The sequence below is a fragment of the Triticum aestivum genome, chromosome 6A (genome assembly GCF_018294505.1).
Source record: "Triticum aestivum cultivar Chinese Spring chromosome 6A, IWGSC CS RefSeq v2.1, whole genome shotgun sequence".
Lineage (NCBI taxonomy): Eukaryota > Viridiplantae > Streptophyta > Magnoliopsida > Poales > Poaceae > Triticum > Triticum aestivum.
In genome coordinates this window covers 527,112,742-527,184,830 of record NC_057809.1, presented here as the reverse complement: position 1 = coordinate 527,184,830, position 72,089 = coordinate 527,112,742, and the positions used below count along the sequence as shown (strand labels likewise).

Genomic DNA, 72,089 nt, shown 5'->3' with positions numbered 1-72,089 from the left:
CCCTGCTCCTGCCTTCTTTGATCATCAGGCAAAAGGAAGATATACTATTACCAGAGAGGAGGCAGATGAGTACGAGAGGAGAGCGGAGGCCGCTCGTCGCCACGCTGCAGCCCAGCAGGCGATAGCCGCTGCATCGCAGTACGACCCCAACTACTATTATGGATATCCGCCAGGCCAGCCGTGGCCATAGACCAACTTAGGCCAAAAGCCTAAGCTTGGGGGAGTACGTATTTCCCACCGACATTACATTTATGTTCGTACACTCATTGCTAGATGTCAGTGCTCATACTTTTTCATTGTATCATCCATGTTAGTTTATTTTCCTTTTTATGCATTATTCTTATGTGTTTAATAAACCTTAAGAAAAACCAAAAAAATAGTTGTAGCTTTTAGTTAGTTTACTTTCCATGCTTGTAGTAGTAATTAAAAAGAAAACCCAAAAATATTCCTGTTCTTCTTTTGCTTATTGGGAGCTTTCCCGTGTAAATAGTTTTATTTCTTTCCTTTTCTTCGAGGGTCGATAGGAGAAGACCATAATTAAATTGTTGAAGTGGCTCTTATATGCATTATTGTTGATCTGACAAAAGAGCCCATGTTGCCCTGTCTTCTCCTGTTTATTGAATGCTTGCAGATTCCAGCTTAGTCCAACGCACGTGCACTATTATTATTATTCACATCATTCGGTCGTGCAAGTGAAAGGCAATTATGACGATATATGATGGACTGACTGAGATGAGAAAAGCTGGTATGAACTCGACCTCTTTTGTTTTTGTAAATATGATTAGTTCATCGTTCCTGATTCAGCCTATTATGAATAAACATGTTTGCAATGACAACTAGATATTATAGTTTCTTGTGCCATGCTTGATTAGCTATGAGTTATAATGGTTTACCTTGCGTGCCAACATGCTATTGAGATGGTTATGATGGGGTATGATAGGGTGGTATCCTCCTCTGAATGATTTAAGTGACTTGACTTGGCGCATGTTCACGCATGTAGTTGAAACAAAATCAACATAGCCTTCACGATATTTATGTTCATGGTGGATTATATCCTACTCATGCTTGCATTCGGTGTTGATTAATTTTAATGCATGTTCATGACTATTGTCGCTCTCTAGCTGGTCGCTTCCCAATCTTTTGCTAGCCTTCACCCGTACCAAGCGGGAATACTGCTTGTGCATCCAAACTCCTTAAACCCCAAAGTTATTCCACATGAGTCCACTATACCTACCTATATATGATATCTACATGCCGTTCCAAGTAATTTTGTATGTGCCAAACTCTAAACCTTCAAATAAATATCCTGTTTTATATGCTCGAATAGCTCATGTATCAACTAGGGTTGTATGTATCTTCCATGTTAGGCGGGTTATTCTCAAGAGGAGTGGACTCCGCTCCTCACTCACGAGATAAATGGTTGGTCACCGGGACGCCCAGTCCCATGCTTTATGCAAACTAAATCAAAATAATTGCAAACAAAACTCCCCCAGGATTGTTGTTAGTTGGAGGCGCTTGTTGTTTCGAGCAAGCCATGGATTGATACTTGTTGGTGGAAGAGGGAGTATAAACTTTACAATTCTGTTTGGGAACCGCCTATAATGTGTGTAGCATGGGAGATATCGCATCTCTTGGTTGTTATGTTGACAATGAAAGTATACTGCTCAAAATATTATTCACCTCTATTTCAAAACCGAGCTCTGGCACCTCTACAAATCCCTGCTTCCCTCTGCGAAGGGCCTATCTATTTACGTTTATGCTGAGTCATCATCCTCTTATTAAAAAGCACCAGTTGGAGAGCACCACTGTCATTTGCATTCATTACTGTTAGTTTACATTGAGTATGACTTGACTTGATCTCTTTTACCATGAATTACAATGTCTAGTCAGCCCTTGGTCTTTAAAGGTGCTCTGCATTTATGTTTTGCGGTCTCAGAAAGGGCTAGTGAGATACCATCTTGTAATATCATATTATGATTGTTTTGAGAAAGTGTTGTCATCCGAGATTTATTATTATTGCTCGCTAGTTGATTATGCCATTGATATGAGTAAACTTGAGACCTAAGCGTTATTGCGAATGTGGTTAGTTATAATCTTTGCTGAAAACTTGAATGCTGGCTTTACATATTTACAACAACAAGAGCAAACAGAGTTTGTAAAAGTTTTTCTTTATCTCTTTTAGTTTATCTCTTTCAGTTTGTCAACAGAATTGCTTGAGGACAAGCAAAGGTTTAAGCTTGGGGGAGTTGATACGTCTCCAATGTATCTACTTTTCCAAACACTTTTGCCCCTGTTTTGGACTCTAACTTGCATGATTTGAATGGAACTAACCCGGACTGACGCTATTTTCAGCAGAATTACCATGGTGTTATTTATGTGCAGAAACAAACGTTCTCGAAATGACCTAAAACTTCACGGAGCAACTTTTTGGAAAATATAAAAAATACTTGCAAAAGATGAAGTCCAGGGGGCCCACCACCTCTCCACGAGGGTGGGGGCACGCCCCCCTACCTCGTGGGCCCCCTGTTGCCTCTTCGACTCCAACTCCAACTCTATATATTGTGTTTCGGGGAGAGAAAAATCAAATAGAAGAATTCATCGCGTTTTACGATACAGAGCCGCCGCCAAGCCCTAAAACCTCTTGGGAGGGCTGATCTGGAGTCCGTTCGGGGCTCCGGAGAGGGAAATCCATCGCCATCGTCATCACCAACCATCCTCAATCACCAATTTCATGATGCTCACCGCCGTGCGTGAGTAATTCCATCGTAGGCTTGCTGGACGGTGATGGGTTGGATGGGATCTATCATGTAATCGAGTTAGTTTTGTTAGGGTTTGATTCCTAGTATCCACTATGTTCTAAGATTGATGTTGCTATGACTTTGCTATGCTTAATGCTTGTCACTAGGGCCCGAGTGCCATCATTTCAGATCTGAACCTATTATGTTTTCATCAATATATGAGTGTTCTTGATCCCATCTTGCAAGTCTATAGTCACCTATTATGTGTTATGATCCGTTAACCTCGAATGACAATAATCGGGATACTTACCGGTGATGACCATAGTTTGAGGAGTTCATGTATTCACTATGTGTTAATGCTTTGTTCCGGTACTCTATTAAAAGGAGGCCTTAATATCCCTTAGTTTCCGTAAGGACCCCACTGCCACGGGAGGGTAGGACAAATGATGTCATGCAATTTCTTTTCCATAAGCACGTATGACTATATTCGGAATACATGCCTACATTATATCAATAAACTGGAGCTAGCTCTGTGTCATCCTAGGTTATGACTGTTACATGATGAACCACATCCGGCATAATTCTCCATCACCGGTCCATTGCCTACGAGCTTTCCATATATTGTTCTTTGCTTATTTACTTTCCTGTTGCTATTGCTATCATCACTACAAAATACCAAAAACATCACTTCTACTACTGTTACCTTTTGCTACCGTTACCACTACTATCATATTACTTTGCTACTAAATACTTTGCTGCAGATATTAAGTTTCCAGGTGTGGTTGAATTGACAACTCAACTGCTAATACTTGAGAGTATTCTTTGGCTCCCCTTGTGTCGAATCAATAAATTTGGGTTGAATACTTTACCCTCGAAAACTGTTGTGATCCCCTATACTTGTGGGTTATCAACTGGTCACTGGAAGCGGAACTACCCCAAGTAATTGGCGGATAAGAAGGATGGCAAAGTGAACATATGTATATTTGATATACATGTTATTGATGTGTACTTTACTAGTGTTTATAGCAACCCCTCAGTATTTGATACTAGTTCAGTTGCTAAGAATAGTAACTCGAAACGGGAGTTGCAGAATGAACAGAGACTAGTTAAGGGTGAAGCGACGATGTGTATTTGAAATGGTTCCAAGATTGATATGATCATCATCACACACTCCCTATACTTTTGGGATTAGTGTTAAACCTAAAATAAATGTTATTTAGTGTTTGCGTTGAGCATGAATATGATTGGATCATGTTTATTGCAATACGTTTATTCATGTAAGTTAGAGAATTATTGTTGTTCTGTTTACATGAAAAAAACCTTCTATGGTCATACACCCAATGAAAATGGTTTGTTGGATCTCGATCATGGTGATACACATTTTCATAATATTGAAGCCAAAAGATGCAAAGTTAATAATGATAGTGCAACTTATTTGTGGCACTGCCGTTTAGGTCATATTGGTGTAAAGCGCATGAAGAAAATCCATGCTGATGGGATTTTGGAATCACTTGATTATGAATCAGTTGATGCTTGCGAACCATGCCTCATGGGTGTTACGCCCCCGATTCAATCGTACACTAATCATGCACGCAAACGTGTACGATCAAGATCAGGGACTCACGGAAAGATATCACAACACAACTCTAAAAACATAAATAAGTCATACAAGCATCATAATACAAGCCAAGGGCCTCGAGGGCTCGAATATAAGTGCTCGATCATAGACGAGTCAGCGGAAGAAACAATATCTGAGTACAGACATAAGTTAAACAAGTTTGCCTTAAGAAGGCTAGCACAAACTGGGATACAGATCGAAAGAGGCGCAGGCCTCCTGCCTGGGATCCTCCTAAACTACTCTAGGTCATCATCAGCGGGCAGCACGTAGTAGTAGGCACCTCCAGTGTAGTAGGGGTCGTCGTCGACGGTGGCGTCTGGCTCCTGGACTCCAGCATCTGGTTGCGACAACCAGAAAGAAAGGAAAGGGGAAAAAAGGGGGAGAAAGCAACCGTGAGTACTCATCCAAAGTACTCGCAAGCAAGGAACTACACTACATATGCATGGGTATATGTGTAAGGAGGCCATATCAGTGGACTGAACTGCAGAATGCCAGAATAAGAGGGGGATAGCTAATCCTGTCGAAGACTACGCTTCTGGCAGCCTCCGTCTTGCAGCATGTAGAAGAGAGTAGATTGAAGTCCTCCAAGTAGCATCTCCAAGTAGCATCTCCAAGTAGCATCTCCAGTAGCATCGCATAGCATAATCCTACCCGGCGATCCTCTCCTCGTCGCCCTGACGGAAAAGCGATCACCGGGTTGTCTGTGGAACTTGGAAGGGTGTGTTTTATTAAGTATCCGGTTCTAGTTGTCATAAGGTCAAGGTACAACTCCAAGTCGTCCTGTTACCGAAGATCACGGCTATTCGAATAGATTAACTTCCCTGCAGGGGTGCACCACATAACCCAACACGCTCGATCCCATTTGGCCGGACACACTTTCCTGGGTCATGCCCGGCCGCGGAAGATCAACACGTCGCAGCCCCACCTAGGCAAAACAGAGAGGCCAGCACGCCGGTCTAAACCTAAGCGCGCAGGGGTCTGGGCCCATCGCCCTGAGCACACCTGCATGTTGCGTGGGCGGCCGGAAGCAGACCTAGCCTAGTGGCGTTCCAGTCCAATTCGGCGCGCGCCGCTCCGTCGCTGACGTCTGAAGTGCTTCGGCTGATACCACGACGTCGGGATACCCATAACTACTCCCACGTAGATGGTTAGTGCGTATAGGCTCGTAGCCGACTCAGATCAAATACCAAGATCTCGTTAAGCGTGTTAAGTATCCGCGAACGCCGAACAGGGCCAGGCCCACCTGTCTCCTAGGTGGTCTCAACCTGCCCTGTCGCTCCGCCACAAAGTAACAGTCGAGGGCCGTCGGGAACCCAGGCCCACCTCTACCGGGATGGAGCCACCTGTCCTTTCAGCCCCCTCGTCGGAATCACTTGCGGGTACTCAATGAGCTGACCCGACTTTAGTCACCATCTGTATAGTATGTATGTATGTATAGTATATACCCGTGATCACCTCCCAAGTGATCACGGCCCGATAGTATAGCAAGGCAGACTGACAAGAATGTAGGGCCAATGATGATAAACTAGCATCCTATACTAAGCATTTAGGATTGCAGGTAAGGTATCAACAGATGTAGCGACAATGTCAGGCTATGCATCAGAATAGGATTAACGAAAGCAATAACATGCTACACTACTCTAATGCAAGCAGTATAGAGAGAATAGGCGATATCTGGTGATCAAGGGGGGGGGGCTTGCCTGGTTGCTCTGGCAAGAGAGAGGGGTCGTCAACTCCGTAGTCGAACTGGGCAGCAGCAGCGTCGGTCTCGTAGTCTACCGAAGAGAAGAGGGGGAAGAAACAATAAATACAGTGCAAACATAAGCAAGACGACGCAAGACATGACAAAGAGCGGTGCTAGGTGTGTTCTAACGCAGTATGGGGTGATGCTGGCGAAGGGGGAAATCGTCCGGGAAAGTATTCCCGGTGTTCCGTGTTTTCGGGCAGAGGAGCCGGAGGGGGAAAGTTGCGAGTTTGATATGTTAGGGGTGTGTGGCGGACGAACGGGTTGCGTATCCGGATTCGTCTCGTCGTTCTGAGCAACTTTCATGTTGAAAATATTTTAATCCGAGTTACGGATTATAAGATATGATTTTTAAAAGATTTTAACAATTTTGGAATTTAATTATTTATTTAATTAATTCAAAAAAATGTATTTATGACGTCAGCATGATGTCATGCTGACGTCAGCAGTCAACAGGGGTTGACTGAGTCAACCCTGACAGGTGGGTCCCGTTCGTCATACACTGTTAACTAATTAACCTAATTAAGTTTAATTAACAGTAGTTAATTAGGTTAATTAGTTATTAGGTTAATTAATCAGGATTAATTAGATTAATTATTTACTTAATTAATTGATTAATTAATTAATTAATTAGTTTTTATTCATTTTTTTTATTTATATAAATCTCATTTTCCTTTTCTTTTTATTTAAAAGTTCTGTGGGGGGTGGGGCCCCAATGTCATAGGCCCCAGGGGGCCAAACGGGCGTGCGGGCGTGCGGGGTGGCCCGTTCGGGCGCAACCCAGGGGGACGCGGGCGTGGGCGCCCGCCCGATCCCGCGCCGGCGTGGCGGAGGGGGGCCCGACGAGGAGCCGGCGAGGCGGTCCCCGGTGGGGCTTCGGCGGTGGCGGGGCTAGACGGGGTCCGGGTCGCCGGAGGCGGCGGAAGTAGGCGGAGGGGGATGCGGGCGTGGACGCGGGCGTCAGCGTCGGCGGGCGTCGCCGGGGGGGGTGCGACGGGGAGGTCCGTTCGGGTTCGTTGGCAGGGGGGAAAGGCGAGGGAGGCGGGGGACGGCCGGAGCCGGCGACGGGGGCTCCGGGCGACGGCGTCGTTCGGGAGGGGGAGAGGGGAGCGACGGGGGGGGGGGAGTGGGCGAAGCTCACAGGGGGTCCGCGGGGTCTAGGAGGCGGGCGCGGTGGAGCTTGGAGGCGACCGGCGAGGAGGGAGTCGGGGAGGCGGCCGCCGGCGTCGGGGAGGGGGTCCGGTGAGGCGGGGGAGGTCGGGGACGATCCCGCGGCGGCGGGTGCCCCGCGCGTGGGGCGACGGTGTGGAGGGGGGGTCCGGACGGCGGCGAGGGGCGCAGGGGGGCGGAGGTGACCGGTGTCGGAGCGGCGGGGGCCGCCGGCGATGAGGGGAGGACGAGGGGGACCGGGATCGGGCGGGGGCCGATCCGGATCAGCGCGAGGGGGAGAAAGGGGATCGGGGGGGGAGTGGTTGCGGCTAGGGTTCCCGACGGGGGGAAGAGGTGGATAAGTGGCCGGCCGGCTGGGCCGGGCCAGGGGAGGGGGCTGGGCCAGGTGTGAGGGGGGCCAGGTGGGGAGGGGCTGGCCCAGTTGGGCCAGTGGGGTTTCCTCCCCCGCTCTCTTTTGTTTTATTTTTACTTTTTATTTACTTTACCTTTTCTGTTTTATTTTAGTTGCAGTTTATTTTTTTGTTTTAGTAAATACCAAAGTGGCACCTAAATTGTTCTTACAAATTAAGCCACAACCACAAAATGCTTCATCCCTAAATAATATAGTTTAATATTTTACAAAACACAAAAGGCATTTAATTAATTTCTTTTGCTGCTGTTTTATTTTCCTTTGAGCATTTAAACATTTTATAAAAATGTGGTTTCACCTCCATAATTACCTATGTATTATTTGGTTCACTCCGAACATTTAAATTTTAATATTTGAAAACTTTTATTGTTTGCTCGATTTTGTATTTGAAATTCGAACCGGTTTTTGAACTAACCCGAGATTAACTACAGTGACAAAGGTGACGTGGCATCATTAGTGGGGATTACTGTAGCTTAATTACCCGGGCGTCACAATTCTCCTCCACTACAAGAAATCTCGTCCCGAGATTTAAGAGGGGAGCAAGGGGGAAAGGTCTGGTTACGATAATCTAACGGATCTTCTCGAAGAAGTTAATCCCTTTCGTTGATGTCTTCAATCCTTTATTCCGATGCATCATGATAAACTGGTCATCATTTCTTCGGGAACTCCATCGTACTTACGAAAGATAAGGGGCCAGCTCACTACGACATAAAGCTTTTAAGGGAAACAATCTGGGGCTAACCCATGAATTAGTATAAGATTATCTCTCGAGTTGAACATATGAAATACCTCGAGAGTAAGGTACGAAGGTACCATAATAGGCTCCAAGCGGGTGAGAAAGGGGTTCAGAGTAGCGAGAGTAAGTATCGCGTCTGATACCAGAATAGATCACTATGACGGTGGCCCGTGAATTACATACGAGTCCACGCGGGAGGAATAACTTTGGGAACAGGGGGTGTACAGGAGAGTCTGGTTCCGATCCTGTGGAACTGTGGGTTATGGGCCCACCATGTGGTTAAAAGTAGAAAGGTTGGTGACATCTTGCACGATCATGTAAGCTAGGCATGTCAGAGGAGAGTCTGAGGGTCATGTCGGCAACAACATAGGTACCAAGGGCGAGGGTCGAAGAGAACCATTTTCCTGCTCGTTGAACGAGGCGGACCAATAGGCAAGGTTCTCGTCCATCGGTGGTTACCGGAATGTCATCAACAATAGTAATAGGGTCTTACTTACAGAGTGGTACAACGAGGTGCTTACCTAAGCAGGGGATTATCACTGCTTAGATTATATAGGTCACAAGAAGGGTCAAACAGACCCATGGAAAGGAAAATGTGATCATTAGGTTAAACAGAACAATGGAAAGGAAAAATGTGTTTAAACACATATTTCGGGGGTATATCCTTCCCAAGGATAAGCAGAGCATGATATCCATGACAGGATATAATGTAGAAAACCCTTTAGGTAAGGGGAGAGAAATTTCATGACATTACCCATACAACGGTGTTCGGATAATTGAGCAAGAAACATTTAGCATTGGGCTTCGGATGTTCTTGTTGAAAATCAGAGTATCGCAGACATGCTTCGAGATAGCATTGACATGGCCTTCAGGTGAAGATCAGACTTTGGAATCACGAAGGATCCATCTGGAATAACTTGTAGAATCAGTATTACAATTCCCTCATGGATGAATGGATAACCCTGCTGAAAAGGAATCTATAATGATAGGTCCTCCAGCCGGGGGGGGGGGTGCTAGGTATGACATCATGCTACCGGGTCATCAAGGATCAACATCATAACTCTCTGAAAGTTGTCCCAACCATCTTAGCTGACCGGGATTCGGATCCGATTGGTGTCAGGATACCCCAGACTTAGGATACCTGAGAAGAAAAGGATGCAACGCAAATAGACGAGATGACATTGTAAGATTCTCGGGGAAATGGACTATGAAGTGATTTCTGTTAACAAGAGTCCATCATTAACCCAAGGAGAGGACAAGGAGGTGTCTGGTGAACTCAACGGCAATTCACCGAGATTCCCAAAGGATAGACTCCCACATTTAAGTGAACAAGGAGATAACATTTGTCGGAGCAAATGATACAAGGAAGTATGCTCGAGGGAAACATACACAAGTAAACATTGGTTGAAAGGTGCGCCCGATGGGTTGGGTTGCACGGCCAATGTCAGAATGGTGATTCAATAATCGATAGTCTAAGAATTTCACTTCAAAGCAAGAGGCTTGCTAGAAGGGCAGAATTCAAACAGCACCGTTCACTTGTTGGTACACCGGTTGGAAGCAACACGGGGACCAAGAAAGAATGGTGATGGTGAGAAGCGTCTCAATACCAAGAATTTCTTAAGAGGTGGAGCAGTCCTCACAACATCCTTGATATTAACAGATGGTAATACTCCAAGGTAAAGAAGAACAAATGCTGGATAGCAGGGATCTCAAGGTTTACACAAAACACGAACATCTTGTGTTGAACGGAAGGCAATAAAGTGGTCGATGAGAACAGGAATCATCGAGGGCAAGGATGGTATTACCCATCATGAATTCAATTGAATTCCTGGAAGAGCTCATAAGATTGATGATGATCACGACACAAGTGTCGAGAGTTTCCATGCCGATGTGATCAATCAGCGACGACATCAAGTCAAAGTAATGATGAAGCAAGAGGTTAATGGAACCACGGTTATGACATAAACTCGAACTCAAGCTTGTTGTTTAAGGTGAAAGGGAATGACGAGGAAAATCGACATAAGCTTAATTCATCGTCGAAAATTGTGCTCCGAGAAGAAGGACCGGGTAGCACAGTTAAAATCATCACGACAATGATATAGCCAAACAGGCTAGGAATGGCGTGATCGGGTACAAACTCGTACTTATAGAAGCTTACTGAAGAGTTGTTGAACCGTAGTGCGGACTTGGTTCAGTTATCGGTGTCTTTGAGTGTTTAATAACTCAGAGCCCGTGAGAAATTGGAATCAGTGGGAAGGTAGTACTTGATGAACTCATAAAAAGTTATGCAGTTCCATGATAATCTCGAGATACCAGGGGGGTAATACTCGACAGAAGATCAAAGTAAAGGTTGGACTGGGGTATTGATCCATAGAATACAATTGTTTAACTTGTCTGAGAAATGGAATCAAAGAAGAACAAACATGGTCGGAACCACGGATGCAAAAGGCTAGATCCCTGATATAAGAAAAACTTATACCAAGGGAATAATTCATTTAAGAGAAGCTTTAATGATAAGATCTACATCGTGTCCATGGGCATGAACACAAGTTCAAGGTCGACTCCCACTTCTCCAATGCATAACCTTTCATTCACTTCTCACATTCGATGAAGTTGCAGTGTTGAAATTTTATCTGGTGAAGCACCAGAAGAGTATGACTCGTGAAAACTTTCGGGTTCACACGGTTTAGAGAAGGCATATGTTCAACCCATAGGGGCTTCTTAGAAACATATACCACAAGTTTCAAGAGTAAATAACACAAGCCCGAAAGCAGAGCATGGTTGGCCAAGCCGAGGATACAACTTAACAAAGGCATTATGTATCAGGGGAAGAACTCACAAAGTGATCAAATGTGAAGGACATTGTCGGATAACAATCCAACAAAGGAGCTGGTGGTCCACAAGGGATCTGAGGTGAGCACCGGTACTCAACCAGAGGAAGAAGAATGCACGGGCATCATATTATAGAACATCGGAATGATTCGATGCTTAGATAATAAAGGAATTTCGATTTCCAAAACAAAGGATCGGGAGCAGTCGCTCTGATCAAGGATGGATAAGTTGGATATACCAGAGGCACAATTGACGACAAATAGTTTGGTCGAGAACCAGCTCATGTTCAAAAATGATGTCTGAGCCGGAAGGATAATTTAGAAGGGTTGATAGATGATTGTGTGCATTCGCACACGTGCTGAATCAATAGGATCAAAATGACGATGCCTAAGGATACTAACGAATATTGCCAGACATATGGAAAGCATCCATAATGCAAGCCGACAAGTATTGCAGAGCAATAAGCTATTAAGGATTTTTGGAGGATCAAACAGTATTTCGAAGACCATTGTGAAACACATGAACAACTGGGGGATGAGCGGATATTCTATAAATGCGAGAATTAACTGTAGGGGTATTCAAGTGACAAGAACAGCAAGGCAGTAAGCTCAAGGGATTATCGAAACCACGACGAGTTTTTCAGGGTATCTTGTAATAACAAGACCAACTGGGGATGATATAAGAATAACAACTGTAAGTAGTTACCCATAAGGGTTGACGGTGGAAGGGGAACTGCAAACGCGATGAACACAAGTTCTCGGCCTAACAGCGGAAAGTATCTTCAGGGTCTTCACGTGCAGCCGACGATCATCAGTAATAAGGGGCTCTCCGGGTGAAAGTGATAACGAGATCCTAATGTTAGATTTAGCAAAATCATTTAACCCGAATAGAAGAGAGATCAGAGTCCCAGAGTAAAGGTCGAGGAATAAAAGATCCTAATACCTCCCGATGGCGACGTGGGCCCATGGGCCACACAGCCATGTTAGTAAAAGTTTTGCAATGTCTAGACTCAACTTCGGCCAAGGAGTTGGAAAGGGGGATTCCTACAGGCAGTCAGCTCTGATACCAACTTGTTACGCCCCCGATTCAATCGTACACTAATCATGCACGCAAACGTGTACGATCAAGATCAGGGACTCACGGAAAGATATCACAACACAACTCTAAAAACATAAATAAGTCATACAAGCATCATAATACAAGCCAGGGGCCTCGAGGGCTCGAATACAAGTGCTCGATCATAGACGAGTCAGCGGAAGAAACAATATCTGAGTACAGACATAAGTTAAACAAGTTTGCCTTAAGAAGGCTAGCACAAACTGGGATACAGATCGAAAGAGGCGCAGGCCTCCTGCCTGGGATCCTCCTAAACTACTCCAGGTCGTCGTCAGCGGGCAGCACGTAGTAGTAGGCACCTCCAGTGTAGTAGGGGTCGTCGTCGATGGTGGCGTCTGGCTCCTGGACTCCAGCATCTGGTTGCGACAACCAGAAAGAAAGGAAAGGGGAAAAAGGGGGGAGAAAGCAACCGTGAGTACTCATCCAAAGTACTCGCAAGCAAGGAACTACACTACATATGCATGGGTATATGTGTAAGGAGGCCATATCAGTGGACTGAACTGCAGAATGCCAGAATAAGAGGGGGATAGCTAGTCCTATCGAAGACTACGCTTCTGGCAGCCTCCGTCTTGCAGCATGTAGAAGAGAGTAGATTGAGTCCTCCAAGTAGTATCTCCAAGTAGCAACTCCAAGTAGCATCTCCAGTAGCATCTCCAGTAGCATCGCATAGCATAAACCTACCCGGCGATCCTCCCCTCGTCGCCCTGTGGAAAAGCGATCACCGGGTTGTCTGTGGAACTTGGAAGGGTGTGTTTTATTAAGTATCCGGTTCTAGTTGTCATAAGGTCAAGGTACAACTCCAAGTCGTCCTGTTACCGAAGATCACGGCTATTCGAATAGATTAACTTCCCTGCAGGGGTGCACCACATAACCCAACACGCTCGATCCCATTTGGCCGGACACACTTTCCTGGGTCATGCCCGGCCTCGGAAGATCAACACGTCGCAGCCCCACCTAGGCAAAACAGAGAGGCCAGCACGCCGGTCTAAACCTAAGCGCGCAGGGGTCTGGGCCCATCGCCCTGAGCACACCTGCACGTTGCGTGGGCGGCCGGAAGCAGACCTAGCCTAGTGGCGTTCCAGTCCAATCCGGCGCGCGCCGCTCCGTCGCTGACGTCTGAAGTGCTTCGGCTGATACCACGACGTCGGGATACCCATAACTACTCCCACGTAGATGGTTAGTGCGTATAGGCTCGTAGCCGACTCAGATCAAATACCAAGATCTCGTTAAGCGTGTTAAGTATCCGCGAACGCCGAACAGGGCCAGGCCCACCTGTCTCCTAGGTGGTCTCAACCTGCCCTGTCGCTCCGCCACAAAGTAACAGTCGAGGGCCGTCGGGAACCCAGGCCCACCTCTACCGGGATGGAGCCACCTGTCCTTTCAGCCCCCTCGTCAGAATCACTTGCGGGTACTCAATGAGCTGACCCGACTTTAGTCACCATCTGTATAGTATGTATGTATGTATAGTATATACCCGTGATCACCTCCCAAGTGATCACGGCCCGATAGTATAGCAAGGCAGACTGACAAGAATGTAGGGCCAATGATGATAAACTAGCATCCTATACTAAGCATTTAGGATTGCAGGTAAGGTATCAACAGATGTAGCGACAATGTCAGGCTATGCATCAGAATAGGATTAACGAAAGCAATAACATGCTACACTACTCTAATGCAAGCAGTATAGAGAAGAATAGGCGATATCTGGTGATCAAAGGGGGGGGCTTGCCTGGTTGCTCTGGCAAGAGAGAGGGGTCGTCAACTCCGTAGTCGAACTGGGCAGCAGCAGCGTCGGTCTCGTAGTCTACCGAAGAGAAGAGGGGGAAGAAACAATAAATACAGTGCAAACATAAGCAAGACGACGCAAGACATGACAAAGAGCGGTGCTAGGTGTGTTCTAACGCAGTATGGGGTGATGCTGGCGAAGGGGGAAATCGTCCGGGAAAGTATTCCCGGTGTTCCATGTTTTCGGGCAGAGGAGCCGGAGGGGGAAAGTTGCGAGTTTGATATGTTAGGGGTGTGTGGCGGACGAACGGGTTGCGTATCCGGATTCGTCTCGTCGCTCTGAGCAACTTTCATGTTGAAAATATTTTAATCCGAGTTACGGATTAAAAGATATGATTTTTAAAAGATTTTAACAATTTTGGAATTTAATTATTTATTTAATTAATTCAAAAAATGTATTTATGACGTCAGCATGATGTCATGCTGACGTCAGCAGTCAACAGGGGTTGACTGAGTCAACCCTGACAGGTGGGTCCCGTTCGTCATACACTGTTAACTAATTAACCTAATTAAGTTTAATTAACAGTAGTTAATTAGGTTAATTAGTTATTAGGTTAATTAATCAGGATTAATTAGATTAATTATTTACTTAATTAATTAATTAATTAATTAGTTTTTATTCATTTTTTTATTTATATAAATCTCATTTTCCTTTTCTTTTTATTTAAAAGTTCTGTGGGGGGGTGGGGCCCCAATGTCATAGGCCCCAGGGGGCCAAACGGGCGTGCGGGCGTGCGGGGTGGCCCGTTCGGGCGCAACCCAGGGGGACGCGGGCGTGGGCGCCCGCCCGATCCCGCGCCGGCGTGGCGGAGGGGGGGCCCGACGAGGAGCCGGCGAGGCGGTCCCCGGTGGGGCTTCGGCGGTGGCGGGGCTAGACGGGGTCCGGGTCGCCGGAGGCGGCGGAAGTAGGCGGAGGGGGATGCGGGCGTGGACGCGGGCGTCAGCGTCGGCGGGCGTCGCCGGGGGGGGGTGTGACGGGGAGGTCCGTTCGGGTTCGTTGGCAGGGGGGAAAGGCGAGGGAGGCGGGGGACGGCCGGAGCCGGCGACGGGGGCTCCGGGCGACGGCGTCGTTCGGGAGGGGGAGAGGGGAGCGACGGGGGGGGGGGAGTGGACGAAGCTCACAGGGGGTCCGCGGGGTCTAGGAGGCGGGCGCGGTGGAGCTTGGAGGCGACCGGCGAGGAGGGAGTCGGGGAGGCGGCCGCCGGCGTCGGGGAGGGGGTCCGGTGAGGCGGGGGAGGTCGGGGACGATCCCGCGGCGGCGGGTGCCCCGCGCGTGGGGCGACGGTGTGGAGGGGGGTCCGGACGGCGGCGAGGGGCGCAGGGGGGCGGAGGTGACCGGTGTCGGGGCGGCGGGGGCCGCCGGCGATGAGGGGAGGACGAGGGGGACCGGGATCGGGCGGGGGCCGATCCGGATCGGCGCGAGGGGGAGAAAGGGGATCGGGGGGGAGTGGTTGCGGCTAGGGTTCCCGACCGGGGGAAGAGGTGGATAAGTGGCCGGCCGGCTGGGCCGGGCCAGGGGAGGGGGCTGGGCCAGGTGTGAGGGGGGCCAGGTGGGGAGGGGCTGGCCCAGTTGGGCCAGTGGGGTTTCCTCCCCCACTCTCTTTTGTTTTATTTTTACTTTTTATTTACTTTACCTTTTCTGTTTTATTTTAGTTGCAGTTTATTTTTTTGTTTTAGTAAATACCAAAGTGGCACCTAAATTGTTCTTACAAATTAAGCCACAACCACAAATGCTTCATCCCTAAATAATATAGTTTAATATTTTACAAAACACAAAAGGCATTTAATTAATTTCTTTTGCTGCTGTTTTATTTTCCTTTGAGCATTTAAACATTTTATAAAAATGTGGTTTCACCTCCATAATTACCTATGTATTATTTGGTTCACTCCGAACATTTAATTTTTAATATTTGAAAACTTTTATTGTTTGCTCGATTTTGTATTTGAAATTCGAACCGGTTTTTGAACTAACCCGAGATTAACTACAGTGACAAAGGTGACGTGGCATCATTAGTGGGGATTACTGTAGCTTAATTACCCGGGCGTCACAATGGGCAAGATGACTAAGACTCCGTTCTCCGAAACAATGGAGCGAGCAACAGATTTGTTGGAAATCATACATACTGATGTATTTGGTCCGATGAATATTGAGGCTCGCGGCGGGTATTGTTATTTTCTCACCTTCACAGATGATTTAAGCAGATATGGGTATATCTAGTTAATGAAACATAAGTCTGAAGCGTTTGAAAAGTTCAAAGAATTTCAGGGTGAAGTTGAAAATCATCGTAATAAGAAAATAAAAGTTTCTACGATATGATCGCAAGTAAAATATTTGAGTTATGAGTTTGGCCTTCAGTTAAAACAATGTGAAATAGTTTCACTACTCACGCCACCTGGACCACCACAGTGTAATGGTGTCTGAATATCGTAACCGTACTTTATTAGATATGGTGCGATCTATGATGTCTCTTACCGATTTACCACTATCATTTTGGGGTTATGCATTAGAGACAACTACATTCACGTTAAATAGGGAACCATCTAAATCCGTTGAGACGACACCGTATGAACTATGGTTTGGCAAGAAACCTAAGCTGTCGTTTCTTAAAGTTTGAGGCTGCAATGCTTATCTGAAAAAGTTTCAACCTGATAAGCTCAAACCCAAATCGGAGAAGTGCGTCTTCATAGGATAACCAAAAGAAAATGTTGGGTACACCTTCTATCACAGATGCGAAGGCAAGATATTCATTGCTGAGAATTGATCCTTTCTAGAGAAGGAGTTTCTCCCGAAAGAAGTGAGTGGGAGGAAAGTAGAACTTGATGAGGTAACTGTACCTACTCCCTTATTGGAAAGTAGTTCATCACAGAAATCTGTTCGTGTGACTACTACACCAATTAGTGAGGAAGCTAATGATGATGATCATGTAACTTCAGATCAAGTTACTACCGAACCTCGTAGGTAAACCAGAGTGAGATCCGCACCAGAGTGGTACAGTAATCCTGTTCCGGAGGTCATGTTACTTGACCATGACGAACCTATGAACTATGAGGAAGCGATGATGAGCCCAGATTCCGCGAAATGGCTTGAGGCCATGAAATCTGAGATGAGATCCATGTATGAGAACAAAGTATGGACTTTGATTAACTTGCCCAATGATCGGCGAGCCATTGAGATTAAATGGATCTTCAAGAGGAAGACGGACGCTGATAGTAGTGTTACTATCTACAAAGCTAGAATTGTCGCAAAAGGTTTTCGACAAGTTCAAGGTATTGACTACGATGAGAGTTTCTCACTCGTATCTATGCTTAAGTCTGTCCGAATCATGTTAGAAATTACCGCATATTATGAAATCTGGCAAATGGATAAACAAAACTGCATTCCTTAATGGATTTGTTAAAGAAGAGTTGTATATGATGCAACCAGAAGGTTTTGTCAATCCTAAAGGTGCTAAAAAAATATGCAAGCTCCAGCGATCCATATATGGACTGATGCAAGCATCTCGGAGTTGGAATATACGCTTTGATAAGTTGATCAAAGCATATAGTTTTATATAGACTTGCGGTGAAGCCTGTATATACAAGAAAGTGAGTGGGAGCACTACAACATTTCTGATAAGTATATGTGAATGACATATTGTTGATCGGAGATAATGTAGAATTATTCTGCAAAGCATAAAGAAGTGTTTGAAAGGAGTTTTTCAAAGAAAGACCTTGGTGAAGCTGCTTACGTATTGAGCATCAAGATCTATAGAGATAGATCAAGACGCTTGATAAGTTTTTCAATGAGTACATACCTTGACAAGATTTTGAAGTAGTTCAAAATGGAACAGTCAAAGAAAGAGTTCTTGCCTGTGTTACAAGGTGTAAAACTGAGTAAGACTCAAAGCCCGACCACGGCAGAAGATAGAAAGAGAATGAAAGTCATTCCCTATGCCTTGGCCATAGGTTCTATAAAATATGCCATGTTGTGTACCAGATCTATTGTATACCCTACACTGTTTTTGGCAAGGGAGTACAATAGTGATCTAGGAGTAGATCACTGGACATCAGTCAAAATTATCCTTAGTGGAATAAGGATATGTTTCTCGATTATGGAGGTGACAAAAAGGTTCATCATAAAGGGTTACGTCGATGTAAATTTTGACACTGATGCAGATGACTCTAAATCTCAATCTGGATACATATTGAAAGTGGGAGCAATTAGCTAGAGTAGCTCCGTGCAGAGCATTGTTGACATAGAAAGTTGCAAAATACTTACGGATCTGAATGTGGCAGACCCGTTGACTAAACTTCTTTCACAAGCAAAACATGATCACACCTTAGTACTCTTTGGGTGTTAATCACATAGCGATGTGAACTAGATTATTGACTCTAGTAAAACCTTTGGGTGTTGGTCACATGTCGATGTGAACTATGAGTGTTAATCACATGGTGATGTGAACTATTGGTATTAAATCACATGGCGATGTGAACTAGATTATTGACTCTAGTGCAAGTGGGAGACTGAAGGAAATATGCCCTAGAGGCAATAATAAAGTTATTATTTATTTCCTTATATCATGATAAATGTTTATTATTCATGCTAGAATTGTATTAACCGGAAACATAATACATGTGTGAATACATAGACAAACAGAGTGTCACTAGTATGCCTCTACTTGACTAGCTCGTTGATCAAAGATGGTTATGTTTCCTAACCATAGACATGAGTTGTCATTTGATTAACGAGATCACATCATTAGGAGAATGATGTGATTGACTTGACCCATTCCGTTAGCTTAGCACTTGATCATTTAGTTTGTTGCTATTGCTTTCTTCATGACTTATACATGTTCCTATGACTATGAGATTATGCAACTCCCGTTTATCGGAGGAACACTTTGTGTGCCACCAAACGTCACAACGTAACTTGGTGATTATAAAGGTGCTCTACAGGTGTCTCCGAAGGTACTTGTTGGGTTGGCGTATTTCGAGATTAGGATTAGTCACTCCGATTGTCGGAGAGGTATCTTTGGGCCCACTCGGTAATGCACATCACTATAAGCCTTGCAAGCATTGCAACTAATGAGTTAGTTGCGGGATGATGTATTACGGAACGAGTAAAGAGAGTTGTCGGTAACGATATTGAACTAGGTATTGAGATACCGACGATCGAATCTCGGGCAAGTAACATACCGATGACAAAGGGAACAACGTATGTTGTTATGCGGTTTGACCGATAAAGATCTTCGTAGAATATGTGGGAGCCAATATGAGCATCCAGGTTCCGCTAGCTATTGGTTATTGACCGGAGACGTGTCTCGGTCATGTCTAGATTGTTCTCGAACCCGTAGGGTCCGCACGCTTAAAATTCGATGACGGTTGTATTATGAGTTTATGTGTTTTGATGTACCGAAGTTAGTTCGGAGCCCCGGATGAGATCGGGGACATGACGAGGAGTCTCGAAATGGTCGAGACGTAAAGATTGATATGTTGGATGACTATATTCGTACATCGGAAAGGTTCCGAGTGATTCGGGTATTTTTCAGAGTACGGGAGAGTTACGGGAATTCGCCGGGGAGTATATGGGCCTTATTGGGCTTTAGGGGAAAGAGGGAGGAGAGGCTGCGCTCCCCCCAATGCCTAGTCCGAATTGGACTAGGGGGAGGGGCTGCGCCCCCTCCTTCCTTCTCTTCTCTCTCCCCTTTCCTTGACTCCTACTCCTACTACTTGGAAGGGGGGAATCCTACTCCTGGTGGGAGTAGGACTCCTCCTAGGGCGCGCCATAGAGAGGGCCAGCCCTCCTCCTCCTCCACTCCTTTATATACGGAGAAGGGGGCACCCCATAGACACAACAATTGATCTCTTGATCTCTTAGCCGTGTGCGGTGCCCCCCTCCATCATAATCCACCTCGATCATATCGTAGCGGTGCTTAGGCGAAGCCCTGCGTCGGTAGAACATCATCATCGTCACCACGCCGTCATGCTGACAAAACTCTCCCTCAACACTCGGCTGGATCAGAGTTCGAGGGACGTCATCGAGTTGAACGTGTGCAGAACTCGGAGGTGCCGTGCATTCGGTACTTAATCGGTCGGATCGTGAAGACATACGACTACATCAACCGCGTTGTGCTAACGCTTCCGCTTTCGGTCTACGAGGGTACGTGGACACACTCTCCACTCTCGTTGCTATGCATCACCATGATCTTGCGTGTGCGTAAGAATTTTTTTGAAATTACTACGTTCCCCAACAAAGTCATGCCTGATCGACAGGTGCTACGCTTTGTCATGCCTGGTCGGCAGGTGCTACGCACGACAGATTTTCCAAAGACTTCAAGTTGTATCGGCTGGTGGTACTTGGCAGCATGGTGCTGAGGTGTATCAGTGGCGACCGTGACGTGCACAGCTGTTTGCGCGCAGGGAGGAGGTGCCGTTGGGCGCCGTGGTGGCGTCGATGATAGCTAGACCGAGCAAGGTTGATGCATCAGTACAGTTCTGAAGATGGAGCAGTGGCAGTTGGCGGCGGCGACCTGTGAGGGCACGCCGGACCAGCGAGACCCATGCCCGGCAGGCATCCTGGATGGGTCCTCAGGTCTTAGATGTTAGGTTTGGCTGCGATGTCTGTTTGGTATTAGGCCCAGGCTATCTGCGCCCCTTCATCAACTGGATAGGTGTAGCGACAGTTTGTTGCTTAGACGGCGGCGGCCTCTGAGGGCACGCCGGACCAGCGAGACCCATGCCCGGCAGGCGTACTGGATGGGTCCTCACGTCTTGGATGTTAGGTTTGGCTGCGATGTCTGTTTGGTATTAGACTCAGGCTATCTGCGCCCCTTAATCAACTGGATAGGTGTAGCGACAGTTTGTTGCTTAGACGGCGGCGGCCTCTGAGGGCACGCCGGACCAGCGAGACCCATGCCCGGCAGGCGTCCTGGATGGGTCCTCAGGTCTTAGATGTTAGGTTTGGCTGCGATGCCTGTTTGGTATTAGGCCCAGCCTATCTGCGCCCCTTCATCAACTGGATAGGTGTAGCGACAGTTTGTTGCTTAGACGATGGCTTTAGTCTTACTGTGGTATTACTATGTAAGGTCTTGTGAGAATAATTAATAAAGTGGTCGTATGCATCGCCCAGATGCAGAGGCAGGGGGTCATCCTCCTTTTCTAAAAAACAAAGTCACCACACACATTTTGATAGTCGACGAGAACGTCTCCTTCTATAAAACACACATCGCCACAAGGTTTGAGATAAATACAAAAAAATGCGAGCAGTGTGAGACTTGAACTCCAGCGACAATAGGGGATACCACGGTGCTCCTATCCACCGTCATCATCTGATCTGTTCCAATCCAATTCGTTAGAGGTCCCGATTACACCCATCTGGACGCGACGTGACAGCAACAAAGGCGACTCCGGTTAGAAAAGCCTGACTCTTTTCTCAGAAGGGTGACGCAGGCATGGACACTGACGAACTGACCATGACATGCACGGACCTACGCGATTTTCCTTTCACTCACAGCCTGATCGAAACTGTGATGTATGTGCTCACATACCATACGGGTCAGGTCAAGCAGCACTGCACTCGGAGACACGGGACGTGACGCCGCTACGCGCCGCTGATGGCTCGCTTTCATGGTGCGGTCAGGGGCGACCAAAAAATACGAGCGCCGGGCCCGTCAGCTCGCGACGACGCACGCGATGCGCCATGCGACGGTCATGGCAGCGACAGGAAGCCGTAGATTATCACGCCGATCACGTACGCAGGCCGCCGTGCCAGGCCACGAGCGGAACCAGATATAGTGTAGTGTGGCATGCATTCGAAGGCGCTAGCTGTGCGTACGTAGTACACCGCGAGAAGTGAGCAGGCAGGCCAGATCTCGTAGTAATGTAATAATGCCATCATAAATGGAAGCACGTACAATGGCAGATCGCCGTATATATGCAGGGAGGGAGGTTCCACAAGTGTACAGTCCGGATTAAGATTAGTAGCACAACAAAGTGGGTAGGCGGGTTGGGAACGGACAAAAGGAGGGGATCGATTTGAGTTGACAGTGGAAGTCGTCTTGTCCAGCCTACCGACACACGCAGCACAGGAGTCGTCCCTTGAGAAGCGGTGGAGATGCAGCCCCCGACGCGGAATTCAGTTGACATCTTCTTATCGCGTCTTTAAGAGATCTATCCATGGCTTGACCTATGGCTATGCACACCTACGGCAGTTACCACCGCATCTTGCTTCTTCCCAGAGCCAACGACCCAACCAGTATAGATTTCCAATTCTAAAATTCTAGTTCTAGAACCGGAGCGGATCGGCGGTGCCCGGTTGATCGTTCACATTAACGCGATCATGGATACGGAAAGGAAGTCCGGTGACTAGCTTGAACCTCACTTATCGTCGCTCGCTTTACAGTTCACGGTTGGGCAGCTAGTGTTGGCGAAAGAGCTAAAGCCCACACGTTACTACACGCAGATCTCGTGACAGCCCACGATCGTGAGTAACCACAACGGAAGCCAGTCCGGCCCGGCCCTGATATTCCCCCGCGCAGATTCCGTTCACCCCAACGCTTTCACATGCATGCACACACACACACACACACACACTTTGATGAGAACTGTATTTCTAGTTGCCATGATGGTAGAGTTTCCGTGTTGGCTCTCCTGTTGTGAGTGCTACCCAGAAACTTTGCGCCTGATAATTATTCACATGCAGACGGACGCTATCTCGGCAACGGAGTGCTCCCCGGCAATCTGCATCCGAAAGCGGGAAACGCAAGAGAGACAAAGACAAGGGAAGCGCACCACCTCGGCATCCCCATAAAATACGCCCCCCGTCACCTTTGACCCCTCCACCTTTCGCCACCACTCCTCCTCCAGTTTCCTCCCTTTTATAAAACAAACAAAAGATCACGACGCACAGCCCGCGCCTCCCGTCCCGAGAGAGCCGAGCAGAGACAAGAAGCAAGATCAAACACACGCCGGCCGGCACGCAGCAACGCCGTCCGCCCGCGCGCGATGGGGAACAGCATTGGGGCGAAGCGGAAGGGGGCCAAGGTGATGCAGCTGGACGGGACGTCCTTCCGGGTGAAGCCGCCGGCGGCGGCGGCCGACGTGCTGCGCGACCACCCGGGCTTCCAGCTGCTGGAGGCGGAGGAGGTCAAGCTGCTGGGCGCGCGGGCGCGGCCCCTGGCGCCCGACGCGCCGCTGCGCCGGGGCCGGCTCTACTTCCTCGTCGCGCTCCCGCGCCGCCCCGCCGCGGGGCCGCCGCGCAGGGCATGGTCGGGCAACCTCCGCGTCGGCGCGCGCGAGCGGCTCGAGTCGCTCATGCTCGCCCGCCGCTCCACCTCCGACCTCTCCTCCTTCCAGGGCGTCGCCTCCGCCTCCGCCCCCGCCTCCCCGCTCTTCGCGGGAGCGGGAGGCGGCGCAGGCACCCCCGTGCGGCTCAGGATGCGGCTCCCCAAGGCGCAGGTGGAGAAGCTGATGGGGGAGAGCCGGGACGCGGCGGAGGCGGCGGCCAAGATCATGGAGCTGTGCGCCGCGGTGGGCGACGGCGGCGGCTGCGGCGCCAAGGTGACGCCCGAGCGGCCGCCCGGGATCCTGCGCAGCCCGCGGTTCGCGGCCACGCCCGAGTGGGGCTCCGGCTTCATGCTCCCCAAGCCGGCGCCCGGCGCGCCGCCCAAGACGCCGCAGCGGTGGGCCTCGCTGCCCCGCGCCAAGGAGGAGGTAACCACCATTACTGATTGATTACTGCTCCTACTACCCTTCAAATCAATCAATTAGGCCCATCCATTCTCCACGTGCATTGCATCACTGCGTGTCCCCTTGTGCGCACTGCGTGATACTACATGAATTATATTCGTTCCACAGAACTCTGAACAAGATCTGCATTTTTACTTGCTACTCCAACATCTGCATTTTTACTTGCTACTCCAACTTGAGTTGAGATGCACAACCAAAAAGTCAAGCACATGTATATAGTACTGTAGAATTTGTGTTATAGAAGAAGAAACAAAAATCTTGGCCGGCAATGCGTAGTATACTACTCTTTCCCTCCGGAAATACTCGTTGGATAAATGAATAAAAACACATATATCTAAAACTAAAATACGTCTAGATACATCAATTTATTCAGATGGAGAGAGTACGTTAGATTATAGTACTCCCTCTGTTCATTTTTATAAGTCGGTTCACACAAGTGAAATTGTGTTATTTTGCATACTGTTTGAAACATCTACAAAGGCTTATAAAAGTGAACAGAGGGAGTAGTAGAATTCTTGGGCTTTGTTCGGTTTTGTGCGTTGGTTACCGCAGTAGAAAAGCAGCCACTAACCACTAGTGCAAGGTTAGCGAAGCTGCCGAATGTCAGATGAGATGCCGCGTACAGTAGAGCGGCAAGAAGAGTTTTCTTTCTTGTATACTGCTGTCTGCAGAGAACATGTACCCTGTCTCAGTGGCGCACTACACCTGGGAAACCCTTCTCCGCTCATTGCGGGAAACAACCTACACAGCAAGCAGAGCACGACTTTCGTGCGGGTTTCCTTTTCACACACCAGTACTATCATTTAACAACTGGAGTTAGTAACCGTCACAATAATAATAAAAAAGAAACAAAAACAAATTAGAGTTAGTAGAACGAGACAAAAAAAAAGAAATAAGTTGATGCTGCCCATCGTTTTTGTTTCTTGTTTCTAAACTCTCTTGTGGAGTTGTGGTGTTGTGTTGAACCCAGACCCACAAGTTTTACTTTGAGCGTCGATACGTAACGGGATCCGTAGACAAATCTGTGTAACAATTGTTGCCTTTTCTGGAGTCTAATCTTGTCTCCATTTCCATGTTTCAGAAGCGTGCGAGGTTCGTGGCGTTGCCGGACGAGCTGATCGCATGACCGACATTTCGCTCGACGGAGACGAGTTAACACATCCATCCTGCTGTCCCAGCCATGCTTGCTGATTGTCAGGCCAGGAGATAGGGAGTTATAAACCTATCTTCAGGCTGTTAGAGATACCGTTTCGAAAGAAAAAAAGGCTATTAGAGATACATGCTTGGATCATCATTCTCTTGCCAACAAAAACTATGGTTTGAAGACGAGAAGCCGCCGAATGGCTTCCAATTCACCTTGATTTCGCATATCAGTAGCGTGTTTCTGGACTCTGTGTTCTCCCTTGTGTGTTTTCTTGTTAGTTCCTCTCTGGTGGTTTTATTATTAGTCCACCATGCCATGTCGTGAATGCTCTGTCTCTGTGCGAACCAATTGTCTCAGTCAACTGCGTGTGCATGATTTCAGACTGATTTGGAAGATGCCAACCTGCAGATTGATTTGGCAGATGCCAACCTGCTGCAGTTTGCTTCAGGCAGCTTCTCTGAATTATCCGCATTCATTCATTCGATCCCTGCATGATTCTGGAAGGGGGTTGTGCGGGTTAGTGGCGCGTGATAATGGATCGTCGCGTTGAACCGGTGGATTATGTTTGCTTATACTAAGAATTATTATTGGGAGCTGTTGCTCAACCGCATTCCTCGGCACATGCAAGTGCTGTTTACAAAATCATAAGTACACGTTTGCTGCGTCGTCAGTGTTTCTTCCTTGTTTTTTCAGATGGTGATGAAAGGCTTGGTTAGCGCCGGGCTTCGTGTCGAGTCGCAAGTGTTTTTAGTGGTTTCTTAATTGATCCAGATTTGGATAATGGTGCTGCATCCAATCATAAGAAACCTGCACATGTTACGCGATCTGAACTACCGTCTTATATAGTACTCTTATATCTATGGTGTGAGAAAGTCAGATCAGAAGAACATGCAGGTATACCTTCTGAATCTGAGAGAATCGTTCGTTGGCAGCGTGTGGACTCTGAGATAACTCCATATTCTTTGAGCTTGAACAGTAAACTTACTGGCTGCCCCTACAATGCATCGTCCGTTACTGCGGGAGAGTGTGTTGTGTGTAGAGCAGATCAGATCAGATGGCCAACTTCCAGCATGACCTGGGGGCATCATGTCCATGGGTCTCTCCACAGTTGCTTGGCCAGTGGTCGTAGTCCAGAATGGGAGTTGGCTTCCCTATCGTAAGGGCACCTCCAATATAGTCCTGGCTAGGGTTTCCGGGGAGCCGACGGTCGGGCTCGTTTCCCCGCTGGGCCAGGAGGAGTGGCCCAGCCTTCCAGGAATTGGGCTGGGGGCCCATCGGCGATCCAGCCCGCGTCTTGGCCTGTGGGGGTGCAGGGACGCCCCTCCGTGCTTGGGCCTGACCAGCCTGGCCCGGTGGCCTGCTATGAGCCTGCGCTTAGGCCCGGGCCCAATGCGGAGGAGGCTGAGCGGTCGGCCGCCCCTATTAATAGGTGGCTGTGGGTGCCAAAAGGAACCCTAGATCTGTCTCTAGGGTTTCCTGCATCCCACTCTCAGGTTCGGCGCTTCGGGCACCTTGCCAGTCGTCTCCTACGTTCTGCCCCTCCCCCACCTCTTTCCTGCTCGTTCGCCACTGTTGTGAGGATGGGCTCCCGCCGCGGCGACAAGCCTCCCATGTCGCCTCCGACCCCGGCGGCGGATCGACAGCGCGAGCACGATCTGCGGGCGAAGGCACTCTCCAAGGCGTCGGCGAAGGCCGCGGGGGACGGGCGCTGGGGGCCGCCGCCTCCATGGTGGCTTGCGGAGCAAGAGCGGAAGCAGCAAGAGGACCGCGAGCGCAAGAAGAAGAAGAAGAAGGAGGAATATCGGCGCCGTGGGCTGGAGCAGAAGAAAGAGCTCAAGAGGAAGGAGTCTCAGCTCCCTCCGGGCGGTGAGCGGAGCGGGGATCCGGTGGCCAAGAAGCAGAAGCAAAAGGGGGGCCGTCGGCTTCGAAGGGTTCGGCTAACGCTCCGATCCCAGTGGAGGAGGCTGACGGGCCGGAGTGCTTCAAGTGCGGCAGGGTGGGGCATTACCAAAATATGTGCCACTTCAAGCCCCTGTGCGTCGTCTGCCACGAGGAAGGGCACGCGTCGGCGTACTGCCCCACGCGGGGGCGGCCTCTTCTGCTGCAGATCATGGGCAACGCCATCCCTGGAGAGGGCTTCTTCTGCCTCCCTTTCGTGGAGACGGAGGGCGAGGAGGTCCAGGCCCCGCTGGTGGCGGATGCGGCGATCATCTCGGCGGCGCCTGGCACGCTGTCGATCCCCATCTTGGAGGCGGAGCTTCCTCACCTCTTCGAGGGGGTGTGGGATTGGCAGGTGACGGCCATCGGCGTCGACCAGTTCTCGGTCGTCTTCCCCAACAAGGCCATGCTGCGGATGGTGACCCGCAGCGGCAAGCTCTACCTCTCCCTCAACGACATCATGACGGATATCAAGGAACTGAGCCAGGAGGAACCCAAGGCCGAGATCATGCCGGACGTGTGGGTCAAGCTGTGGGGTGTGCCGCCCAAGCACCGCCGCGTGGACCACCTCATGGCAGGGACGGTGATGATTGGGCGTCCAATGGAGGTGGATGAGGCGTCGTTGCCGGGGCGCGGCCCAGTCCGGATGCGCTTCGCGTGTCGATCGCCGGCCAAGCTCAAGGGCTACGTCCAAGTGTGGTTCAACAGCGAGGGCTTCACCATTCGTCTGGAGGCCGAGGTGGGTGATCTACAGGGTGCGGCGCCCCCTCCCCCTCCACCAGCCAGCATGGACAAGGGACCAAATGACAAAGACAAGGACCACGACGCGAGCATGGGGGATGACTCCATCGACACCGCCACTTGGGACAAGCTTGGCCTCAAGGACAAGGACCCCCAGGACGCGCCCCCGGCGGCGGGCGCTGCGAAGGACCAGGAGGAACGACAAGTGGTGGTGGGCAGCAACGAGATGGGTCTCAACCAGTACAGCTCCAACATGACGCTGGGCCTCGACATCGACAAGGGGGTCTCGGCGTCCTGCGACTCGGAGGGTCGCTCGATGCTCGTCTCCCCGATGGCTGCGGTGGTGGGTGAGCCTCGGGTTGCCACGACGCGCTCACCCAAGGCGGTGACTGGCCTCGGTGGTGGTGGGACGAGGCTCCACAAGAAGCCGGCAGGCCACAAGACTCCCTTGGTGGCGCCGGTGAGCCCTCCCTCGGGCCATGCGGGCACGCCTGCTCCGCAGCGGCCGGTGGTGATGGCGCTAGCCTCTCCTGGGGGTTCGACTGGTGGCACCTCATCGGTCATCTCCCCTCCAGCTTCTGACACGCTCCGCGCGGAGGTGGCCAAGGTGGCGCCCGTTTCAACGGCCAAGCGCTCCAAGGCGGTGGTGGCGTCCACGGTGACACAGGAGCGGGCGAGCTCCCGCCCGAAGGGCGCCAAGGGCAACCTCCCAGCCCTCCAACGCGCCCAACTCCTGCAGGCCCAGAAGAACCTGGAAACCGAAGGTAACCCCATGCCCCGCTTTACGATCTTTGATGAATATTCTGATGAGTGCTTGGGGGGTATCTTAGAAGATAGTGGGGTGATGATGTCTGACGAGGGGGAAGCGCGCGAAGTGCTCTCTCTTATTCATGCTAAGGAAATCGCGCAGGCCACGCTAGCTCAGGCAGCGCTGGCCCGCGTTGCGCCAGCAGCAGAAGAAGTAGGGGCTTCTCTGGTGATGTTACGCAGCCCGATCAGGAGGACATAGCAGCAGGGGCTGCGCCGTCCACCTCCAACCGTCGTCCTGCCAAGATACGGCGCGTGGCCAACGCGGTGACCGCTCGCGGTATCCGCCTCCGCAATCGCATTATCTAATGCGGTACATATTCTGGAACATCCGAGGCTTCGGCCATGCTGGGAGGCGGACCCAGTTAAAAGAGTTCATTCGGAACGAGGCGATCGACGTAGTTGGCCTGCAGGAAACTATCAAGGCCGATTTCAATCATCGGGACCTGCTAGCTGTCGATCCGCTGGAGCGTTTTGTTTGGCATTGGGTGCCGGCGGTCGGGCACTCGGGAGGCATGTTGCTAGGCATCAACCTAGTTTGCTTCGAGGTGGTGGCGTGGGATGTCAGTCATTTCTTCCTGTCGGCCCACGTGCGCCACCGCGCAACTCTCCAAGAGTGGGAGGTGATTGTGGTTTACGGCCCGGCCGACCACTCGCTCTCGCTGGAGTTCTTGGGAGAACTCCAGGCGAAGGTTGCGTCTGTGGGCACGTGAAATTTTCCTCTGCTAGTGGGAGGGGATTTCAACTTAATTCGCTCGGGAGCGGATAAAAACAACGATACTATTAATTGGACAAGGGTGTCCATGTTTAATAATGCAATCACAGCCATGGCCCTTAGGGAAGTGGCTCGCGTGGGGGCACGCTACACCTGGACCAACAAACAACTAACGCCGGTGCGGTCGGTCTTGGACAGGGTTTTCATGTCCTCAGAGTGGGAGGTGCTTGTTTCCTTGTGCTCTTTGCATGCCGAAACGAGGATAGGGTCGGACAACGTCCCCCTCATCCTCTCCTCGGGGGAGGAAAGGTTAAAACGCAGCCCTCATTTTTTCTTCGAAACCGCGTGGTTAGAGTCTCTGGACTTTGAGCAAATCTTCCTTTCGAAATGGGAGAATTACGTCGCCCGGGTCGGGCGCGCGCGCGGGCCGATGGAGTTCTGGATTGCTGCAGGAGCGGGCTTGCGTGCGGCCCTCAAAGGGTGGGGGGCTAACCAGGGGCGCGAAGATAAGCTGCTTCGATCGCGTTTGACCGTGGAGCTCGCTCAGATGGATGCTGTGGCGGATGTGCAGACCTTCTCGGAGCAAGACTGGGCTCAGCGCTACGTGCTTGAGGCCCAGGTCGAGTCCCTCCTTAGAGCTGAGGAGGAGTACTGGCGTAGACGTGGTGGTATCAAGTGGACGCTCAAGGGTGACGCGAACACTCAATATTTTCACGCCTATGCTAATGGCCGTCGCCGCAAATGCGCCATTTTGCGCTTGCAATCTGAGCAGGGGCTCCTTTTGCGGCAACAGGATATCGTCCATCACATTTACGAGTTCTACATCCAACTTATGGGTTCCAGGGAGGAATCCCGCGCCCGGCTTAGGGCGGATGTGTGGGACCCTGCGTTGCGGGTCACGGACGATGAAAACAAGGGCCTGGGATTGGCCTTCACCCTGGAGGAGATTGACAAGGCGACCCTTGGCATGAAATCCGACACCGCACCCGGGCCGGATGGGTGGCCGGTGGCGATGTTCAAAAGGTTTTGGCAAGTCCTCAAAGGGCCTATTTTTGACGTTTGCAATGGTTTTATGCGGGGTATGGTAGATATCTCTCACCTAAACTTTGGGGTTCTCTCTCTGATCCCCAAAGTTCCGGGCGCGGATCATATTAGGCTCTTTCGTCCCATAGCGTTGATTAATGTTCCATTTAAAATTTGTGATAAGGCTTGTTCGACTCGCTTTTCTCCGATAGCTCACCGAATTATTAGTAGGAACCAATCGGCTTTTATTCAGGGGCGCAACATCTTAGAGGGGCCGTTGGCCCTCCAGGAGATTGTGCACTCCCTAAAACGCGCTCGCCAGCCCGCAATTCTCCTGAAGCTAGACTTTGAGAAGGCGTACGATCGCGTGAACTGGGAGTTTCTCCGTCAGGTCCTCCTGGACCGGGGATTCTCGTCGGTTTGGGTTCATCGCATGATGCAGTTGGTCTCGAGGGGCCAAACGGCGATTGCGGTGAACGGAGAAGTAGGGAACTTCTTCCGCAACAAGCGTGGGCTGCGTCAGGGGGACCCAGCCTCGCCGTTGTTGTTTAACTTTGTAGCGGACGCCTTGGGTGCCATGCTCGACAGAGCTTGTTTGGCTGGCCACATCAGGGGAGTGGTGGACAACCTGATCCCGGGGGGAGTGTCACACCTGCAATACGCGGATGACACACTCCTCCTCTTCGAGCCCGACACACACAGTATCGCATCGGTCAAGGCCATTCTGTTGTGTTTTGAACTCATGTCGGGGCTTAAAATCAACTTCCACAAGTGTGAAGTGGTGTCCATGGGGATGGATGCGGCCGAAAGTCAGCGGGTAGCCAACTTGCTTAACTGCAAACTTGGCCAGTTTCCATTCACTTACCTCGGCCTCCCGATCGTGGCGAAGAAATGTTCGATCGTTGATTGGGAACCTCTCACCTCCAAGGTAGCGGGCAGGGTGTGTCCGTGGAGAGGTAGATTTATGTCTTCAGGGGCTAGACTAATCTTAACCAACTCCAGCCTCTCATCCTTACCTATGTTCGGCATGGGTTTGTTCTTGCTGGCGGATGGGGTACACACTAAGTTGGATACCTCGCGGTCCCGTTTCTTTTGGGAAGGAGCGGGACCCAAACGGAAATACCATATGGTCAAATGGCAGGCCGTTTGTAGACCTAAAGCCCAGGGGGGCCTTGGGATCATCAACTCCAAGCTGATGAATATTGCACTCATGTGCAAATGGATCTGGAAGATGTCTTAGGGTGAGACTGGCCTCTGGATCGATCTCCTCCGTGCGAAATACTTCCCGAACGGGAATTTCTTTGAGGCAGCCTCTCGTGGCCCCCCCTTCTGGAACTCCATTCAAGCCCTAAAACCCTTCTTCGCCAGGGGAGCGAAGTTTGGGGTTAACAACAGGCGCTCCACGCGGTTTTGGCTAGACCTTTGGATTGGCCACCAACCCCTATGGTCGGAGTTTCGCCAACTCTACTCCATTGCAGTCGAGCCCAACCAACTAGTTGCTTTGGCTCTTAGCTCCTCCCCACCCTACATCAACTTCAGAAGAGAATTATCGGGACGGAAATGGCGGAGTGGGACCGCCTTCGGGATTTGATCGCTGATGTTCGCCTATCGGACTCCGTGGACACGGTCTCTTGGAGACTTTCGGGCTCTGGCAAATTCACTGTCAATTCCCTATACAGAGAGCTTACTCGCGGCCAGGTCCCTTCGGCTGCCAAGGGGCTTTGGAAGGCCAAAATCCCTCTCAAGATCAAGGTCTTCCTCTGGCAGCTAAGCCAAGATCGCCTGCCTACCTCTATCAACCTTGCTAAGCGCAACGGCCCCGCCTCCGGCCCTTGTGCTGTGTGGGGTTCCGGAAGATGCTGACCACGCTTTCTTCCGGTGCTCTTTGGCGCACTTTGCCTGGAGCGCGGTCCGTGAGGCCGCGGGGGTGGATTGGGATCCCCGCTCCCGAGCCGCGCTAGTGTCTTCTTTGTCATTGGTTCTTGGCCCGGCTCGTCGGGTCATGTGGACGTGTGCGGCGGCCATGTTATGGGCTATCTGGCATATTCGTAACAAGTTTACTATTGAGGGCATATTTCCCTCGCATCTCGCTGACGTTATCTTCAAATGCATCGTTTTCTTGCAGCAATGGGCACCGCTGGGCAGACAACAAGACTCTGATCTTCATCGCCAAGCTCTTTGCCGTCTTCGCTTAGTTTACGCCGAGTCCCGCGCTCCGTCGTCTGCGCCGTCTGCTGTCGCATAGGGATGGGCAGCCCCTTTTGGTTGTAGTTTCAGCCGAGCCTGCGTGCTTGTTTCGCTAGGCCGGCCGTGCCTTGTAACGTACTTTATTCCTCCTCCGGTTGCTGTTTTCCAAGACCTGCTTGTCTTATGTTTGGTGCCGTGTGTTGGTCATGTGGTTGTCATACGCTGCCTATGTTGTGGGCTTTATTAATTTAAAGTCGGACGTCCCTGACGTCTATGTTCTAAAAAAATGAACGCCCCCTACTATGCGCGGGCACGGCCGAACGTGTCTCCACAGCGTTCCAACAATCCAACACAGTGCTCTCCAACCACTCCGTCCCCAACAGGAAGGCGATGGCCTCCCTCACATTGCTCACCTCTTGGGCCATCTGGAACGCACGTGATGCAAGGGTGTTCCCTCACAAAGGTGCCCCGCCATTTGTAATTCTAGCTGTCATCAAAGGGGAGGCGGCACTTTGGGTCGCTGCCGCCCGCCGGTGCTAAGAAGTTCAGTTCAATAATGCCGGGAGAGTAGTCCCTTTGTAAGGCGGTGTTCTGTGTTGTAATCCCTCAAACTCTATCTTCTCTCTTATTTAATATATGAGGCAAATCTTTTGTCTCCTTAAAAAAAATCCAATACAGTCTCATAGCCCCCCTCCCCCAATTCGGACGAAATTTAGACACGTCTAATATATATTACATGCAACTACCCCAAATTAAACCTAAACTAAATAGCGGACAGTGACCTTGTAGGCATGACCTCTAAGGCCAGTCAAACCGCTGTCATTTTCGCCATTGTCGTCACCTTCATAGTCCCGTCGCTTGGGTAAGCCAGGGCAACCACGGCAATGCACTCGCGCCGGATCCGCTGTGTGTCCTATTCTGCCTTGACCCACGCCATGTCCTCACAAGTGGCTCACTCTGACCTACGGGGAACTCCAACATGCCGACACATTTTGTCCGTGCGCGCCCGTTTGGGTCGGAACGGACAAAGAAAAACAGCACATCTTGTCCATCGTAGCACCTCCACGGCTATGCCACCCCCTCGCTTCCACGGCCACCGGCCTCGCTCTAAGCCTGCCGGCCTCGCTCCATGGTCGCCTCCACTTTGATAGGCATGCTACCTGTACGCGAAAGAGGTGTGGGGCTCTTCACCGGTCGCACACCCGCAAGGTGTTCGATGTTTTATCCGCAAGGTACCATGGATAGTGGGAGGAGAGTTCTTCTTCAATAACTTCATCGTCGGACGATGAGGATTTTGTGGTCACGACTATGGTCTTCAACGACCACATTTCTAGGCAGTGGCTGAGGTTTAAGGGATCAATCCTGGGACATGCTCCGGCATTGAATCGCAACATAGGGAGAGGCCATTTCCTACTCTTCGCCAACAACTTCCAGTGCGTGTCCCCACTCTACAATCCCGAGCTTTTCCGGTGCCGCTTCTGGATGGCAAGACATGTGGTCGAATGTATCCGGGAGGGAGTGATGGAGTACGATGACTATTTCATATGTAAGGAGGATGCTCTTGGAAAGGTTGGCTTCTCCTCTTATCAAAATGCATTGTAGTTATTCGGTTGCTTGCATACGGAATTCCCGGCGATCTTGTTGATGAGTATGCCCGCATGAGTGAGCCTACATGCCTTGCATCATTGTACAAGTTCTGCAAGGCTGTGGTAGCAGTGTTTGGCCCGGAGTACCTGAGAGGGACAAATGTTGTGGATAGAACCCGATTGTTGGCAATCAATGAAGAGAGAGGCTTCCCGAGAATACTTGGTAGCATAGATTTTATGCACTGAAGTGGCAGAACTGCCCACTGCTTGGCAAGGGCGATATAAGGGGCATATTAAATGTTGCACAGTTATACTTGAAGCGCTGGCTTCACAAGATCTCTAGTTTGACACTCTTTTCTTGACATGGTTGGTTCTCACAATGACATCAACATGCTTCAGTGCTCTCCGGTGTTCGGAGGACTTGCAGAAGGCAACTGCCCAGAGGTCAACTTTGAGATCAATGACCATCACTACAACAAGAGATCCTACCTAGCTGATGGTATATATCCTCAGTGGTCAACTCTTGTGAAGACAATCTCCAATCCGGTAAGAGAGAAGAGGGCTATAGGTTTTCCCAAGCAAAAGAGGGTGCTAGGAAGGATGTGGAGCGTGTTTTGGTGTGCTTCAATCTCGATGGGCTATCGTTTGGTGCTCTGCTAGAACATGGAGCACCAAGAAGATGTGGAAGGTGATGACTGCTTGCGTCATCATGCACAACATTATCATAGAGGATGAGCACGAGGACCAATTTTTCGACCAAGAGTTTCAGTTTCAGGGTGAAAATGTTGTGCCTGAGCATGGACGGGCAACGCTTGTAGAGTTTGCCCAATTTCATCATGAAATGTGTGATTGGGAAACTCATATTCAACTTCAAAATGATTTGGTTGAGAATATGTGGACTCACCTTGGAAACCAATAGATCTATCGGGTCCTTTTCTTCAATGTATTTGTGACAATTTAAATTTCATTTGGTTTGTAAACTATGAGATTTTTGTTTGGTCCTAAGCTATTCATTATTGTAATACAAAAACTATGTGATTTAAAGTTTGGGCAATCTTTAGATTTGTATGCTACAATTGTGTAAATATGGCCGCATACCGGCCCGCGGATGAAATGCGTCGGCTGGTTTGACGCACTGGCCAATAAAGCAAGGAAGGGGCCGGCCGCCGCCCCTATGGTCGACCCAAATGGAGAAAAAATGTGTTGGGGAACGTAGTAATTTCAAAAAAAATCTACGCACATGCAAGATCATGGTGATACATAGCAACAAGAGGGGAGAGTGTCGTCCACGTACCCTCGTAGACCGTTAAGCGGAAGCGTTATGACAATGTGGATGATGTAGTCGTACGTCTTCACGATCGACCGATCCTCAGTACCGAACGTACGACACCTCCGCATTCAGCACACGTTCAGCTCGGTGACGTCCCGTGAACTCACGATCTAGTAGAGCTCGGGGAAGAGTTTCGTCAGCACGACGGCGTGGTGACGATGTTGATGAAGCTACCATTGCAGGGCTTCGCCTAAGCACCACTATAGTATGACCGAGGTGGATTATTGTGGAGGGGGGCACCGCACACCGCTGGGAGAGATCAATGATCAACTTGTGTGTCTAGAGGTGCCCCCTTGCCCCCATATATAAAGGAGCAAAGGGGGAGGCCCGCCGGCCCTAGAGGGCGCGCCACCATAATCCACCTCGGTCATACTGTAGCGGTGTTTAGGCAAAGCCCTGCTGCGGTAGCTTCATCAACATCGTCACCACACCGTCGTGCTGACGAAACTCTTCCCCGAGCTCTACTGGATCGTGAGTTCGCGGGACGTCACCGAGTTGAACATGTGCTAAACGCGGAGGTGCCGTACGTTCGGTACTGAGGATTGGTCGATCATGAAGACGTACGACTACATCAACCGCGTTGTCATAACGCTTCCGCTTAACGGTCTACGAGGGTACGTGGACGACACTCTCCCCTCTCGTTGCTATGCATCACCATGATCCTGCGTGTGCGTAGGAAAATTTTGAAATTACTACGTTTCCCAACAGTGGTATCAGAGCCAGGTTTTATGCGTAGATGTTATATGCACGAGTAGAACACAAGTGAGTTGTGGGCGATACAAGTCATACTGCTTACCAGCATGTCATACTTTGGTTCGACGGTATTGTTGGATGAAGCGGCCCGGACCGACATTACGCGTACGGTTACGCGAGACTGGTTCTACCGACATGCTTTGCACATAGGTGGCTGATGGGTGTCAGTTTCTCCAATTTTAGTTGAACCGAGTGTGGCTACGCCCGTCCTTGAGAAGGTTAAAACATCACTAACTTGACGAACTATCGTTGTGGTTTTGATGCGTAGGTAAGAACGGTTCTTGCTCAGCCCGTAGCAACCACGTAAAACTTGCAACAACAAAGTAGAGGACGTCTAACTTGTTTTTGCAGGGCATGTTGTGATGTGATATGGTCAAGACATGATGCTAAATTTTATTGTATGAGACGATCATGTTTTGTAACGGAGTTATCGGCAACTGGCAGGAGCCATATGGTTGTCGCTTTATTGTATGCAATGCAATCGCCCTGTAATTGCTTTACTTTATCACTAAGCGGTAGCGATAGTCGTAGAAGCAATAGTTGGCGAGACGGCAACGATGCTACGATGGAGATCAAGGTGTCATGCCGGTGACGATGGTGATCATGACGGTGCTTCGGAGATGGAGATCACAAGCACAACATGATGATGGCCATATCATATAACTTATACTGATTGCATGTGATGTTTATCCTTTATGCATCTTATTCTGCTTTGTTTGACGGTAGCATTATAAGATGATCTCTCACTAAATTTCAAGGTAAAAGTGTTCTCCCTGAGTATGCACCATTGCCAAAGTTCGTTGTGCCGAGACACCACGTGATGATCGGGTGTGATAAGCTCTACGTCCATCTACAACGGGTGCAATCCAGTTTTGCACACGCAGAATACTCGGGTTAAACTTAAAGAGCCTAGCATATGCAGATATAGCCTCGGAACACTGAGACCGAAAGGTCGAGCGTGAATCATATAGTAGATATGATCAACATAGTGATGTTCACCATTGAAAACTACTCCATTTCACATGATGATTGGTTATGGTTAAGTTGATATGGATCACGTGATCACTTAGATGATTAGAGGGATGTCTATCTAAGTGGGAGTTCTTAAGTAATATGATTAATTGAACTTAAATTTATCATGAACTTAGTACCTGATAGTATTTTGCTTATCTATGTTGTTGTTCCGTTGAATTTTAATGCGTTCATTGAGAAAGCAAAGTTGAAAGATGATGGTAGCAATTACATGGACTGGGTCCGTAACTTGAGGATTATCCTCATTGCTGCATAGAAGAATTACGTCCTGGAAGCACCGCTAAGTGCCAAACTTGCTGCAGGAGCAACACCAGATGTTATGAACATCTGGCAGAGCAAAGCTGATGACTACTCGATAGTTCAGTGTGCCATGCTTTACGGCTTAGAACCGAGACTTCAACAATGTTTTGAACGTCATGGAGCATATGCGATGTTCCAAGAGTTGAAGTTAATATTTCAAGCAAATGCCCGGATTGAGAGATATGAAGTCCCAAATAAGTTCTATGGCTGCAAGATGGAGGAGAATAGTTCTGTCAGTGAGCATATACTCAAAATGTCTGGGTATCATAATCACTTAACTCAACTTGGAGTTAATCTTCCTATTGATAGTGTCATTGACAGAGTTCTTCAATCACTGCCACCAAGCTATAGAAGCTTCGTGATGAACTATAATATGCAAGGGATGAATAAGACAATTCCCGAGCTCTTCGCGATGCTAAAAGCTGCGGAGGTAGAAATCAAGAAGGAGCATCAAGTGTTGATGGTCAACAAGACCACCAGTTTCAAGAAAAAGGGCAAAGGGAAGAAGAAGGGGAACTTCAAGAAGAACAGCAAACAAGTTGCTGCTGAGGAGAAGAAACCCAAGTCTGGACCTAAGCCTGAGACTGAGTGCTTCTACTGCAAACAGACTGGTCACTAGAAGTGGAACTGCCTCAAGTATTTGGCGGATAAGAAGGATGGCAAGGTGAACAAAGGTATATGTGATATACATGTTATTGATGTGTACCTTACCAAAGCTCGTAATAGCACGTGGGTATTTGATACTGGTTCTATTGCTAATATTTGCAACTCGAAACAGGGACTACGATTAAGCGAAGACTGGCTAAGGACGAGGTGACAATGCGCGTGGGAAATGGTTCCAAAGTCAATGTGATCGCGGTCGGCACGCTACCTCTACATCTACCTCTGGGATTAGTTTTAGACCTAAATAATTGTTATTCGGTGCCGGCGTTAAGCATGAACATTATATCTGGATCTTGTTTGATGCGAGACGGTTATTCATTTAAATCTGAGAATAATGGTTGTTCTATTTATATGAGTAGTATCTTTTATGGTCATGCACCCTTAAAGAGTGGTTTATTTTTACTAAATCTTGATAGTAGTGATACACATGTTCATAGTATTGAAGCCAAAAGATGCTGAGTTGATAATGATAGTGCAACTTATTTGTGGCACTGCCGTTTGGGTCATATTGGTATAAAGCGCATGAAGAAACTCCATACTGATGGACTTTTGGAATCACTTGATTATGAATAACTTGGTACTTGCGAACCATGCCTTATGGGCAAGATGACTAAAACGCTATTCTTCGGAACTATGGAGCGAGCAACAGATTTGTTCGAAATCATACATACTGATGTATGTGGTCCAATGAATATTGAGGCTCGCGGCGGGTATCGTTATTTTCTCACCTTCACAGATGATTTAAGCAGATACGAGTATATCTACTTAATGAAACATAAGTCTGAAACATTTGCAAAGTTTAAAGAATTTCATAGTGAAGTGGAAAATCATCGTAACAAGAAAATAAAGTTTCTACGATCTGATCGTGGAGGAGAATATTTGAGTTATGAGTTTGGTCTACATTTGAAACAATGCGGAATAGTTACGCAACTCACGCCACCCGAAACACCACAGTGTAATTGTGTGTCCGAACATCGTAATCATACTTTACTAGATATGGTGCGATCTATGATGTCTCTTATTGATTTACCGCTATCGTTTTGGGGTTATGCTTTAGAGACGGCTACATTCACGTTAAATAGGGCACCATCAAAATCCGTTGAGACGACGCCTTATGAACTATGGTTTTGCAAGAAACCAAAGTTGTCGTTTCTTAAAGTTTGGGGCTACGATGCTTATGTAAAAAAGCCTCAACCTGATAAGCTCGAACCCAAATCGGAGAAATGTGTCTTCATAGGATACCCAAAGGAAACTGTTGGGTACACCTTCTACCATAGATCTGAAGGCAAGACATTCGTTGCTAAGAATGGATCCTTTATAGAGAAGGAGTTTCTCTCGAAAGAAGTGAGTGGGAGGAAAGTAGAACTTGATGAGGTAATTGTACCTGCTCCCTTATTGGAGAGTAGTTCAACACAGAAACCAGTTCATGTGACACCTACACCAGTTAGTGAGGAAGCTAATGATGATGATCATGAAACTTCAGATCAAGTTACTACCAAACCTCGTAGGTCAACTAGAGCAAGATCCGCACCAGAGTGGTATAGTAATCCTGTTCTGGAAGTCATGTTACTTGACCATGATGAACCTACGAACTATGAAGAAGCGATGATGAGCCCATATTCCGCAAAATGGCTTGAGGCCATGAAATCTGAGATGGGATCCATATATGAGAACAAAGTGTGGGCTTTGGTTGACTTGCCCGATGATCGGCAAGCCATCGAGAATAAATGGATCTTCAAGAAGATGACAGACGCTGACGTAATGTTTCTGTCTACAAAGCTCAATTTGTTGCGAAAGGTTTTCGACAAGTTCAAGGAGTTGAATACGATGAGACCTTCTCACCCGTAGTGATGCTTAAGTCCGTCCGAATCATGTTAGCAATTGCTGCATTTTATGATTATGAAATTTGGCAAATGGATGTAAAGACTGCATTCCTGAATGGATTTCTGGAATAAGAGTTGTATATGATGCAACCTGAAGGTTTTATCGATCCAAAGGGAGCTAACAAAGTGTGCAAGCTCCGGCAATCCATTTATGGACTGGTGCAAGCCTCTCGGAGTTGGAATAAACATTTTGATAGTGTGATCAAAGCATATGGTTTTATACAGACTTTTGGAGAAGTCTGTATTTACAAGAAAGTGAGTGGGAGCTCTGTAGCATTTCTAATATTATATGTGGATGACATATTGTTGATTGGAAATGATATAGAATTTCTGGATAGCATAAAAGGATACTTGAATAAGAGTTTTTCAATGAAAGACCTCGGTGAACCTGCTTATATATTGGGCATCAAGATCTATAGAGATAGATCAAGAGGCTTAATTGGACTTTCACAAAGCACATACCTTGATAAAGTTTTGAAGAAGTTCAAAATGGATCAAGCTAAGAAAGGGTTCTTGCCTGTGTTACAAGGTGTGAAGTTGAGTAAGACTCAATGCCCGACCACTGCAGAAGATAGAGAGAAAATGAAAAGTGTTCCCTATGCTTCAGCCATAGGCTCTATCATGTATGCAATGTTGTGTACCAGACCTGATGTGTGCCATGCTATTAGCTTAGTAGGGAGGTACCAAAGTAATCCAGGAGTGGATCACTGGATAGCGGTCAAGAACATCCTGAAGTACCTGAAAAGGACCAAGGATATGTTCCTCGTTTATGGAGGTGACAAAGAGCTCATCATAAATGGTTACGTTGATGCAAGCTTTGACACGGATCCGGACGATTCTAAATCGCAAATCGGATACGTGTTTATATTAAACGGTGGAGCTGTCAGTTGGAGCAGTTCTAAACAGAGCGTCGTGGCAGGATCTACATGTGAAGCGGAGTACATTACTGCTTCGGAAGTAGCGAATGAAGGAGTCTGGATGAAGGAGTTCATATCCGATCTAAGTGTCATACCTAGTGCATCGGGTCCAATGAAAATATTTTGTGACAATACTGGTGCAATTGCCTTGGCAAAGGAATCCAGATTTCACAAGAGAACCAAGCACATCAAGAGACGCTTCAACTCCATCCGGGATCAAGTCCAGGTGGGAGACATAGAGATTTGCAAGATACATGCGGATCTAAATGTTGCAGACCCGTTGACTAAGCCTCTTCCACGAGCAAAACATGATCAGCACCAAGGCTCCATGGGTGTTAGAATCATTACTGTGTAATCTAGATTATTGACTCTAGTGCAAGTGGGAGACTGAAGGAAATATGCCCTAGAGGCAATAATAAAGTTATTATTTATTTCCTTATTTCATGATAAATATTTATTATTCATGCTAGAATTGTATTAACCGGAAACATAATACATGTGTGAATACATAGACAAACATAGTGTCACTAGTATGTCTCTACTTGACTAGCTCATTGATCAAAGATGGTTAAGTTTCCTAACCATAGACATGAGTTGTCATTTGATCAATGGGATCACATTATTAGGAGAATGATGTGATTGACTTGACCCATTCCGTTTGCTTAGCACTTGATCATTTCTGTTTACTGCTATTGCTTTCTTCATGACTTATACATGTTCTTATGAGTATGAGATTATGCAACTCCCGAATACCGGAGGAACACTTTGTGTGCTACCAAACATCACAACATAACTGGGTGATTATAAAGGTGCTCTACAGGTGTCTCCGATGGTACTTGTTGAGTTGGCATAGATCATGAAAGATCGTGGATGTCGCCTAGAGGGGGGTGAATAGGTGCTTTAAAATAATTACGGTTTAGGCTTGAACAAATGCGGAATAAACCTAGCGGTTAATTTGTCAAGAACAAAACCTACAACAACTAGGCTCACCTATGTGCACCAACAACTTATGCTAAGCAAGATAAACTACTAGGTGATAGCAAGATATATGATAAGAAACAATATGGCTATCACAAAGTAAAGTGCATAAGTAAAGAGCTCGGGTAAGAGATAACCGAGGCACGCGGAGACGATGATGTATCCCGAAGTTCACACCCTTGCGGATGCTAATCTACGTTTGGAGCGGTGTGGAGGCACAATGCTCCCCAAGAAGCCACTAGGGCCATCGTAATCTCCACACGCCCTCGCACACTGCAAGATGTCATGATTCCACTAAGGGACCCTTGAGGGCGGTCACCAAACCCGTACAAATGGAAACCCTTGGGGGCGGTCACCGAACCCGTACACTTTGGCAACCCTTGGGGGCGGTCACCGGTACCCGTCAAATTGCTCGGGGCGATCTCCACAACCTAATTGGAGACCCTGACGCTTGCCCGGAGCTTTACACCATAATGATTGAGCTCCGAACACCACCAACCTTCTAGGGCGCCCAGGCACCCAAGAGGAACAAGCTCTAGGGTGCCCAAACACCCAAGAGTAATAAGCTTCTCAAACTTCACTTCCACGTATCACCGTGGAGAACTCAAGCCGATGCACCAAATGGAATGGCAAGGGCACACGGAGTGCCCAAGTCCTTCTCTCCCAAATCCCACCAAAGCAACTAATTCTAGGGAGGAAAATGAGAGGAAGAATGAAAGAAGAACACGAAGAACTCCAAGATCTAGATCCAAGGGGTTCCCCTCACTTAGAGGAGAAAGTGATTGGTGGAAACGTGGATCTAGATCTCCTCTCTCTTTTCCCTCAAGAACTAGCAAGAATCATTGGAGGGATTGAGAGTTAGCAAGCTCGAAGAAGGTCAACAATGGGGGAAGAACACGAGCTAAAAAGGATTAGGTTCAATGGGGAAGAAGACCCCCTTTTATAGGTGGGGAAAAATCCAACCGTTATGCTCACAACCCGCACAGAGTGGTACTACCGCTCCAAGGAGCGGTACTACCGCTAGGGCGGTAGTACCCCTTTGAAAACAACAGTGAGGAGGCAGAAGGCGAGTAGAACCGCCGGAGCGGTACTACCGCTAGGGATCGCGGTACTACCGTAAAGGGTAGCGGTACTACTGCTAGCGAGCGGTACTAAAAAATACATCCGGGCCTACCACTGTAGGACTTGAGACGAGTTTTTGGTCCGGAGCGGTACTTCCGCTGTAGGAGCCGTGGTAGTACCGCTCTGGAGTGGTAGTAAAAAATTACATCCGCTCCAAATCACGGTAGTACCGCTGCAACCTTTTCAGAACACCAAAACTGCCACAACTTTTGCAAACGGACTCCAAATTCAATGAAACCAAGTTTGTTGGAAAGCTAGCGACAAGGGCTAACACAATCTTGAAAGAAATATCAATAAGAAGCAAATTAGAAAAGGCCCATTAGAAAAAGGTGAGAACCCTTACTCGGATAAGACCGGTAAAACCTCCAACACCGAAAACATCATAGAAGACGCATGCGAACTCCGTTTTCGATGAACTCAAGCTTGTCATCAAGATGACCAAAAGCTCTAAGACTCACAAAGAGAACTAAAAAAGAACCACGAAACATGATGTAAGGATGCAATGGTTTGAGCTCTCGACAAATGATACAATCAAGCTACTCACTTGAGAGCCCCCTTGATAGTACGGCTATCGATCCTATAACCCGGTCTCCCAACTACCACCATGAGACCGGTAAAATAAAAAACCTATCAAGGGTAAACCTTTGCCTTGCACATGATCCACTTGAGCTAGATGATGACGATCTTGTCCTCCTCAAGATGGACCACCTTTCTTGATTGCGCTGGGTCGATGGAGACTAGATGATTGCTCCCCCATACTCCACTATGGGTGAGCCACTCTTTGGCACATCTTCACAAGTCCATTGACACCACAATGGATGGCAAGCTTCAAGCACTTGATCTCTTCGTGATTCTCCACTTGAACTTGCACACGGCAATCTTGATGACGATCACCACTTGATGTCATCCTTCCCATGGGTTGTATGATATCATCCTCTTGATGCAAGCCCATGGACATGTACCTAACCCCACATAGACTCTCACATAGACCATGGGTTAGTACACAAAGTGCAATGGACAATGCTTACCATACCATGGGATCACTTGATCCCTCTCGGTACATCTTCTACTCTTTGTGAGTTGATCAACTTGATTCACTCTTGACTTAGTCTTGATCAACCTTGAATCTTTCCAACTCTCTTCGTTTGGATGATGTCTTGAAGGTAAACATGAATGATCACACAATCTTCTTCTTCAATACATGCTTGCAATAAGCTCAACACTCACATGACCAATCTTTGGATAATTCCTTAATAGCACCTTGGTCAACACATAAACTCCTTGAAACCAACACATGGACTTCAAGAAATGCCTATGGAAAAATCATTCAAATATAACTCAATGCAACCATTAGTCCATAGAGAATGTCATCAATTACCAAAACCACACATGGAGGCACCACATGTCCTTTCAATATCCCCCATTTTGGTAACTGATGACAATCACTTTCAAGAGAGTTTATATAAGGAATTATGCATCACCATGCAATGCAACAACCAATAATGCATGCGTAGGAGATGCGAATGCTTAGGAACAAAACCAAAGAAAGGATAAAACTCCGAAGACTTCTCCACAAAACTCTGAAATTTCTCCCTCATTGGCATCGATTGCCAAAATGGGCGAAAAGCTAAGAAGACCAATATAAAAGGTGTTCCTCCAAAAGTTGTGTATTTCTCAACAAGAGAGAGGAATGCCATACACAAATACAAAGGTAATACTTGGAGGAAGACCAACTATATTGAGGCACCAAGATTGCTATATGAAGATATGCCACAAGGGCATAACAAAGAGAGACGTAAGCAATCAAGCGATCAAAAGATACCAATTGAAGCAAGCAATCAAAGGACATCAATTGAACCAACTAGACCAAAGATCCTACGAGCCACAAGAAAAAAAGATATAATGATAAGAGCAGAGCAGTGTTCTAAAGAAACTAGAGAAGCTCCCCATGATTTGTGCACATCAAGAATTTTTGTATCTGGATACAAAGTGCACAAAAAGGATCATAGCTCCCCCAAAATCAATAGAAACTTACAACAAGTGCAAGAGAGCATATAGGAAACTAAGCCTAGTACTTGCAACAAACACATGGTTGAGCAACAAGTAAGAGAGGCAACTTAAGAGTGGGCTCAACCAAAACGATGTGTGTGAGTCAAGGCAATGCACTTGAGAAGACTAATGTATAGAAGAGCATTAAGAATCAATAAAGTCTTGAAAGAATGAGGCACATGGTGCAAGGCCTATCATTCCCACACACAACTAGCAAATGGGTTCACAAGCTTACTAATAAGCATATAGAGAACCTATGCTTGTGACAACCCGCGGTGAAGATAGAAGATGAAAGGCTCATCAAGACGAGGGATACCAATTAAGATGGCAAAAACCTCGTAAAAATAAGCAAGAGGAAAAAAATCTTCACCACACAAGAGTGCATCAAGATGCAACTATAGAAGACACACACTTAAGGCAAAAGCTTTCATGGAGCCACCAAAGAAATAACATAAGAAAGACAAGGTGGATGCGAAAGAAAGGATATCATCTAGATATGCAACTTATCTCAAGTGTATAAGATTCTAGGTAGACGAAATCATGATGATATATATATCTACAAAGAAGGATGTACACCCGAAATAGTTACAACACGAAGGAACAAGATATCCAAAAGGAAGTCATACATATACCAATAAGATATTTGCTTGGAAGCATAGCACATGGCTAGATATGGTCTTATAGTATATAAATGAATTCCTACCACACACCCATCAAAGACATCACAACTAGCAACATGAGATCATCGTTGAGATGATTTGAGAAAGGAAACAAGTATCACAAGAAAGAATGGATAACATGCCATGATACAACCTACACAAGGTTGATGCAAGAAATGTGTGCATGAAGTATATGAAGATACTTGTTACCGAGATAACATTGGAAGGATGTAGTAGATACCAATTGAAGGTACAAAGTAGTTCATTGATCATCCTAGCTTGACTCCAATAAGCACATGGTGACAACACCTTCCTTGTGAGTGAGCCAAGCATCCAATGCATCTCCACTTGTTCCTAGAACAATGACACAAACAAAATGGTACCCAAACTCATTGGGACCAAAGAGTTAGAGAACCAACAACACATAGGACAAACTCCACATAAATATGTGCATATAGATATGAAAAATGAATTTCATGCACATCTCATCCAATTTGAGACTTGGTGGAGTTCCCCCTATATATTGGGTCAAAGAAATAAAACATGCCAAAGAAACTACAAGAAGTAAATATGCATGCTCAAGACTTCCAAGAACCGAGACCAAAAGACAAAGAAATACCAAGCGAAGAAAAGATACCAAATGAATAAATCATCACTTGGAGGATATCCATAAAAGATACATCAAGGAATGAGATATCCATTGATACACTCAAAAAGAAAGATGTCAAACTCCCAAAAGAGAGAATGGTTCCAAACAAACCAAGCCCTCTACAAAGTTTCATGATGGCACAAAGCACCAAAAAGAAATGGCTTGCCTTCCACAAACACACACTTGATAAGAATCACAAGATGAGTGTTTTATAGAGAATAGGATAGCTCCCCAAAGACTAGTGCATTATAGAGAATTTGCATTTGAATACAAAATGCACGAGGTGGGATCACCACTTTCACTATATCTAGAAAACACTAGACAAGGTCAAGAAATTAACAAGATCCACAAGTGGTATGGAATACAATGGGAGTTGACACAATCCTAGGCAAGAGATAAAGCAAATAAAAGCAAAGGCCAACGTAAAGATGATCAATAATTTCTACCACACATAAATGAGTACCAATTGTCAAAAGACAAGAAGTATTTGGAAATAATTCCCGGTGGTAGATAACAAGGATATCCGACATCATCTTCACACGAAACAAAAAGCAAATTGCAACTTGTAGAGCTAACATGCCACCTAGGAACAAGATAATTTACAATATCAACACTAGGTGACAATATCTCAAATGTACACATTTTCTAGGCTAGTAATATACACACAACATATTACTCCCCCATAATGTGATACCAATTGAGGATAAACAAGAGGCAGATAAAAGGATCCAACAAGAGATAATTAATGGACTATTTAGAATTTGAATTTCTCATGAGAAGACATACCACATAGTGACTAGATAATCTTGAAATATCAATACTAGATGGTATTACTCATGTACACACATTTATAGGATTGTGAGGTGCACAAAGCACATCACTCCCCCATAATAGGATATTCCATTAATCTCTCACAAGAGCCAACTAAGAAATAAACAAGATGCAAAAAGGCTCAACACACAACACACACGTACGTGATGTGCAAAACAACATACACATACTTGATTTCTCAAGATAAGCAAATTGGAAGCACAACATATACAAGCACATGCAAGGTACAAAACCACAACATGCTAAGGGGCAAGTAACTTTCAAGTAAACAATTTAAACACGAGTTACCGCAAGGAGGAACATTGGATATAAGATAGAAACTTGATAACCCGAATGACTTGGCTTGAGACAATAAGAATGATGAAGTCCCCTTAATTCTTCATAATGTATCCAAGTCTCCAAAGACCTCCAATATCACCTATTGATCAAGTTTGAGCTTGTTGGTCCCCAACCAAGTTGGGTCCTAAGAGGTTAGTCACAATAGGCTTGGCTACCCAAATGGTTCTTTTCTTGACACCACTTTGAGAACCAACAAATTTGGCAAACACATTGCCAACATTATCCTTCCCAAGAGAATAGATATCATCAATAATAATTGGGTTGGATAAGTTACCACTAGTGCATGAAGAGGCGGGGTGACCTTTCTCGCGACATAGGTAGCAATGTCTACTCTTCACTTTCTTCTCACTTGATTTCTCAACTTGAGAAGCATAAGCTTGAGTCTTCTTGGGAAGAGGCTTTTCTTCAACTTGAGATTGAGCATGAGAATGAACTTGTGGCCGCTTCCCTTGTTGCTTGTCACTAATGGGTTTCTTCTTCAATGGGCAAGATCTAACATGATGCCCTTCAATTTTGCACTTGAAGCAAATAATAATCTTGGCTGAATTCTTGACATGTTCTTGGCCCTTCTTCTTGATCATCTTGGACCTCTTCTTCTTATTGGAGTTGAATCCAAGTCCACCTTTGTCATTGGGGGATTTTTGCACACTCAAGATATTGTTGAGTGTGGATTTCCCTTCATGACTTTTTTCCAAGTCTTTCTTCAAAGAAGTGACTTGGGCCTTGAGCTCTTTGATTTCCTCTACATGGTTAGTCTCAACACAAGTACTAGAGGAAGTATAAGCTTCATCGTTAGAGCAACAAGGCAAGGAAAGCAATTCATCACAAGATGTACCAACATTGTGAGTAGATGAATTACAAGGACTAGCACATGGCAATATAGCATTTTGACTAGAACTAGTGCTAGTATCCACATGAGGATCACCAGATGTTACCTTAGAAATCATGGCCTCATGAGCTATCTTTAGCTCATTATGGGATACTAGAAGATCATCACGAGAGCTTGAGAGCTTTTCATGGTTTTCTTCCAATTTCCCATAATTGCTAGATAGCAATTCGAGTGGAGCCCGAAGCTCAACATTCTCCTTCAAAATAGATGCTTCACAAGTAATAGAGTTAGTATCACAAGCATCATCATTAACAACAATAGGAGAGGACACCTTGGCAAGCTCTTTTAAGTAAGAAGCTTCAAGTTGAGCATGAGACTCGGTGAGTTTGATGAGCTCACCCTTGATGACCCTTGAGCCATTTTCGAGGTGCTCAAAATCCTCAAGGAGTCTAGCATGAGCAACTTCAAGCTTAGCATTTTTAGTTTTGAAATCATTGGCCACCTTGAGTGCTCTATCACGAGATTCCTTTATTCTAGATAATTCTAGAGCAAAGGTCTCCTCAAGAGATTCGGATGTGGTTTGTTCATGTTCAAGAGCTTGATATAGCTCCACGATCTCATTTGCGTAATCACGCTCATGAGCTTCCATTTTCTCAATGTTGACCTCATGCTCCTCTAGATGAGATTCCAACTCCTCAATGTATTTCTTGCCTTCAATGGCAATAGACATGATTTCCATGAAGTTGGAATGAGAAAGTTTATTTTTGTGAAGAGCTTTAAAAATCATTTCCCCCTTAGTTTTTAAGGAGGCAACATTATCATTCTCTTCATCATAATCAACATCATCATCACTCTTGCCATCATCACAAGATATATTGGGATTCAAAGTGGGAGATACCTTTGAAGCCTTGGCCATAAGGCAAAATGCAATAGATGATGATGTAGGATCCGTTGAAGCACCATTCAAGACCACATATTGTTCCATGGGGTGTCGGGTTTCCTCTACATTGCTAGCACAACAATTCGAGGACATATATGCATTTTTATCATGGCAACAAGACATAGTAAACATATCATCATGAGATTTAGTCAAGCAATTTCTACATGATATGCAAGGACTATCAACACAAGCATGTGAAACATTTGGAGTGCTCGAAGTGTTAAAGCCCAAAGAAGGAGCATTGCAATAAGATAGTGATGAAGGATCATCCACAATAAACACACTATCATCATTGCAATAACCAACACTACTCACCATATCATTACCTTGTGGCAAACCACATGTAGGTGAAGTAGAAGAAGTTGAGAATACTATAAGGCCGAATGTGGAGGGAGAACAATCATCCCCACAAAACTTGGACACGCCATATTTATCTTGAAGCTTTGTCCACAACTCATGAGCATCCCGGAACGGCATGAGTTGAAATATAACTACATTGCTCAAAGCATAGAAAAGCACATTAGAAGCTTGAGCATTGAGATAAGAGTTTTTCTCATCCTATAAAGATAATCTTTGGGGATCCTTTGGAGGAGAAAAACCCATATCTACAATTCGCTCTAAATTTGGGTCCATGACCCTAAAAAGATTAAGCATGCGAATTACCCAAACATCAAAATTTGTGCCATCGAAACTAAGAGTGTCAGAGAATCCTAAACCCCTAGTCGACATCCTTACTCTCTAGGCGGTTAAGCCCTATAAAGAGAGACGAGGCTCTGATACCAATTGAAATATCGTGGATGTCGCCTAGAGGGGGGGGTGAATAGGCGCTTTAAAATAATTACGGTTTAGGCTTGAACAAATGCGGAATAAACCTAGCGGTTAATTTGTCAAGCACAAAACCTACAACAACTAGGCTCACCTATGTGCACCAACAACTTATGCTAAGCAAGATAAACTACTAGGTGATAGCAAGATATATGATAAGAAACAATATGGCTATCACAAAGTAAAGTGCATAAGTAAAGAGCTCGGGTAAGAGATAACCGAGGCACGCGGATTCGACGATGTATCCCGAAGTTCACACCCTTGCGGATGCTAATCTCCGTTTGGAGCGGTGTGGAGGCACAATGCTCCCCAAGAAGCCACTAGGGCCACCGTAATCTCCTCACGCCCTCGCACAATGCAAGATGCCGTGATTCCACTAAGGGACCCTTGAGGGCGGTCACCGAACCCGTACAAATGGCAACCCTTGGGGGCGGTCACCGAATCCGTACACTTTGGCAACCCTTGGGGGCAGTCACCGGTACCCGTCAAATTGCTCGGGGCGATCTCCACAACCTAATTGGGGACCCCGACGCTTGCCCGAAGCTTTACACCACAATGATTGAGCTTCGAACACCACCAACCGTCTAGGGCGCCAAGGCACCCAAGAGGAGCAAGCTCTAGGGTGCCCAAACACCCAAAAGTAATATGCTTCTCAAACTTCACTTCCACGTATCACCGTGGAGAACTCAAGCCGATGCACCAAATGGAATGGCAAGGGCACACGGAGTGCCCAAGTCCTTCTCTCCCAAATCCCACCAAAGAAACTAATGCTAGGGAGGAAAATGAGAGGAAGAACGAAAGAAGAACACGAAGAACTCCAAGATCTAGATCCAAGGGGTTCCCCTCACTTAGAGGAGAAAGTGATTGGTGGAAACGTGGATCTAGATCTCCTCTCTATTTTCCCTCAAGAACTAGCAAGAATCATTGGAGGGATTGAGAGTTAGCAAGCTCGAAGAAGGTAAACAATGGGGGAAGAACACGAGCTAAAAAGGATTAGGTTCAATGGGGAAGAAGACCCCCTTTTATAGGTGGGGAAAAATCCAACCGTTATGCTCACAGCCCGCACAGAGTGGTACTACCGCTCCAAGGAGCGGTACTACCGCTAGGGTGGAAGTACCCCTTTGAAAAACAACAGCGACGAGGCAAAAGGGGAGTAGAACCGTCGGAGCGGTACTACCGCTTGTCCTCACGGTACTACCGCTAGGGTTCGCGGTACTACCGCAAAGGGTAGCGGTACTACTGCTAGCGAGCGGTACTAAAAAATACATCCGGGCCTACCACCGTAGGACTTGGGACGAGTTTTTGGTCCGGAGCGGTACTACTGCTGTAGGAGCCGCGGTAGTACCGCTCTGGAGCGATAGTACCGCTCTGGAGCGGTAGTAAAAAATTACATCCGCTCCAAATCGCGGTAGTACCGCTGCAACCTTTTCAGAACACCAAAACTACCACAACTTTTGCAAACAGACTCCGAATTCAATGAAACCAAGTTTGTTGGAAAGCTAGAGACAAGGGCTAACACAATATTGAAAGAAATATCAATAAGAAGCAAATTAGAAAAGACCCATAATAAAAAGGTGAGAACCCTTCCTCGGATAAGATCGGTAAAACCTCCAACACCGAAAACATCATAGAAGACGCATGTGAACTCCGTTTTCGATGAACTCAAGCTTGTCATCAAGATGACCAAAAGCTCTAAGACTCACAAAGAGAACTAAACAAGAACCAAGAAACATGATGCAAGGATGCAATGGTTTGAGCTCTCGACGAACGAGACGATCAAGCTACTCACTTGAGAGCCCCCCTTGATAGTACGGCTATCGATCCTATAACCCGGTCTCCCAACTACCACCATGAGACCGGTAAAATAGAAAACCTATCAAGGGCAAACCTTTGCCTTGCACATGATCCACTTGAGCTAGATGATACGATCTTGTCCTCCTCAAGATGGACCACCTTTCTTGATTGCGTTGGGTCGATGGAGACTAGATGATTGCTCCCCCATACTCCACTATGGGTGAGCCACTCTTCGGCACATCTTCACAAGTCCATTGACACCACAATGGATGGCAAGCTTCAAGCACTTGATCTCTTCGTGATTCTCCACTTGAACTTGCACACGACAATCTTGATGACGATCACCACTTGATGTCATCCTTCCCATGGGTTGTATGATATCATCCTCTTGATGCAAGCCCATGGATATGTACCTAACCCCACATAGACTCTCACATAGACCATGGGTTAGTACACATAGTGCAATGGACAATGCTTACCATATCATGGAATCACTTGATCCCTCTCGGTACATCTTATACTCTTTGTGAGTTGATCAACTTGATTCACTCTTGACTTAGTCTTGATCAACCTTGAATATTTCCAACTCTCTTCGTTTGGATGATGTCTTGAAGGTAAACATGAATGATCACACAATCTTCCTCTTCAAGACATGCTTGCAATAAGCTCAACACTCACATGACCAATCTTTGGATAATTCCTTAATAGCACCTTGGTCAACCCATAAACTCCTTGAAACCAACACATGGACTTCAAGAAATGCCTATGGAAAAAATCATTCAAATATAACTCAATACAACCATTAGTCCATAGAGAATGTCATCAATTACCAAAACCACACATGGAGGCACCGCATGTCCTTTCAGATCATGATTAGGATTTGTCACTCCGATTGTCGGAGAGGTATCTCTAGGCCCTCTCGGTAATGCACATCACTATAAGCCTTGCAAGCAATGCAACTAATGAGTTAGTTGCGGGATAGTGCATTACGGAACGAGTAAAGTGACTTACCGATAACGACATTGAACTAGGTATTGGGACGATCGAATCTCGGGCAAGTAACATACCGATGACAAAGAGAACAATGTATAGTGTTATGCGGTTTGACCGATAAAGATCTTCGTAGAATATGTAGGAACCAATATGAGCATCCAGGTTCCGCTATTGGTTATTGACCGGAGACATGTCTCGGTCATGTCTACATAGTTCTCGAACCCGTAGGGTTCGCACGCTTAAAGTTCTGTGACGATCGGTTTTATGAGTTTATATGTTTTGATGTACCGAAGGTAGTTCAGAGTCCCGGATATGATCACGGACATGATGAGGAGTCTCGAAATGGTCGAGACATAAAGATTGATTTATTGAAAGCCTACATTTGGACATCGGAAGAGTTCCGGGTAAAATCAGAATTTTACCGGAGTACCGGAGGGGTTACCGGAACCCCCCGGGGGCTAATGGGCCTTGTTGGGCCATAAGGGAAAGAGAGAGGGGCCGGCCTAGGGCAGGCAGTGCGCCCCCTCCCCTCTGTCCGAATTGGACTAGGAGAGGAGGAGGGGGGCGGCGCCCCCCTTTCCTTCTCTTTCTCTCCCTTCCTCCCCCCTCCTAGTAGGAGTAGGAAGGGAGGAATCCTACTCCTACTAGGAGGAGGATTCCTTCTCCTAGCGTGCCAACAAGGGCCGGTCGGCCTCCCCCTTGCTCCGTTATATATACAGGGGCAGGGGGCACCTCTAGACACACAAGTTGATCACAAAGATCTCTCCCAGCCGTGTGTGGTGCCCACCTCCACCATAATTCACCTCGGTCATACTGTAGTGGTGTTTAGGCGAAGCCCTGCTGCGGTAGCTTCATCAACATCGTCACCACGCCGTCGTGCTGACGAAACTCTTCCCCGACCAAGCTGAACATGTGCTGAACGCGGAGGTGCCGTACGTTCGGTACTGAGGATCGGTCGATCGTGAAGACATACGACTACATCAACCGCATTGTCATAACGCTTCCGCTTAACGGTCTACGAGGGTACATGGACGACACTCTCCCCTCTCATTGCTATGCATCACCATGATCCTGCGTGTGCGTAGGAAACTTTTGACATTACTACGTTTCCCAACACCCTCAGTACCCCTATCTTATAAAGGCCCTAGCTGATCCGACAACGATGGTGCGTGTTAGTCTTCTTGGTGGTCTTGGACCGGTCAACGGCCCATGCCGCCGCAAGCTCCTCGTTTGTGAGGACCTAGTATGACGCTACCTGCATCTTGGCAAAGGTGGTCGACCAACACGCTCGGCACCACTCCGCCACAGTGAGGGTTTGGGAGCCCTCGAACGACGAGGAGGATGTGCCGCTGAAAGTGAATCTAATCCGCTTGGTGGATTTTAATATTATTGACAACATATCTCAAGGAACTAATGCTTATCTAGTCTATCTCCCGAAAGGTTCTTGTGTGTGCACCAAAGGAAATGAAATGTGACCCCACAAATTATGATGAAGACAAGTGTTGGCCAAGCTTAGAATTCTCCATTTCATTTTAGTGATCCAAGATCACGTTGAGTTCATAAGCATGTCGATACTATCAAGAAGATGATGAACAAGCTATGCTGAGTTTCTTTCTATTTGAGTTTAAAGATCAAACTCCAACTGCCCTCAAAAGTCTTCATTTCCTTCGCTATATCTATTTAACTTTCAAATCTTCGGAGATGCCAAGCTCTTCCAGTCGGAACCATTGAGCAGTTCATCCAGATATAACCGTTGCAAACCCTAGCACATTGGAGCGTCGATCATTCTACTCGGAACCACCAATGCACTTGGCAAAACTTCTGTTGTTCGCTCAGAATTTTCGAAGACCCCTCACTTGGAGTTCTGAAGTGTTTATAAAGAGGGAAAACAGCACGAGGCGGCTAGGGCTTGGCGAACACCTTAGCCCCTCTCTCATACGTACAAGCCTAATGCTTCGTGTGTGTGTGTGTGCGCGCGCATGTGGTGGAATTTCTTTTTTCTCGACAACTATCTTTGTTGGATTCACTCTGAGGTAAAAAAAATTGACGGATACAAAAAACAACCAGGCGCCTGAGCCATAGGTGCTCCCTATGAGTTTTTGGTCAGTTGTCATCACCCTCATTTCCGTGTTTATTTCCCTTTCTTTTTCTTCAAAAAATTAGCTTCAAATACAACGGAAATAAGGGGACGTGTCAGAATCCTATTGGCTGCAGAGTTTCCCTCTAGATAGCAGCACAATCCCAAGCGCCAATCAAAGGCCATCATCACTAGAGCCACACCAGCGAGCTCCGGTAGAGCGGAGAAAATCGAACGACGGCAGAGAAAATCACCACAGCATTTCCAGCAGAGCGGCCTAAAATGGCAGCCATCCTCGGGCGCGCCGGCACCACCGCCAGCGGCGGCTTCCGGCGGCACCATCAAGAAACCAGCCGCGGCGGCCGTCGGCGAGGTGCGGTCGTCGTCGCGGCCGTGACCGGCGCCGCGCCGCAGGAGGGGTCGCTGGAGCGGCCGGCGTGGTCCGGGGAGACGCCTGTGTCGCGGCTCGTCGCCGCGCTCATCGCCTTCAAGCCGCTCTACTCCCTCATGAAGGTCGCCTCCCGCGAGGTCATCATCAGGTAGGCACCGCGCACCATTGGCCGTCAGTCAGTTAGCTAGCTGTTGGGCTTCTCGTCAGCAATGTAGTGGCGGTGGTTGGACTTGGGCGCCGTGATGGTGGAGGCCATGGATGGTTGTTATCCAGGACGGCGGAGAAGTCCAACATCCCGTGGAGGGAGATGACGAGGAAGGTGCTGGAGTCTGACGTGTACGAGGTGTTCGAGAGGATAAGAGACCCCGACATCGTCTACCCTGACTGTGAGCAGTTCATCCCACCATTCCGACCATCATCTCTTCTTCGTCAGCTCTTTTGTTCGATAACACATTTCTTTAGCTGGTTAATTAGTCCAGTAGCATCAATCACAAAAAAGTTTACAGTGAGAAGGTTATGCTTTTACCTTCAGCTGCACCTCTGATTCGATGATTTGATCGGCACGATACTGAATTATCAAGGAAGCAGAAGCATTAACATGGCTTGCTTATGTTGAGCAGATTATCTGAGCCCATTCCACGCCTATGACGAAGGGAACCTATCATGGCTGGTAATTGTTTGCTTCCCTCTCTTCTCTCTGCACTTGTGATAATTCAGATCCATTGAGTTGTAAGTACTTCAGTTTTAAAAGACAGTTATTTTTCCTTTAGGTTTGCCATTCTACATATGTTCCGGAAGACATGCAGTCGAGCACATTTTATCTGAACTCCTGTTTCTCTCTCGTGTTGATCACGAATGATGCAGGCTGCAGCTGAGGCTGAGGCCGCGACCTTGTCGATTGCAAAGAGGGCCATACCCGAGGCTACTTCCATCGAAGAAGCGAACCAGATTGTTCGGGGAAACTGGATGAATGCAATTGAGGAGCATCACCTCAAGCACGGGGGGGAAAACTGCCAGATCAATGACATTTTGGACATTGGCTGCTCTGTTGGAGTGAGCACCAGATACCTGGCTGAGAGGTTCCCTTCGGCTAAGGCTGTTGTAAGTGCATCTCTTGCCACATCTCTGAAAATTGTCTTGTCAAGGTTCAGTGTCTGCTAGTGTTTTGGGTAAACGATCAAATCTTGTGAAAATCATAGCATCCAGGATCTCTGATAAAACAGAAAAAATCATGCTGTAATATTAGCAGTATCGATATTGTCGACTCAGTTTGATGGCATGGTGCCATGCTCTTATTACCGCTTATCTTAAGCTACATGAATTTGTTAACATATTGTGTTATAGCTACCTTTCTGCATATTGATGATTCCTTTGGTTGGTTTTTATATGGATTTGCTAATTTGGAGCTTTTTCAATGACCAAGGGACTAGATCTATCGCCCTACTTCCTGGCCGTGGCAGCACAGAAGGAAGAACAACTGTCTCGGCAAAACCCTATTCGTTGGGTTCATGCAAATGGTGAAGCGACTGGGTTGCCACCGAATTCATTTGACGTCGTCTCCCTTGCTTATGTGGTAATTTCTATCATATCTTGAATGGTTATCACAAAATAAACTAATGTAACCTCCCTGTATTTTTTTTCTTTCAAAAATCAACCAATGTAGTCTAATTAGCTGATACCCTCAATAATCTTGGAAAGGGAGACACAGACTTTTTTTTGTGAAATAAAGACTGAAAATGTTTTCTTAAAAGAGACTGAAAATGTTGAAGCGACAAAACAATAACTGATCTTGATCTTACACAATTGTAGTGACATGCCTATTTTTGCATCTAATTAGGATTCTAGACTTCTTTACATGAACGTTGTGCCAAGGACTTTGAAAAATAAGTAAAATTACAGGGGGAAATCAAAGTCAGCTTTTATCAAGAGATCACCATTTAAGTAGAAAATGAAAAGGTACTCGCAAATCACCACTAATGCCGCAAGCGCAATTCTATAAACACCTGCAGTGCCACGAGTGTCCAGCACGAGCAATAATCGGATTGGCGAAGGAAGCATTCAGACTGCTTCGTCCAGGAGGAACCATCGCCTTAACCGACAACTCAGTAAGAAAATTCAGTTTCCCAATATTAATCAGTTACTGTACCTGGTAACACAACTGTTTTGAAAAGGGTTCAGACATCTAACTTCGTTTCCTTTTGTGTTTGTGCTCGCCGCAGCCAAAATCAAAAGTACTCCAGGTAACCTCGAGCGAAATTTACTGAAGCTCCTTATCTGTTTCTCACTCACATTGACTGGGGTACTAACAAATTGTTACTACCGTTTCAGGAATTATCACCCGTTCTGTTCACTCTTATGAAGAGCACCGAACCGTTCCTGGACGAGTACTACATGCTGGATCTGGAGGAGGCGCTCAGCCAAGCAGGCTTCGTCAATGTGTGCTCCGTGCTGACAGACCCCAGGCACAGAACGGTCACTGCCACTGTACCCTACTGACTGCATCACCATGGTTCACCAATGCACAATTTTGTGTTGTGAACAGTCACAAAAGTTAGTAACTTGGGAGCCATTTGCATTCAGGAAGAAAATGATCCTGCAACTTAACTACAGAAATGCGATGTACTCCCTCCGTTAGTGATCTAAACACTGTTATATTTCTTTACGGAGGGAGTACTACATGGCAGCCACCGTTTGGTTCGATCACGAGAGAAACATTTGAAGTCTGTAATAAGTGGAAAAAACAAATTTCAACCAGGATGACAGATTTGCGTATGTAGTAAAATTATTATGGAGTTCAAAAAATCCGGGTGCGTAATTGTAGACCATCATCCATCGGCACAAGCACATGACATGGTATGGTAGTATGATACGCTATCCCATATCCTAGTTTCTAGAGATGTATTGCTTCGACTAGTTCACTCTCGATCTCGGTGGCCGCATCGCCAGCGTTGCTCTGCTCACTGAAGTCGCCGCCTTTGTCGCCGAGAGGGATCGTAGCCGTAGATCTCGTCCCGGTTCTCCTCCCCGCCGTTGCAGGGCAAAATAGGCGAGTGGGCGCTCTCGGTGTTCATGGCACCGCCGTCATTGTTGTAGCCATACAGAGCGCCACCGGCTTGTTGCTCGCCGCCGGAGCACATCAGGGAGGAATCTCCAGCGTAGTATTGGTTGTGGCTGTGGATCTGGCCCAGCTGATTAGGCCATGGGGCAACCTCTTGGCTAGCAACCGGGACGAACTGTGAAGGGTCGTAGTAGGCGCCGTTCGTCCCCACCATGCCGCAGCCGTAGAAAGCATCAGCTTGAGCGCCGGTGAATCCCTGGCTGTGACTCGTCGTCGCCGCGGCAAGCTGGTTGGTGTACGAGAGGCCGTAGTCGATGTATTGGCCATCCGGGAGAGGCGTATAGCAGGAGTCGGCATCTGTCGTGTCAACGCCGTTGCCGCCATACGGAGCACCAGCTTGCGTGCAACCAAGTCCCTCGCCGTTGCTCGCCATTGCGGCGGCATCGTGGTCGTACTCGTAGTAGCTCGTGCCCGGCAGCTCAGGGTCCTGGACCACAACCTGCTGGTCGGCGCCGGCGGTGGCCGCGCCCGCTGCCTTTTCCTTCTTGGTGTTACTGCTGATGTTGACGCGGGCGAGCACCTTGCCGGGGAGCGGCGGCGACGTGATCTCGTACTCGTGCATGACATACCCCGTGCTGGCGCTGCCGCGGCCGGCCCTGAGCTTGAAGGTGAGGTCGTACCGCTTGTAGGCGAGGTCCAACTCGACGCCGCCTGGGCCGAGCAGGGTGACGGTGCCCTCGTTCAACTTCTGCCCCTGCCAGACGCCGCCGCCCTTGACGGTGCGCCTCCTGCGGCCGCCGTCCGTGGGGGGGGGGGGGGGGGGGGGCGAAGAAGAAGGCGTGCTCGATCTTGCCGTCGCCGCCGTGCCTCCGGAGGAGCTCCCACGGCGGGGCGCTCCCGGGGTCTTCTTCGATGATGGCGTGCGCGTGCGGGTTGGGGAGGCCGAGCGCGCGCGGGAGGAGGTAGTAGGCGACGATGTCGCCGTCGGTGGGGTCGAACTTGAACGCCGGCGGCATGCCGAGGCCGAAGCCGAACTTGTAGGCTTCCATCCCTGCTCTTCTCTGCTCCGCGTCTAGGTTTCGATCGATGGAAGAGTGCGGTAGGGTTCCGGCGTGGAGATCTTCCTAATATAGACGAGGAGGGGCTGGAGGGGGACTCCTGACCTACTCGGAGTGGAGATCCTTCATACTTTCCACCTACAGATCGGACTCGAAAACGCGGGAACTAATAACAAGACTAACAAGCCCTTGATTGAAAGTGTGCACGTGCAACGCATTTATATTCCTTTATCATAATCTATGATAAAAAAAAAACATCAACTCTGAATTTTGAATCTTATTTCTCTGCCCAGCGCTAAATATAAATCAAATGGTCAAAAGTGCTATTGACAAAATAAAATAAAATTGGACAACAGGAAAAGCCTCTACTTGTTTACTTATCAAATGGGCTCTCGATCATCGATCAAAACACAAGAAGAACAAAAGAGACACCCGTGACGCTTCATTTGATCGACGATCTGTTAAATCTGAAATGCTTAGAAGTATCTACAACTGGACCCCTTATATCCGCCCTAAACACCCGGATGGGCTGTCCGGACGAAAAAATGAAATCCAACAGGACGCCCTATATCTGACCCAAGCGCCCGGACTGACCGACAACTCCGATATCCAATCCATATCTGCGGAGGATACACGGATATCCGGACATGTCCGGGCAGGATGCCATGTAGAATTTGGCCCACCACGGACTATATTTTCTCTTGCTTTTCTCTTTCTTTCTATCCACCAATCATATGCATATGATCAGACAATATGAGGATAATACCCCGCAAAAAAAAGACAATATGAGAAATGTTCTTGTTTTAAAAGGAAAATAAGGGTCCAAAACAAACATGCCCAGACACTAACCGTGGACGTATGGGGAGCCAAATTAAGCAATTGATTGCGGTTGTAGATACTCTAATTAGGCCACACTAAGCAACCAGAGGAACGCCTATACTTATTTGCTAGTATAAACAATCGCTCCTTCTAAAAAGAAGAGCATTTGCTATAAAAAACAAACTAAAATAAGAGCAACCACTGAGAAACTATCAGTCTCTCGCCGCACAGACAGACACGTTACTTTCCCCGCCGCCTGCTCTCCCCGCTGCATCATTTCCTTCGCACGCCGTCTCTACTCCAGCCCGACGGAGCACTCCATCTCTTCTCCAGCCACGACATCGCCCGGTGCACACCCCCTCCCCCGCCTCCCTGGCCTCGCGCCGCCGCCTCCTCTTCCCAGCACTGTGAGCTGCTGCATAAGATGTGGGATCTTGGACCGGACCGAAATCCATGCGCAAGAAGTACCGACAGGTGAAGAGCATGTGCTCGACGGACTCTCCCTGGGTCTTGCAGAGTTGACAATCGCCATAATTTGGCCAACCCCGGCGATGCAATCTATAGTCCGTCCAAATTCTATCTTGAAGCACCAGCCATGCAAACATTTTGCATTTAGGAGGGGCCTAGTTTTTCCACACCAACGAGTTCATAGTTGTAGGAGCAAGGTCGTCGAACTTTGTGCCGGAGCTTGACAAGAATGTAGGGGGGGGGGGGGGGGGGGGGCAAAGACAAAACAAATTAGGTTTGCCCCAATTCAAGCAACCCTAGAAACTACTAAACAGAACAAATATATTGCCCAAGCAGTAAGAAATTTCCAATTGGATCAAAGCATAGGCATACTACGTGATTGTTAAATTACTAATCAATCTCATACAGAGAAACTGCAAAACATTCAAAATTTTGCTGCCCCCAATTTAACTCGTACATGCAACACTGCTGCACAAGGAGGATCCACTAGTTCAATGTTGCAAGCACGTGACACTTCAAAAAACATTTATAGCTAAATTCATACGGGGCGGGGCGGATGGCTGCGACGGGGTGGTCAGCCGGGCAGTCGACTCGGCGATAACCGGGTAGTGGCGAAGAGCAGAAGACGACGGCCTCAGGCGCACCCTTGTTTCCCTCCTTGCCAGGTTTTTGCCCGCGCGCGTTCTCGGATCAGAGGCAAACTCCTCCTCGGCGTCGGCATCGAGGTTGTTCGTTGGCGGCAAGGCGGCTGGTTCATGGGTGGAGCAGGGAGCAGTCCTGACAGAGCGTGATTGGGAAATAGGAACAGAGAGACTAGGATCGACTAAAGAGCGAGAGATATGTCCAACGGCTCCTGTACGGAGCGGCGACTACAGAGGAGATGGCGCGGGCAAGGCGGCCTCTGCCCAGTTGAGCATGCCGGAGTGGACGCTGGTCCAGGGTGGTGCGACGCCGGCGTGCCCTGCGCCCGTGGAGGGGCCGTGGCGGGCCTCGGCGGGTGCTGGTGGCTGGTCCGATAGCCGTTTTTGGGCGTTGGCGGAGGAGGACTCGGAGGGAGAAGAGGATGCTGCTGCTGATGGTGCGGCGACGGCCAGTGGCCCGGAGCCGTGCTCGCTGGCGGATTTCGTGGCCATGGCGGAGGCGCTCGGCGGCTCGCTTCAGGCGGGCCGGCGGCGGGCGTTTGCGCCGGGCGGTCGTGGCCCTCGTCGGCGCGGATCTTAGGCCAGCGTTGTACGCAGCGCGGCGTCGGCGTCGTCCTCGCGGCAGGGGCCTGCGGTCCTTGTCGCCCCAGATGCGGAGGAGGGCCTCCTGCTTCGGGCGGCCGTGCAGTGCCCAGGGGAGGCGGCTGTGCCGGCGGCGGTGGCGCGGGTGGCACCGGCGGCGTCAGGCGCGCCCTACGCTAGGGTTGGGGATCCAGTGCGGGCGGGGCAGATGGGCCCGGGTGGCCCAGCGGACCTGCGACCCATGGTCGTGTTGGGCTCGGCCCAAGAGGCGGCGTCTGGCTTGTCCCTTGTGGCGATGCCTGGGGCAGCCCACGACGCTTTGCGGGTTTCCCAGCCCGTCTAGCCCAGGCCCAGTGGAGCGGGTATATAGGTGGCTCTGGATGCGCAAAGGAACCCTAGGTCCGTCTCTATGGTTTCCAGCCACCATTTCGGAGGTGCAACGCTTCGGCCGCTCCGCCCGCTCCCTCCTCCCCACCCGTCCCCAGCCACCCCTGGTGCGCTCCTTTGCTGAGGCGGTGGTGATGGGCTCCAAGGCCGACCGGCGGGCGGACAAGCGCCCCCTGCCGCCCCTCGACCCTGCGGCAAAGCGCAGCCGTGAGCGCGAGCTGCAGGCACAGGCCAAGGCGCGGCGCGGGACGGCGAGGCTGGTGGATGGGGGCCGCCGCCGGCGTGGTGGTTGAAGGAGCAGGAGCGCAAGAAGTGCAAGAAGGAGGAGTACAAGAGGAAAGGGCTAGAGCGTAAGCACCTCGATGAGATGCCGCAGTAGCAAAGACAAAACAAATTAGGTTTGCCCCAATTCAAGCAACCCTAGAAACTACTAAACAGAACAAATATATTGCCCAAGCAGTAAGAAATTTCCAATTGGATCAAAGCATAGGCATACTACGTGATTGTTAAATTACTAATCAATCTCATACAGAGAAACTGCAAAACATTCAAAATTTTGCTGCCCCCAATTTAACTCGTACATGCAACACTGCTGCACAAGGAGGATCCACTAGTTCAATGTTGCAAGCACGTGACACTTCAAAAAACATTTATAGCTAAATTCATACGGGGCGGGGCGGATGGCTACGACGGGGTGGTCAGCCGGGCAGTCGACTCGGCGATAACCGGGTAGTGGCGAAGAGCAGAAGACGACGGCCTCAGGCGCACCCTTGTTTCCCTCCTTGCCAGGTTTTTGCCCGCGCACGTTCTCGGATCAGAGGCAAACTCCTCCTCGGCGTCGGCATCGAGGTTGTTCGTTGGCGGCAAGGCGGCTGGTTCATGGGTGGAGCAGGGAGCAGTCCTGACAGAGCGTGATTGGGAAATAGGAACAGAGAGACTAGGATCGACTAAAGAGCGAGAGATATGTCCAACGGCTCCTGTACGGAGCGGCGACTACAGAGGAGATGGCGCGGGCAAGGCGGCCTCTGCCCAGTTGAGCATGCCGGAGTGGACGCTGGTCCAGGATGGTGCGACGCCGGCATGCCCTGCGCCCGTGGAGGGGCCGTGGCGGGCCTCGGCGGGTGCTGGTGGCTGGTCCGATAGCCGTTTTTGGGCGTTGGCGGAGGAGGACTCGGAGGGAGAAGAGGATGCTGCTGCTGATGGTGCGGCGACGGCCAGTGGCCCGGAGCCGTGCTCGCTGGCGGATTTCGTGGCCATGGCGGAGGCGCTCGGCGGCTCGCTTCAGGCGGGCCGGCGGCGGGCGTTTGCGCCGGGCGGTCGTGGCCCTCGTCGGCGCGGATCTTAGGCCAGCGTTGTACGCAGCGCGGCGTCGGCGTCGTCCTCGCGGCAGGGGCCTGCGGTCCTTGTCGCCCCAGATGCGGAGGAGGGCCTCCTGCTTCGGGCGGCCGTGCAGTGCCCAGGGGAGGCGGCTGTGCCGGCGGCGGTGGCGCGGGTGGCACCGGCGGCGTCAGGCGCGCCCTACGCTAGGGTTGGGGATCCAGTGCGGGCGGGGCAGATGGGCCCGGGTGGCCCAGCGGACCTGCGACCCATGGTCGTGTTGGGCTCGGCCCAAGAGGCGGCGTCTGGCTTGTCCCTTGTGGCGATGCCTGGGGCAGCCCACGACGCTTTGCGGGTTTCCCAGCCCGTCTAGCCCAGGCCCAGTGGAGCGGGTATATAGGTGGCTCTGGATGCGCAAAGGAACCCTAGGTCCGTCTCTATGGTTTCCAGCCACCATTTCGGAGGTGCAACGCTTCGGCCGCTCCGCCCGCTCCCTCCTCCCCACCCGTCCCCAGCCACCCCTGGTGCGCTCCTTTGCTGAGGCGGTGGTGATGGGCTCCAAGGCCGACCGGCGGGCGGACAAGCGCCCCCTGCCGCCCCTCGACCCTGCGGCAAAGCGCAGCCGTGAGCGCGAGCTGCAGGCACAGGCCAAGGCGCGGCGCGGGACGGCGAGGCTGGTGGATGGGGGCCGCCGCCGGCGTGGTGGTTGAAGGAGCAGGAGCGCAAGAAGTGCAAGAAGGAGGAGTACAAGAGGAAAGGGCTAGAGCGTAAGCACCTCGATGAGATGCCGCAGTAGCAAAGACAAAACAAATTAGGTTTGCCCCAATTCAAGCAACCCTAGAAACTACTAAACAGAACAAATATATTGCCCAAGCAGTAAGAAATTTCCAATTGGATCAAAGCATAGGCATACTACGTGATTGTTAAATTACTAATCAATCTCATACAGAGAAACTGCAAAACATTCAAAATTTTGCTGCCCCCAATTTAACTCGTACATGCAACACTGCTGCACAAGGAGGATCCACTAGTTCAATGTTGCAAGCACGTGACACTTCAAAAAACATTTATAGCTAAATTCATACGGGGCGGGGCGGATGGCTACGACGGGGTGGTCAGCCGGGCAGTCGACTCGGCGATAACCGGGTAGTGGCGAAGAGCAGAAGACGACGGCCTCAGGCGCACCCTTGTTTCCCTCCTTGCCAGGTTTTTGCCCGCGCACGTTCTCGGATCAGAGGCAAACTCCTCCTCGGCGTCGGCATCGAGGTTGTTCGTTGGCGGCAAGGCGGCTGGTTCATGGGTGGAGCAGGGAGCAGTCCTGACAGAGCGTGATTGGGAAATAGGAACAGAGAGACTAGGATCGACTAAAGAGCGAGAGATATGTCCAACGGCTCCTGTACGGAGCGGCGACTACAGAGGAGATGGCGCGGGCAAGGCGGCCTCTGCCCAGTTGAGCATGCCGGAGTGGACGCTGGTCCAGGATGGTGCGACGCCGGCATGCCCTGCGCCCGTGGAGGGGCCGTGGCGGGCCTCGGCGGGTGCTGGTGGCTGGTCCGATAGCCGTTTTTGGGCGTTGGCGGAGGAGGACTCGGAGGGAGAAGAGGATGCTGCTGCTGATGGTGCGGCGACGGCCAGTGGCCCGGAGCCGTGCTCGCTGGCGGATTTCGTGGCCATGGCGGAGGCGCTCGGCGGCTCGCTTCAGGCGGGCCGGCGGCGGGCGTTTGCGCCGGGCGGTCGTGGCCCTCGTCGGCGCGGATCTTAGGCCAGCGTTGTACGCAGCGCGGCGTCGGCGTCGTCCTCGCGGCAGGGGCCTGCGGTCCTTGTCGCCCCAGATGCGGAGGAGGGCCTCCTGCTTCGGGCGGCCGTGCAGTGCCCAGGGGAGGCGGCTGTGCCGGCGGCGGTGGCGCGGGTGGCACCGGCGGCGTCAGGCGCGCCCTACGCTAGGGTTGGGGATCCAGTGCGGGCGGGGCAGATGGGCCCGGGTGGCCCAGCGGACCTGCGACCCATGGTCGTGTTGGGCTCGGCCCAAGAGGCGGCGTCTGGCTTGTCCCTTGTGGCGATGCCTGGGGCAGCCCACGACGCTTTGCGGGTTTCCCAGCCCGTCTAGCCCAGGCCCAGTGGAGCGGGTATATAGGTGGCTCTGGATGCGCAAAGGAACCCTAGGTCCGTCTCTATGGTTTCCAGCCACCATTTCGGAGGTGCAACGCTTCGGCCGCTCCGCCCGCTCCCTCCTCCCCACCCGTCCCCAGCCACCCCTGGTGCGCTCCTTTGCTGAGGCGGTGGTGATGGGCTCCAAGGCCGACCGGCGGGCGGACAAGCGCCCCCTGCCGCCCCTCGACCCTGCGGCAAAGCGCAGCCGTGAGCGCGAGCTGCAGGCACAGGCCAAGGCGCGGCGCGGGACGGCGAGGCTGGTGGATGGGGGCCGCCGCCGGCGTGGTGGTTGAAGGAGCAGGAGCGCAAGAAGTGCAAGAAGGAGGAGTACAAGAGGAAAGGGCTAGAGCGTAAGCACCTCGATGAGATGCCGCAGTTCCAGGGTGACCGGGCCGACGTCCCCTACGCTGCGAAGAAGAAGAAGAAGTTCAAGCCGGTGGGGGCGTTGGGATCCAAGCCGTCGCCCTCGCTGCCCGCGGGCTCCTCCAAGGGCACGATGGCCGAGCCCATTTCGGTCGAGGAAGCGGATGAGAGGGAGTGTTTCAAGTGCGGTTGGGCAGGGCACTTCCAGAGCAACTGCTCTTTCAAGCCGCTCTGCATCCTCTGCTCGTAGGAGGGCCATGTCTCGGCCAACTGCCCCTCCCGCGGCAAACCCCTCCTGCTCCATACTATGGGACATGCCATTCCGGGCGGGTTTTTTCTGCCTTTAGTTCCCTGAAGACGACGAGCCGGATCTGTAGAGCGGGTTCGAGGTCAACGCTGCTATCCTTTCTGCCGCCTCGGGCCTGCTATAGAAGGAGATCCTGGAGGTGGAGCTGCCTCACATGTTCGAGGGCGCTTGGGACTGGCAGGTGACCCAGATCGAAGCCGATCGCTTCTCGGTCGTCTTCCCAGATCCTGCCATGCTGCGGATGGCTACCCACAACGGCAAGTTATTCCTTTCCATCAACAACATCACTGTGCTGATTCGGGATGTTGTGGCCGACGCGCCCAAAGGAGAGTCCATGCCCGAGGTGTGGCTTAAGCTGTGGGGCATTCCTCCGAAGCACCGTAGGGTGGACATGCTGATGGCGGGGATGACTATGCTGGGCAGACCGCTGGTGGTGGATGAGCTCTCCTTGATCCGCTCCGGCCCAGTGCTGATGATATTTGCTTGCCGTAAGCCAGAGAAGATGCGCGGGCCGTTCTTGCTACGTCTTGAGCTTGCGTTGGTTTTCCCCGAAGAGGAAGGGATGATGCAGCAGAGTAGCGTAAGTATTTCCCTCAGTTTTTGAGAAGCAATGTATCAATCCAGTAGGAGGCCACGCTCAAGTCCCTCGTACCTGCACAAAGCGATAGCTACTCGCAACCAACGCGATTAGGGGTTGTCAATCCCTTCACGATCACTTACGAGAGTGAGATCTGATAGATATAATATTTTTGGTATTTTTGGTATAAAGATGCAAAGTAAAAAGTAAAAAAAAAGTAAAAAAGCAAAGCAAGATTAAAGTGATGGAGATTGATATGATGAGAATAGACCCGGGGGCCATAGGTTTCACTAGTGGCTTCTCTCAAGAGCATAAGTATTCTACGGTGGGTGAACAAATTACTGTTGAGCAATTGACAGAATTGAGCATAGTTATGAGAATATCTAGGCATGATCATGTATATAGGCATCACGTCCGTGACAAGTAGATCGAAACGATTCTGCATCTACTACTATTACTCCACTCATCGACTGCTATCCAGCATGCATCTAGAGTATTAAGTTAAAAATAGAGTAACGCTTTAAGCAAGTTAAAAACCCCATCTTGTTATCCTCGATGGCAACGATACAATACGTGCCTTGCTGCCCCTTCTGTCACTGGGTAAGGGCACCGCAAGATCGAACCCAAAGCTAAGCACTTCTCCCATGGCAAGAACTACCAATATAGTTGGCCAAACCAAACGGATAATTCGAAGAGACTTGCAAAGGTAACCAATCATACATAAAAGAATTCAGAGAAGATTCAAATATTATTCATAGATAGACTTGATCATAAACCCACAATTCATCGGTCTCAACAAACACACCGCAAAAAGAAGATTACATCGAATAGATCTCCACAAGAGAGAGGGAGAACTTTGTATTGAGATTCAAAGAGAGAGAAGAAGCCATCTAGCTACTAACTATGGACCCGAAGGTCTGAGGTAAACTAATCACACTTCATCGGAGGGGCTAGGATGATGTAGAAGCCCTCCGTGATGACGGCCCTCTTCCGGCGGAACTCCGAAACAGGCCCCAAGATGGGATCTCGTGGATACAGAAAGTTGCGGCGGTGGAATTAGGTTTTTGGCTCCTGTTCTGATCGTTTGGGGGTACGTGTGTATATATAGGAGGAAGAAGTACGCCGGAGGAGCAACGAGGGGACCACGAGGCAGGGGGCGCGCCCCCCACCCTCGTGACCGCCTCTTTTGTTCCTTGGAGCAGGGTCCAAGTCTCCTAGATCACGTTCGGTGAGAAAATCACGTCCCGAAGATTTTATTCCGTTTGGACTCTGTTTGATATTCTGTTTATCCGAAACACTAAAATAGGCAAAAAAAACAACAATTCTGGGCTAGGCCTCCGGTTAATAGGTTAGTCCCAAAAATAATATAAAAGTGGAAAATAAAGCCCAATATAGTCCAAAACAGTAGATAATATAGCATGGAGCAATCAAAAATTATAGATACGTTGGAGATGTATCAGGCATCCCCAAGCTTAATTCCTGCTCGTCCTCGAGTAGGTAAATGATAAAAAGAGAATTTTTGATGCGGAGTGCTACTTGGCATAATTTCAATGCAAATCTTCTTAATTGTGGTATGAATATTCAGATTAGAAAGATTCAAGACAAAAGTTTATATTGACATAAAAATAATAATACTTCAAGCATACTAACAAAGCAATTATGTCTTCTCAAAATAACATGGCCAAAGAAAGTTATCCCTACAAAATCATATAGTCTGGCTATGCTCCATCTTCACCACACAAAGTATTTAAATCATGCACAACCCCGATGACAAGCCAAGCAATTGTTTCATACTTAACTTTTTCAAAACTTTTTCAATCTCCACGCAATACATGAGCGTGAGCCATGGATATAGCACTATAGGTGGAATAGAATGGTAGTTGTGGAGAAGACAAAAAAGGAGGGGAAGATGGTCTCACATCAACTAGGCGTATCAACGGGCTATGGAGATGCCCATCAATAGATATCAATGTGAGTGAGTAGGGATTGCCATGCAACGGATGCACTAGAGCTATAAATGTATGAAAGCTCAACAAAAGAAACTAGTGGGTGTGCATCCAACTTGCTTGCTCACGAAGACCTAGGGCAATTTTGAGGAAGCCCATCACTGGAATATACAAGCCAAGTTCTATAATGTAAAATTCCCACTAGTATATGAAAGTGACAACATATGAGACTCTCTATATGAAGAACATGGTGCTACTTTGAAGCACAATATATGAGACTCCCTATATCATGGTGTTACTTTGAAGCACAAGTGTGGAAAAAGGATAGTAGCATTGCCCCTTTTTATTTATTTTCTTTTTTTGGGCCTTCTTTTTTTCTTTGGCCTTTCTCTTTTTTTTATTGGGACAATGCTCTATTGAATGATGATCATCACACTTCTATTTATTTACAACTCAATGATTATAACTTGATTCTAAAACAAAGTATGACTCTATATGGATGCCTCCGGCGGTGTACCGAGATATGCAATGAATCAAGAGTGACAAGTATGAAGAAATTATGAACGGTGGCTTTGCCACAAATACTATGTCAACTACATGATCATGCTAAGCAATATGACAATGATGAATGTGTCATGATGAACTAGATGGTGGAAAGTTGCATGGCAATATATCTCGGAATGGCTATGGAAATGCCATAATAGGTAGGTATGGTGGCTGTTTTGAGGAAGGTATATGGTAGGTGTATGATACCAGCGAAAGCTGCGCGATATTAGAGAGGCTAGCAAAGGTGGAAGGGTGAGAGTGCGTATAATCCATGGACTCAACATTAGTCATAAAGAACTCATATACTTATTGCAAAAATCTAGAAGTTATCAAAGCAAAGTATTACGCGCATGCTCCTAGGGGGATAGATTGGTAGGAAAAGACCATCGCTCGTCCCTGACCGCCACTCATAAGGAAGACAATCAATAAATAAATCATGCTCCGACTTTGTTACATAACGGTTCACCATACGTGCATGCTACGGAAATCACAAACTTTAACACAAGTATTCTTTAAATTCACAACTACTCAACTAGCATGACTTTAATATTATCACCTCCATATCTCAAAACAATTATCATGCTTCAATCTTTTCTTAGTATTCAACACACTCAAAAGAAAGTTTCACAAATCTTGAATACCAAGCATTTTATTATTAAGCAAATTACCATGCTATTAAGAGACTCTCAAAATAATTTAAGTGAAGCATGAGAGATCAATAGTTTGTTTAAAACAAATCCACCACCGTGCTCTAAAAGATCTAAGTGAAGCACATAGAGCAAAATTATAACGCTCAAAATATATAAGTGAAACACATAGAGCAAAACTACTACGCTCAAAAGATATAAGTGAAGCATATAGAGCAAAACTACTTAGCTCAAAAGATATAAGTGAAGCACATAGAGTATTCTATCAAATTTAATTCATGTATGGCTTTCTCAAAAGGTGTGTACAGCAAGGATGATTGTGGCATACTAAGACACAAAGACACAAATAATACAAGACGCTCCAAGCAAAACACATATCATGTTGGTGAATAAAAATATAGCTCCAAGTAAATTACTGATGGAAGTGGACGAAAGAGGGGATGCCTTCCGGGGCATCCCCAAGCTTTGACTTCTTGGTGTCCTTGGATTATCTTGGGGGTGCCATGGGCATCCCCAATCTTAGGCTCTTGCCACTCCTTGTTCCATGATCCATCAAAAGAATTCACCCAAAACTTGAAAACTTCACAACACAAAACTCAAAATAGAAAACTCGTGAGCTCCGTTAGCGAAAGAAAACAAAAGACCACTTCAAGGTACTGTAATGAACTCATTATTTATTTATATTGGTGTTAAACCTACTGTATTCCAACTTCTCTATGGATTATAAACTATTTTACTAGCCATAGATTCATCAAAATAAGCAAACAACACACGAAAAACAGAATCTGTCAAAAACAGAACAGTCTGTAGTAATCTGTAGCTAGCGCAAGATCTGGAACCCCAAAAATTCTAAAATAAATTGCTGGACGTGAGGAATTTATCTATTAATCATCTTCAAAAATAATTAACTAAATATCACTCTTCAAATAAAAATTACAGCAGTTCTCGTGAGCGCTAAAGTTTCTGTTTTTTACAGCAAGTTCAACAAGACTTTCCCCAAGTCTTCCCAACGGTTCTACTTGGCACAAACACTAATTAAACACAAAAAAACACAACCAAAACAGAGTCTAAATAATTTATTTATTACTAAGCAGGAGAAAAAGTCAAGGAATAAAAATAAAATTGGGTTGCCTCCCAACAAGCGCTATCGTTTAACGCCCCTAGCTAGGCATAAAAGCGAGGATAGATCTAGGTATTGCCATCTTTGGTAGGCAATCCATAAGTGGATCTCATGATAGTTTCATATGGTAATTTTATTTTCTTTCTTGGAAAGTGTTCCATGCCCTTTTTTAACGGAAATTGAAATCTAATATTCCCTTCCTTCATATCAATAATCACACAAACCGTTCTAAGGAAATGTCTACCAAGAATAATAGGGCAAGAAGGATTGCAATCTATATCAAGAACCATGAAATCTACGGGCACATAATTCCTATTTGCAACAATAAGAACATCATTAATCCTTCCCATAGGTTTCTTAATAGTGGAATCCGCAAGATGCAAGTTTAGAGAGCAATCATCAAAATTACGGAAATCTAGCAAATCACACAAAGTCTTGGGAATAGTAGAGACACTAGCACCCAAATCACACAAAGCATAAAACTCATGATCTTTAATTTTAATTTTAATAGTTGGTTCCCACTCATCATAGAGTTTTCTAGGGATAGAAACTTTCAACTCAAGTTTTTCTTCATAAGATTGCATCAAGGCATCAACAATATGTTCGGTGAAGGCTTTATTTTGACTATAAGCATGTGGAGAATTTAGCACGGATTGCAACAAGGAAATACAATAAATTAAAGAGCAAATTTCATAATTAAATTCCTTGAAATCCAATATAGTGGGTTTAGCAA

The 72,089-nt window shown here is 48.2% G+C and overlaps 2 protein-coding genes and 1 pseudogene across 2 annotated transcripts; 2 read left to right on the top strand and 1 right to left on the bottom strand.

The window, feature by feature from the left end:
- Nucleotides 1–22,890: 22,890 nt before the first annotated feature.
- Nucleotides 22,891–25,465, top strand: LOC123130916 (uncharacterized protein At1g66480). Its single transcript, XM_044550706.1, has 2 exons — nucleotides 22,891–23,838; nucleotides 24,956–25,465. The coding sequence occupies exons 1-2, from the start codon at nucleotides 23,131–23,133 to the stop codon at nucleotides 24,998–25,000; spliced, it is 753 nt and encodes a 250-aa protein (XP_044406641.1). The 5' UTR covers nucleotides 22,891–23,130; the 3' UTR covers nucleotides 25,001–25,465.
- A 29,699-nt stretch (nucleotides 25,466–55,164) lies between these two features.
- On the top strand, nucleotides 55,165–58,171 carry LOC123128293 (uncharacterized). The gene is made up of 8 exons (XM_044548260.1): nucleotides 55,165–55,517; nucleotides 55,643–55,755; nucleotides 55,990–56,039; nucleotides 56,234–56,470; nucleotides 56,793–56,942; nucleotides 57,379–57,474; nucleotides 57,589–57,609; nucleotides 57,698–58,171. Exons 1-8 carry the CDS (start codon nucleotides 55,261–55,263, stop codon nucleotides 57,863–57,865), a joined length of 1,092 nt encoding a protein of 363 aa, XP_044404195.1. The 5' UTR covers nucleotides 55,165–55,260; the 3' UTR covers nucleotides 57,866–58,171.
- Nucleotides 58,172–58,315: 144 nt separating this feature from the next.
- On the bottom strand, nucleotides 58,316–59,505 carry LOC123128291 (NAC transcription factor ONAC010-like; annotated as a pseudogene).
- Between the last annotated feature and the right edge of the window lie 12,584 nt (nucleotides 59,506–72,089).

What these genes read in the sequence shown, in the direction of transcription:
- LOC123130916 (XM_044550706.1), top strand. Translation starts at nt 23,131, where the DNA reads ATGGGGAACAGCATTGGGGCGAAGCGGAAGGGGGCCAAGGTGATGCAG. An exon ending in TGCCCCGCGCCAAGGAGGAG is followed by an intron (nt 23,839 to 24,955) that starts GTAACCACCATT and finishes TCCATGTTTCAG; the next exon opens with AAGCGTGCGAGGTTCGTGGC.
- LOC123128293 (XM_044548260.1), top strand. Translation starts at nt 55,261, where the DNA reads ATGGCAGCCATCCTCGGGCGCGCCGGCACCACCGCCAGCGGCGGCTTC. An exon ending in CGACATCGTCTACCCTGACT is followed by an intron (nt 55,756 to 55,989) that starts GTGAGCAGTTCA and finishes TATGTTGAGCAG; the next exon opens with ATTATCTGAGCCCATTCCAC. An exon ending in AAGGGAACCTATCATGGCTG is followed by an intron (nt 56,040 to 56,233) that starts GTAATTGTTTGC and finishes CGAATGATGCAG; the next exon opens with GCTGCAGCTGAGGCTGAGGC.